Source organism: Rattus rattus, chromosome 9, assembly GCF_011064425.1.
Source record: "Rattus rattus isolate New Zealand chromosome 9, Rrattus_CSIRO_v1, whole genome shotgun sequence".
NCBI classification, from domain to species: Eukaryota; Metazoa; Chordata; class Mammalia; order Rodentia; family Muridae; genus Rattus; species Rattus rattus.
In genome coordinates, this window is record NC_046162.1 from 46,232,718 (window position 1) to 46,304,806 (window position 72,089).

Below are 72,089 nucleotides of genomic sequence, written 5' to 3' on the forward strand. Positions count from 1 at the left end.
GAATTTATCACAGCGTTTATTGGATTACCTAGATATCTTCTTGGGAGCATCTTTCTTTTCCCTTGTTGATGACAGAAATGGGCAGTGTTAGCAATGTTCTCCACAAACAGTTCAGGAATGCTCCAGAAGCTTAATTTGACCCAGGACTTTAAAAGGGCCTTCTGCCATCCCTTCTACCAGTAGACTAGAGCTTCATCCACCACATACACTCACTAGACAGACACTCCTCTAAGTTCTGTGTGAACCACAGATTCAAATCCAAAGTCATTGTCTGGAATCTCAGGAAGAGGCAGGTGTCTAGCCAACTCACACAGTTCCTACAACTATGGTCTTTCTTCCCCAGCCTTGCGGTCTACCTGAACCTAAGAATGAGCTCTACCACCTATCTCTTCTTGGCCTCCATTGTTTATTTTAGATGCCTAACTTCCTCTTCTAGCGCTTCTCGGCCTTTTGACTAAGATCAAGTGTAAAGTTCCTCTTCTGTTATGGAAGCTCTCTCTATCCTAATATGAAGGACAGGTTTGGGGCTACTAGTTTGGAATACAGAGGTGGTGAATACCATGCTTATATTGGGACTCAATGGAGGGAGGGGAACAGCATGTGTCTCATTAATTTCTGTCCATTTTCATCTCTCCTATAATACTGAGTAGCTAAAAGGTATGATTCTTTCTGTGTGTTAAGTTTCCAGACTGTGGTGTGTTCTCTCTCTCTCTCTCTCTCTCTCTCTCTCTCTCTCTCTCTCTCTCTCTCTCTCCTTTATTAATTTCTTCTTTCTTCTGCCCTCTCTGCATTTTTCTCTCCACACCCCTCTCCCTCTCTCTGCTGCCCTCTCTCTCTCTCTCTCTCTCTCTCTTTGAGACAGGTCCTCTCTATGTAGCTCTGGCTGTCCTAGAACACACTATGTAGACCAGGCAAGCCTCAAACTCAGAAAGCTTCACTGGCCTCTGCCTTTCAAGTTCTAGGATTAAAGGCATGCACTACTATGGCTGGCTAGTATGCCAGTTATTTAACAGTGGGTATTTACTAGTGTTTCTAACAGGGGTGACCCCACTCTAAATTACTCTGGATTCATGATACAGTACTTTAGGACCCATGAAAGCTATCTGTCCATCCCATCTTGCCTTGGGATCCTGTTGACAGGGAGAGGCCCAATGAACTGATGTAGTTTCCTGATAATCAGACACTGTTCATGCTAGAGTTAAATCTCTTAATGGCTCTCTCCCTTCATACTGAGGAGAAAAGAGATGTGCTTTTTGTGAACATGACATTCCTCTAAAATGCCACCTCCTCTCTCTCTTTTATGTTAGAGCAGTGTGTGGGGAGTAGGTAGGTAGTGCTAGCTTTGCTGAGTGTCATCCTGCTCATACGCCGAAGGAAGGGAAATGACACCAAAGCCAGTGATTCCCTCAAGCGAGAAGGCGGGTGTTTGCAATGTTTAGTCTCCATTGTCAGCTCCTAGCATACACCACTAGTTGACCTGTGAGGAGACAGTGAGGGTTTTGACCCAATGGTTGGTTTAACCTTTGTAGAAAGGATCTCTCATAAGCAATACCTGTTAATAAAAAAAAAAAAAAAACCAACCAAACAAACAAAACAAAACAACCCTATAGCCAATGAACTGAGGCAGGAAATAGGAGGTGGGACAGTGATAGGAGAAGAGGATTCTGGGAGAAAGTGAGAGAATAAAAGGAGATGCAGGGAGAAATTTGACCAAGACCCTGAAGGAGATGCTGAGGATGACATGAGGGAAGAAGCAGGCCAGGACTGAAGGAGAGGTAACTAACCAAGTAGTAGACATAGAATAGTTTTAGTGGGTTAAATAAGTTACCAGCTAGTCAAGGAATGAGCCAAAGCCTATGGCCTAGGCATTTAGTAACAAATAATTAGTCTCAAAGTTGTCCTTCCAAGAGTGGGGAAGAAAGGAAACCAGGTTTTACAGCCATCATCATCATCATCATCATCATCATCATCATCATCATCATCATCATCAATTGATGAATTGAGAGTCTAAATAGGTCATTAAGAGGCCCTGGAACTTCTAGCCTATTTGGAGCAAATGGAACACTGATGTCATCATCCAGGATGCCATGTCTTGTGCTATCTCCTCTCTGGCTGCTCACTGAGCTGTTCTGTTCTGCCATGCTCCCTATTGTATCAACTGGTGCCCTGCTTTCTTGTTTCTTTGAGATATTTTGTCACAGCACAGAAAGAGGACTTTTCTCCTTCATTGTAGATATAAGTAGCAATCACAGACAGAGGATCCCTACAAGTCCATCTGTGTGGCCAAACTCCCAGCAAGATGTTATAAGGAGGTGACACCTCTTGGGAGAGAATTAGAGTTAGATGAGCCAATGGGAGTGGGGCACCTATGATGGATTTGTGTCCTTGTAAGAATAAGAGAAGCCACAACATGGTCTTCTTCCCCCACCTCTTACTTTTCTCTCATGTCACAGAGTTGGGGGGAGAAATCCATAAGACAGGAGACAAAGAAGGTTTTCATTAAGAACCGAGTTTGCCATTGGCAGGCACTATGATTTCAGAAACCTGGGCATCTGCTGTGGGAGCCAGGCAGCATGATGCATTTTGCTACAGTGGTTGAGAGTGAGGTGGATCATTACTAGTTCTAGCTTTGGCCTTTAATGATTAGCAATATTTAATTACCACAGTGTCCACCTTCCAAAGGTAGTCAGATTGCTTCTCAGGCTTCTCAGACTTTGACTCAGATTCTGACTGTGCTCTTCTGCTCTCATTGAATATGGAAAGGGCCTCACTTAAATGCCTGACGAACTCAAATCAGGTCTAAAATGGCTCCGGTGACTGCAAACTGGGTTTAGCTTTCAATGTTGGTAGAGAGGTAGTTCCTAGTGTTTTCAAGGAAGAAGCACCCAGTATTTTTCTGTTCCACAGAAATGAAGCACAAGGACTGAGGCCTAGAAATATCAACAAGGAGAAGTAGAGAAACAGAGCCTGACTCTAGTACACTTACATGATTAGCGGAACAAGCAAAAACTATAACATTCGTGAAAGTGCCCATGATGGAAAGCTGAACCAGATTCTTCAAGAGGTGAAAACCAAGATGGGACTAAAGGCATAGGAACTTTTGGGAGAAATACCTGGGCAAAATAACAATAGCAACAACAACAACAACAATGAAGGAGCCAGACAAGCTAGGAGAAACATCGGACCATGAAATAGGTTTGACCTTGAATAGAGGAGAGAGGAAGAGAAGGTTTGGTGGAAACGTCTCAGACTTTCTTGTAATCTTTAATTGTTTTGGAAATCTTGGGGTGTCTGAGGAAAGGCTGGTCACCTAAGGTAGCCTTGCTAGGAAGGAATTCTTCCTGATGTCTCTGATATAGTTGAGTGTATATACTCTTGAGTAGTCAGCCTGGCCTCCATATGCTCAGATCTTAGAGCTCAGCAGTGGACCACCAACCATTGTTCTTCTTGGAGGACTATAAAGTACAGTGATTCTCAACCTTCATAATGCTGCAACCCTTTAACACATTTCCTCGTGTTGTGGTGATTCCAACCATAAAATTATAATGTCATTGCTACTTCATAACTGTATTTTTGCCACTGCTATGAGTAGTAATATAAACATTTGGTATGGAGAATTTCTGATATTCAACCCCAAAGGGATGTTAACCTGCAGGTTGAGGGCCGCTAGAAAAGCCCTGTCTATGGCCCTGCACACATATTAAATGCAAATGATCTTTTTCATTGATAAAAATCTTTTGGTGTTTCTTTTCCAGGAAACTTCTTCACAGAACAATATAGAAGCCACAAAAGAAAGTATAAGAAAGTTTGGTGGTTTTAAAAATGATTCTTTATTCTGGACCAAAAATAGCACAGAACAGCCTGACCACCTATCGCAGAACTTATCAGCATTCACTGGTTCTTTAAAAAAAAAAAAAAGAACTCTGCACCTACCTGATAAAAGATGAAAGTTGCTACTACGAATGGTATTTCAAGGAATATTCTATAGGACCTGAAGCCAATTCCAAGAATCAAGCCCACATATTCTGAGCAGCAAGAACATTATAGGAGTTAAGTGTGTGGCTTTCCAAGGTGACTTCATTCCCATTGGGTACAGAATTCCAGGAGGAATATTAAGAATTAAAATCATCTCCAGCTTCAACGTCTCTTCCCTGTATGCGCACAAGCAGATGGCTATGTGGGATGATTATTCACGTTGAAGCTGTCGGGAAAGCCCTTCCAAGACTCTGTACCTCCTTTTAAATTTGTACTTTTCTATAGTATTTATCAAAAGTGGGTTTCAAATTTTATTAACACACTCCTTGGGGTCTCTAAAACCTTCTTCCCTCAGAAGGGTGTGTAGTTGTGTGTGCACATCTCAGTGTGCTGAATACTCACGGTGCTCTCTTCCCGTGCTCAGGCCTAGGTGCATATGTTTCTCCATATGGGCAAAGCTTTGCTGCACTTGTTGTTTGAAATGTCTTTGAATTGCTGAATAAAAAGAAGTTAAAGGGCGTGTCTGCAGGAAAAAAAAAAAAAAGACCAGGCCAGAGAAGACTCTGAGCCAGAGGGTAGGACGGAGGGGGTGGACAATTTTCCCACTTCCTTCCTGGGAACTCCATCTTGGAAGTTTCTTGTAGAAGTGGGGGTTGGAGTGGGGGAGAACTTTCTTCATACCACTAGAGGGCATCAGTATGCAGACAATGGTGAATCAGACAGGGTGTTGAATTAACTCCAGGGAGTAAGAAAGGTGACCCATATTCCTGTAGCCTCTAACTCCTGTTTTTCTGGGGCAATATATCCTACTGCTGCCAGAATGCTTCTTCCCGGCTCCAAATCACGCTAGCATTTCCTCCCAGCATCACAGCTCCCTAGGACGCTCTGTCCATTCTTCTTCCAAAGTATTTGCTGGGGAGACCATTGGATCTATAAATGAAGGTCGGATAACCTCATTGTCCTGGGGAGCATAGACACCCAAAGACCTTGGGGGAAATACTGAACTGACTCGGGAGTCTTGCACTTGGGCTCTGGGTCTGTGATGCTGAGAAAGTGACTTTACCTTCCTGAATTTGGGCATCTTTATTTTTAAAACAGGAGAGAGGCTCCTGTAACTTCTACAAGTCTGTAAGAACAGATACGGCTCTCATTGAACACCCTCAGAGCAAGAGTCAAGTTCTTACTTGTGATTGTAAGCAATAAAAAAGCTTGGTTAAAAGCTTTCATTCTAAAGTTCTAAAAAACCCAAAGAAAATGTATAAACTCCTGGGAATGAAGCCACAAATGAAGGTCTTATTTAGCTTTTTAGTGCAGTGTGTAAGGAGCTTTGAAGTCATCTCTCCCACCCACACCAGGAGGAACAGCTGACCAAACTAAAAACCAACAACTCTTCTCAGATCATCAGAACGTTGTTGTCTCACAGGTGAAGAGACAAATAGGGAGATGCAGTGAGCAGTCTTTACTGGGGCAAAGCAGTGAGAATCAGTACACCCTGATTCTCACACAGTACACCCTGCCTGGCTTACAATAAAAATGTGACAAGATTAAGAGCCTAGAGGCATAGCTCGGGGTAGGACGCTTGCCTAGTCTGTATGATGTCCTGAGTTTAATTCCTAGTACTTCAGTTGGAAAAAGAAAATTCAAGTCTTACTGAAAAACAAAAACAGCATTTCAAGAAAAAGGGCAAGCCTCAGAATCAAACATGGCAGACAAACTGGACTTAGACTGGGGATTTAAAACGACTGTGATTAACATGCTAAGGGCTCTAATGAAGAAGCACACAGCATGAAAGAACAGATGGGTCTTCAAAGAGATGAAAACTCCAGGAAAATCAAAAGTAAAACCAGAATAGCATAATAATAGTCGTTAGGAACTTAGAAGAGGAGAAACGAATGAATGAACCTGAAGAAATGTTACTGAAAACTTCCACAAGTTAAATGCAATGAGAAATAAAGAATGAAGACAAATAGAATCGCCAAGCTCCATGGGATGATGATAAGAACGGTGCATGGGTGCAGTGAGACAACCAAACCTCATTAAGAAGATCGGTTCTACCTGCCTGCTGACCACGCAGCCCATACTCACATTGGACATAGCACCTCTTACAAATGATTTCCACTTAAAAAAAATGAAAGACTTTATAGGGGTCAGGTGAGACTCTGAGGTGGGAAAAATGGGGGTTACCTGATAGACATCACTTACATGGGTTTGAAATTACCTCTACTATCTCATGTTCTCTGACAGTGGACTGTATCCCCAAACCAAATCCAATCTGTGGCCAGTGACCTCAGAGCTATTTCTTTGAGGTATCGTCTCTAGTGGAATTTGATTTTAAGCAAGAAACACAGTGGATGGGTTTGGAGTGGATCATGAAGAGGCTCCCCTGTCTATCCAAAGAAACAGTCCAGAGGCACCCTCTGCTTCTTTCCCTCTTGGTGGTTCTTTGCTTCAATTATCATTTTTATTGTAAATGTCCTAAGTAGTATTCAGAGCTTGCTGCATTTCCATCCTCAGCCTTGACCCTCACCCTCTGCCATTCACATCCTTCTTATGAATCACCAGCAGGAGTTTTCTTCAGTGTGACTTTCAGGGTCATTCTTAACTTCATGGAATGGCCCACCTCACCCCTCTGCCCCTCTTGTTTTCATACCAGGAGCCAAGTTCCTACAACACTGATCTGTTTGTATTTCCTCTTGCTCTGACTTTATGCATTCTTCTCTATGATGGTGTCCCAGCTTTTGGACAGAACAGTCAACACAATGCTTACCCATCACCACCAACCACTAGGACATCTTCCTTAGAAATTAATACAGATTGTTGTGTCTCCAGTATTTTACCCATTGCACATTCCCTGGGCATTCCCCTGCCCATATCCTTCTGGGACCACAGCACTTCCTCTGATTGGCTTCAGATGCCCAGAAAGCAGGACAGTGGTTCTTTCTAGAATTCACTGAGCAATACCGTCCTGCCATCTAGGACAGACATGGAGCAGGCTTGGTTATGTGGACAGAAGTATAGTCACTGGCCTCATAGCCACGGATTCTGTATCTGTAAAATCAACCAACTGCATGATAAAAATACTTGAAGAAAAATCATATTTGCGTTGAATGTGAACAGATTTTTTGGTTTTTGTCATGATTCTCTAAATACCACCTGAATCTTGTATATAGCAACTCTACTTTATTATGGGCCATGAGTAATCTAGACAGACTTTTAAGCATACAGGAGTATATATGTAGGTTTGTGAGAATATTACAGTATTTTATATTTTGGTATTTGTGGGAAGATCCAGGTGACAATCCCCACTGAAAACAAATATAGGAGTGAATAAATAAGTTGATAAGGTGGAAAATCTCAAAAAGTACGTTGTGAGCTACAAAGAGATTTGCATTAAATACGTAAGACTCATACAAGCTCAAAACAAACAAGACTCCCCAGCATGGAGCACGGTGTGGGCATGAAGGCCCACCCCCTAGCTAAGGAACTATTGGTAATTGATAACCACCAGAAGGGTTGGTTCTATTTAAGAGTGTGAACTCTGACAGGTCTAATAAATTGCACTGATGGCCACACACCTAAGTATATACATAGTACGAGCTAGACTGAATGGAGTTTTGATATGAGCCCCCCAACACATATACAGCAGAGAATTGCCAGGTCTGGACTCAGTCAGAGAAGATGTACTGTTGTTGTAAAAATATAAAAAATAAAAAAAAGTATGGTTGTCTTTTATCCCCACTTGGTCTGGCACCACAGTGCCCCAAGATATCTGCTGGATATCTTGCCAGAAGTACACATTCCCATTCCGTGGTGGCCTAGACCAGCTGCCCCACACTCCATTACACTTAAATCTTGTCTTGAAAGAACACACAACACAATAACCTTAGATCCAATTGATAAGATATAATTGCCCACCTAAACATACAAAGCCCAGTACCATCCATCCCTTAAGAACATTAATAACAACCTGTAATACAGAGTGGAATCTTAACATCACCTACCATGGCTTCTCTCCCTCTCCCTCCTCTCTTCTCCTTTCCATTCCAGTCTCCTCCTCTTCCTTCAAACTTCTCTCCCACCCATCCTTCCTCTCATCCAATGACAGGTCTTCTTCTATCCTGTACCTGCCCCTCACTTGTATTTTACAAATTCAATGGGGAGAAGGTTCTGGTGAAGTCACCTGAGTCCTGAGTACGAGACTAGGTAGCAGTCCTTGAGGCAGCAGAATTAGGATCAAAATACAGATAACTCCAGGGCAAACCACAAAAAATGTACCTAACCCTCAAGAGACTGGAGGCCCTGGGGAGTGGGGAGGTTTGGTGGGGTGGGAGGTGGGGGTGTGGGGTGGAGATATCCTTGTGGAAACAGGGCGGGGAGAGGTGTGGGATGAGGAACAGTCAGAGGGTGGACTGGAAGGGAGATAAAATCTGGACTTTGAAAAAAAGATTAAATAACATTCAAAAAAATAAAATCAGGACACAAAGTTGGTTGGGTATGAAATTGGAGGATCTGAGATGAACTGGAGAAAAGGTGACTGTGATTTAATTACAATGTACAAAAGTCTCAAAGAATTAGTAAAAATATATAAAACATAAGTTGTGAAAAGAAAGTGCACGTAGACCCTAACAGAAGAGAAAGACACGGAAAGGAGGCAGACAGCACAAGCCATACTTTGTTTTAAATGTGCAAACTGGATTTGCGATTCGGTTCTGGTTCTCATAATTAAGGACATATATTTCAAGAAATTGTTTCTAAAAGGCATTTTAAAAGAAAATTAGTGATAAAAATCAGTAAGACTAAAAAGATGACATGCCCCTCAATATGCTAAATGCTTTTATCAAACGTCCAAAAGCAAATAAAATATAAAAGATAGAAAAGTACAAAAAGATAACAGAAAAAAGATCAGACGTAATGTTCCTGTTAGTAAAGCAAACACCCTGCTTCCTTAGGAAAAGGCAGAATTTCAGATTAGGTCAGACTGTAAACAAATGTGTGTGTCCTATTCTAAAATCTATGTCACGACACAGAAATATCTAAGGAGATTAAGAGATTAAGAGAAAAGTAGAGGCAAAGATGCAGCAGAAGTGATCAGAGGGAAACTATAAAATATGGAGATTCTATTAAGAGAGTGCAATGCTAAATCTAAAGTTAAAAACATCATATGAGCCGAAAGTCTGTTTCCTCAACACAGAACAATGTCAAGGCTATGTTGGTTGCTCTTCAGAACCTGATAGTAAGGTGCTGTGGCTGAAGACAGTATTTACTTGTGACATTAAACAGAGAAACTGAACTGGTGCGTAATGAGAAGCTTCACCCCCTATTGACTAATGTTCACGGCACTTGAAGGCATTTTGCACAGTACCAGAGGAGAAAGACAATAGTTAATCTCTCCCAGACACACCCTGTGACCTACAACAGTGACCTGCTTACAAAACGGGCTGGTACAATAGTACTACAAATGTTAAGAGAAAAATCAAATACTTTCTAATAGAATGCTAGCTCACTTCAGTAGACGGAATCTATGCCAGTCATTGTTAAAGTGGCCAAGAACCTAAGACTGAATAGGCCTCGGGCCCATAGGAAAACCCAAAACTTTTATTCTGCTGAAGAAATACAGCAATAAAATGACTGAAAATGACATATTGCTTACAGTGAGACTTTCTTGGACCCACCAGCAGTATGAAAAAAAGCACAGAGGCTTTTTAATGTTTTAAAGTTTAGGCATTTTAGCTAGGGCTGTCTCCCAGTCAACTATCTAGCTTAACCTTAAGTTGTGCTAGGAGTAATCCTGGCACAATGTCCTGCCATGTGGCAAGCTCTACCTCTCTGTTCTGGTCTGGTCATTCACCTCCATGCCTGCTGCACATCTCCTGCATCTCATTATCTCATTTCTTCTCCTTCTCCTTCTCCTTCTCCTTCTCCTTCTCCTTCTCCTTCTCCTTCTCCTTCTCCTTCTCCTTCTCCTTCTCCTTCTCCTTCTCCTTCTTCTTCTTCTGCTGCTGCTGCTGCTGCTTCTTCTTCTTCTTCTTCTTCTTCTTCTTCTTCTTCTTCTTCTTCTTCTTCTTCTTCTTCTTCTTCTTCTTCTTCTTCTTCTTCTTCTTCTTCCCCCTCTCTTCCTCCTCCTCTTCTTCTTCCCTGCCCACCAAGTTCCACCCTCCACTTTCTGCCCAGCTAATGGCTGACAGTTCTTTATTACAGCCAATCAGATACAATTATAAATTGCTTTCTAGGCTAATGAGGAAAGATGAATATTTACAAAAAGTGAGACCTATGATGGGTCATAGAAATAACAACACCAAGGTCTTACCACAGTATATAGCCAGGCCTGAATTAACACTTGAAAACCCAGAGACACACCTCCACACACACAATGCACCACAATGATTACCATACCCATAGATCAATGCTTCATGCAACCATCTTCAGATATGCTTCTCTTAGCAGTAGATGAGAATCAAGAACAGGGACCCACAATTGGACAATGAGCAGAGAATGAGAGATGCTGAAGTACTCACTTCTAAATGGGATGCCTTTATCAAGACTCTTCCCTTGGGGATGAAGAATGCACATGAAAGAGGAGATGAAAAGATTGTAAAAAGCTGTAGACGATAGAAGACACAAAGAAAACAGTGGTTTTCAGATACAACGAGGCTGGGGCACACAGGGACTCACAAAGCAGCAGGCCCAGAGCCTGCATAAGGTTCCACCCAGACAGAGTCCCAGCACCTAGAAGGGGGAATGGACATGGTGAGACTTCCACTCATAACCAAGAATCTGTCTGCAGCTGATAACCACGGGGAAAGGAGAAGTCAGTTTTTTCCAGTGAAGTTTCATTGGGTATATCAACCACACTTCAAGGCAGGACCCATGACTAGGAGTAGTTGGCCAACACAAAACAAATTCACAGGTATTTTTGTAGACCTTTTTTCCTATTTTGTTTTGTTTGGGCATTTGTTTTGCCTTGTTGGTCTTTTGCTTGCTTATTTTTATTTGTTTGTTTGTTTGGTATGTTTGTGTTTCTTGGGGGGGGAGTTGGCCTTGTTTATATCTTTGTTAGAGAGAGAGAGAGAGAGAGAGAGAGAGAGAGAGAGAGAGAGAGAGAGAGAGAGAGCATGGCAAGAGTTAAATCCTTGCCCATTGCAGCCCCAGGGAGACGTGTGTCACCACCCTCCTGAAAAGGGTTTCAAATGATAGAATATTTGAAATACTTCCGTGCATGGGTCATATATTGAGAGATCGCTTGCAGCTATCCACCAGCTCAAGAATGAATCAAATAACCAGGGGGAAGTGCAAATGAATGGGTCAGGCATTGCCCACAGGCGAAGGCATACATAGGGGGAAGTGTTCTTAATGTGTTCTATTGACACTGTTGACACCCTAATGACAATTAAAACCACCAGTGACAGACACTATTGATTAGGTTTCCCAATTTCTACATCTCTTTCTGCTTTATTATCAAAACCTCAATTTTATTCAGGCAGCACACATCTTTTTAAACATGTGCGCTGCTACACTGCCTGGATGTTAGGGGTGACCCTATAACACAGTGCCGACTGATGAGACTTACACTGAAGTGAGTCTCTCTCTCTCTGTCTCTCTCTGTCTCTCTCTGTCTCTCTCTGTCTCTCTCTGTCTCTCTCTGTCTCTCTCTGTCTCTCTCTGTCTCTGTCTCTGTCTCTGTCTCTCTCTCTCTCTCTCTCTCTCTCTCTCTGTGTGTGTGTGTGTGTAACTACTCAGATTAGTTTGGAACACATCCCTTAGATTTTCTTTCTAGAAAAAAAGGGGGAGTAGGGGTGGGGCTGGAGTATTTGGAAGCTTTCCCCCCAGCATCTGCTTCTTGCTTGACTTCCTGTTCTTCCCAAATCCAGTCTTATTGTTGTTACCCATCCTTGGTGACCTGCTTCTCACCATGCCTTATGTAATTTTAGGATCTGTATTGGTAGGTGCTTTCCTAAAAAGACAGGATCCAATAGGACCTAGGACCAGATACACACCAAAGAGAAAATTGCAAACAGAGCCTGCTGGCCAAGAAATCCTAGGACATACTACCTGTGAGATGGGGTGGGAGATGGGGGAGAGCCAGGAGCATCTGTGTCTGAGGACAGGAAAAGATGGACATGACATCTCTGCCCAAGGAAAAAGAAGGAAGGCCTCCAGTCCTCTATGCTTTTCCTTCTCTTGGGGCTCAGCAAATTGGAGGATGGCTCCCATTGGTGGAGGGTGTTTCATCATTAGTATTGATTAGTGATGACCGGCTCACAGCCTCAGATAACTCAGCACATAGTAGTCCTCCCTTCTGCTTTCAGGACTGTGGCAAGGCAACACATCACAGAGGGGAACAGGTAGAAGAGGCTGTTCTCCTTACGACCAGTGTTGGGCCAGAAAGCCATGATACTGGGAAAGCAAGACAGAAGAAAGAATGAGGTTGAGACTCCAAATCCCAAAAATCTCTTCCTATGAGTGGCAGGAGTAGGACTGCTTCCTTACTGCTCTGGTCATGTACCTTAGAACCTATGGCATCCTTGAGGTAGTCACATAGCCTAGTGACCAGTGTACAGGTCAGACTTACTCTCTCTTTATAGAGACATGTCCACCAAGCACCAGGAACTCCTCTTCATGCAAATGAAGTATTCCCAAGATCTCACCACCCCTGAAAACCCTACCTACTCCCAGAGTTTATATAGCCCTATATAGCTTTATTCCTTCCAGTCCAGCCTGATGTACAATGGTGCCTGGTTATCCACAGGGGAAAAACAGACCCAGGCCAGCAGACCAGAACATAAACAAAGCCTAAGAAAGAAAAGACAATCCCACATTCCTCTATTAAACACATATCATGATGACTCAAAGACATGAATTGAGCTCCCTAATCCACTTCTTAAAGGTTCTCTCTCCAGCAGCACCAAGCTAGGACCTAGCCTTTAACACATAGGCTAGAAACAAGGTCACACTGGCTGTGTAGCATCTCACAGACCAATCAAATGGATATGTAAAGTAACCCATTCAAGATCTGGCTTCTAGGACCAGCAGCTTTGCTAACATGTGTATTGATGTGCATACAGGGCTCTGGGTTAATCCTCAACTGGAGCCTTGTGTCATTCAGCTAAGTAGAATTTATACCTCTGCATTCTCCCTTATTCCTTTAATTGAGATTTCTTTAACTATGATGAACTTAACAGATGGAGTCTACCCTCATCTATTTCTTTATTATTTTGTTGTAATTTCTTAAAGATTTGCAAGTTCGACTTCCAAATTCTTGTTGCGTTCTAAATTGTGGTAATTTAGTTTTTAATTTTCAAATCTGATTCCTGATCCCTTTCAGTCCCCATCTTATAAACAACATCTTATGTTTGTTTCTCGGATGAACTGCATTGTATTATTCCCAAGGACATTAATTATACTTTCTTTAAAGTTTATCCCGCCCTCTGCGTTTTCCCCATTTTTCTCTTTGCTTTTATTCTTCAGTTAGGAAGCTCTCTTAATTAGTGAATTATTGTCATGATGAAATACTATGACCAAAAGCAAGCTGGGGACGAAAGGGTTTGTTTGACTTTAACTATATCCCAAGCGATAGCCTACTGAAGGAACCCAAGATAGGAACTCAAACAGGAGTGAAACCTGAAAACAGAGCTGATGCAGAGGCCATGGAGGAGTGCTGCATACTGGCACCATGGCTTGCTTCTCATGACTTGCTTTCTTATATAACCCCAGACTACCCACTCAAGGTGGTTACCAGACATAATGGGCTGGACCCTCCCATATTAATCACCAATTAAGAAAATGTTCTACAGGCTTGCCTACAGGTCAATCCTGTGAGCTTTCAGAGATGTTTTCTTGGTTGAGGTTCCCTCCTCTCAAATGACTATAACATGTCAAATGGACACATAACTAACCACACAGGTTTCTTCAGAGACATAATATTGACTCTCAGTTCACATGATTCCATTCACCTTTAAGAATATAAAGCTACAGTCAGACTTGGTGGACTTCACTATATGACAAACATGTAGCCAGCTAGCTTTTCCTCTGAACTTGTGTCAGTGCTGGTAGATTTTCTTTTTTTTTTTTTTCCTGAGGGTGAGGGGGGAGGGTAATGTTTGTCCAGCTTTTCACCAAGAGCTGTAAAGTAGGTCAGTGTTCTCATTACTCGACATGTACTCTTTTGGGTGATTCCTCTGGTTTGAGTCCTGTATCTCATGTTGACCTTACTCAACCATTAGCGTCCATTTCAAGGTGCTCTGGTTCAATATTTTTACAGTGTTTTATCTCTTCTTATATTGCCAGTCATTTCCTGGCTATCTCAGATAGTGAGGGCAGTGCAGAGGGCACTGTCTGTGTATTTGTGGGGTTTGTTCCATCTTCCTTGATTTTGACTCTCCCAGGAGCTCACACAGTTGGATACATGGTCCACTCTGGACACATTTCTCCTCTGCTGTAAATGACTTTGAACTTGTCCCATCACTAAACCATTTAGTATTCACATGTTTACCTGCCTCTCCTCGAACTGCTACTAAGGGTCATAGAAATCTTCTGATTTAGTTACAGATAGAATTGAGATGCCAGTTTCTCTCTGGAGTTATGAAATGATTCTGAGAAAAGACAGAAACCAAGCTACCTCCTTTTCTTTATGACTTTCAAAACCGAAAGCCTCATTTTGTTTTGCTAAAACTTACAATTTGCACTGAGCATTAACTGACACAAACTTTTATCTGGAGAAAGAAATGCTGCATCAAAAATCTGTAAAAGCAAAATATTTGATATTCATTGAGAAATTGACAGAATTAGAATGTGCTGAGAAACCCATTATACCTCCTTAAACCTTTGACAGATGAATAGTGGAAAAAAAGAAGGAAGTTGAAGATCTGAATAGTGTAATTAATTAGTTTGATTTGAAAGATATGTTTCAAACTCTGTACTTCACAGAGAATTAAAAAGAAGGGTGTACAAAGCCCAGTAATGGACCCAAGAACACATTAGGCCAGATGCCATCAGGAAGTTGGCATTCTGAATCAGTAGTTAAAAGGTAGGGTATTCAACACATGGTGTTGGAGAAATGGACAAATGATGTAGAAATAAAGAAGACAGAAACCAACGCTTTCTATCTTTTACTTATTGCTGCCAATTCTTGGCAGAGTTTGACGACTGGGGCCTTTCCCAAAGAATCCCTGTTTCAGGCCTTGACTGCTATGAGAGGCCACTTTCTAGGAACTCTGAATAGCAGTCAGCAGCATCAAGCCATTTGGCTTCAATAGAGAAGTTTCATGGCTGCAATATTAGAAAGCCAAGAAGCCTTTGAGCTGCAAACCTCCACGTTTTCAACTTGGTCGCTGGGTCTATGATTCTTTCACCTTATGGGCTGAGAACATCGGGAAGACCGCCATCGTGGAAGGGATGAGCACAGCTTACCACAGCATCCCAGAGCCCAGTGACACTGCCTGAGCAGCATTCCGGCCTCCTCTAATGTCTAAATGTCCACAGCTCTGCTAAAACCTCCCAGGTACTCTGAAGGCTTTCTACATACATGTCCTCTTCATCCAAGCGGGTGTTCAAAACATTCAACTCTCATTCCTTTGCATCAGTGGCACCAATTGATCCCAATGAGGCTATATCATTAATGGAGAAAGAACCCGACCAAGACTGTTCCTCACAGTTGGTACCAGCCAAGGGAGCGTCCTATAGTTCTCTTCCCAGTCTTGCTCCCAAACCTCATCCTGTTAGAGCATTATACTACCTCTTCATTTTTACTTTCTCTCACATTGGAACACATTCTAGTCTTTAGGATTCCCTTAAATTCTTCAGCCAAGCTGTGTGAGGATTTTAAAGATCATTCTCGATTTCTCCCTAGAGGACAAAGACCATCTTTGCCTTCCACCTCTGTCATGTTGTCTTTTAGATAAATAATTTTCCTAGTCTATCATGGAAAGATCTCTGGTGCAAGTGCATTTCCTATGTGAGACATTAGTGGGGGCAGATATAATCACTGACACACAAGAGAGGGACATGTCTCAGTGCTACAGTCTGAATATTTTTGTCCTTATAAAATCCATATGTGGAAATCTAGTCTCCAGTGTGATAGTGTTAGGAGGTGGTCCCTTTGGTCCTGTAGATTGGGTGCCTCATGGAATTTGGGACTCTATAAAAGAGAGCTGAGGAGCTTATCTATCTAATCTTCCTTTCATCAGAGAACACATGGAGAACAACAACATTAGAGATCAGCTGTCCCCAAGCAAAGAATATACCAGTGCTTTGACCTTGGACTTGATAACCTCCAAAATTGTGACCAATGCATTGCTTTTGCCTTAAATAAGTGGATCTCAGCCTGTGAAAGGGGTCACGGGTCAGATATCCTGCATATCAGATACTTACATTACAATTCATAATAGTAACAAGATCACAGTTATGCAGTATCAATGAAATAAGTTTATGGTTGCAGGTCACTGCAGCATGAGGAACTGTATTGAGATGAAGCATTAGGAAGGTTGCTTCAAATGATTAGCATTTCATTATAGAAGCTCAATTGTCTGAGACATGAAACATACCCCAGATGGCTCATCCATATTGGAGCATCTTTTTGCTTTCACATTGTAGCAGTTTTGGCCAATAAGTTTTGGCCTCTCTCTTCTCAGCTACTCAAACTCTCTCCCGACTTGAGCTTCCCTTATGCTACATTCTAAGCAGGCAGTGCTTTTGAGTGCTTAGGGTTGAAGAGCTAAGTGGTCAAAACAAACCCTTTCCTACTGGTAGTGCTCGGGCCTTGTATATGCAAGGCAAGAACTCTACCACGGAGCTACATCTCCAGACTTTGCAGAGAGAGAGAGAGAGAGAGAAAGAGAGAGAGAGAGAGAGAGAGAGAGAGAGAGAGAGAGAGAGAAAATAAAACTGGCTTATTACACACACACACACACACACACACACACGACTTACTTGAGTGGCTTAAAAGCTGTGTCTCGGTTGTCAAACCATGACTGTCTCCTGAGAGACAAGCCAAGAACCTGGTAGCTGTTCACTCTATGAGACTGAACGTCTCAGTAGTCCCAATCTTGTTCTGGAATGTTGGAGAACTCTTGCTGCTGGTCTTCAGTCTACTCTTGGAATCCTAAGGAGGTCCCTTCTAATACTAGTGAAGTAATAGTTCAGATATAGCATAGATGAACTTACCAAGAAGAGTGAGAGCAAGCAGGCAAAAGGCAGAAGCTTCATTTTTCCATATCTGGTTCTGTGGGCTGCCACCAGACAGTGTGGCCCAGGTTTGACATGTTTCTTCCCACCTCAAATGATCCAATCAAGAAAAGTTCACAGGCATACCCAGCTACTTGGGTTTTCATTGATTCCAGATATAGTAACATTGACAACCAAAATTCACCATCAAAATGAGCAAAAATAACTGAAGAAGGAAAGAGTTTATTCTGGTTTGTGGCTTTAGAGGGATGAGAGTCCATCATGTCAGGAAGGTATGACATCAAGCAGTAGGCATGGCAGCAGGAGCAGGAAGCTGAGAGTTTACATCTTTAACTGCAAACACAAAGCAGAGTGAACTGGACGTGGGGTGAGGCTGTGAACTTTCAAAGCCTACCCCTGGTTATGTACTTCCCTCAGCACGGCTGCATGACCTCCTCATACGGTACCACACACGGGGCACCAAGTCTTCAAACACCTAAGCCTATGGAGGACCTTCCTCATTGAAAACACCACAGAGAGTAACAGTGTGTAGGTTCCCAAAGGCATATTTGGAGCCAAGCTCAGAAGCAGCAAGCATATTTTTACCTGTATTTCACTGGCCCTAACTCAGTAACGTGTCCTTCTAGCACAGCCCAAAGTTGGAGAATGAAATTCAGTTTGTTTTTAGAAGGAGGAGATGGGTTTGTGAGCCTCTAGGCAGACATTTCCTACTTCATTATGGCTTTTGAAAATTGGTAACCAATCTGCAATTACTCTTTATCTTTTAGGTAAAAGGGCATTTCCATAATAGTATGTTTCCCTCTTTAAGCAGTTTTTCTTAAATCTTAGTATTTCCTGAAATTGGCGGGAGGTCTTGTTCAGATGTAGACTTTAGGAGTTCAGTTGAGGCACACAGGGCACTCAGTTTTAACCAGAGACTGAATTGAAACTGACACACACATGTTCTACAATTCATAAGTTGAAAAATACTGACTTACAAGTTCAAGTTATTAAAACAAACCAGAGGAAATTTCTTCCAAGAGAAATTTCTTTATAGATGTTAAAGTAGGTACAAGAGGCCAAATCTGGCTTGGAGTCAAGAGAGCCAGAAGTCAAATGGAAAAAAGGACCTTATTTTCCTCCATGAGAAAAACAATATCAAAGGCATGCCCACATACAGCTCAGTACAGAGCTTACTTGGCCTATGGCGATCGTGTTTGGAGTTTGCTTTTAAGTATATCTCAATTTGAAGACTATTGCTCTCACATTTTAACATTTTAGATGCCTGGTGAATCTTATAATCAGTAGCGGTGATGCAGCCCCCAAGGAATGCAGTAAGCAATAGTGTACCCTAAAACCTTTGTACCCTATGTTCACAAAGTGGGGTGTCCCAGCATAGATGGTGTTGGCTATGCATGTGCTTGATTTAACCTTACTTTACTCAATGCTTTCAACAAGAATCCATTCTGCCACCGAGGCAAGCTGACATTGATGGAAAAGCCCAAGTTCCAGAAGCGGCTACTAGAAGTGCTTTGCTTCTCTTCAACTTTGCAAGACCTTTAATCAATATCCATGATTGTCACAAATGCTAGAAATCGATTTCCATGGGTGTTGAGGAAATCTGACTGGCCGAGTAGCTAGCTCAATGGGAGAGCCCTTGCTCAGCCTGTGCAAAATTGTGAATTCAGTTCCCAGCAACACAAAACAAACAAAACAAAACGAATGTTGCTGAAATAGTCCAATATAAGCTGCTAGTAAAGAACTTAGGTAGTGTTCTTTCAAGGCATGCATCAGATAGTTCATGAAAGACCATGGTTCTGGGAAACTTTGGTTACTACATATTAGCTGAATTGAAGCCTACTGGGTTTTGTTGGCCTGAGCCTATTGTACAGAGTAGACAGAAAGCAGGACTCCCCTGAGCTCACCTGACACGTTACATGAATTATCTTTGTATAATTTTCCTGTTAAATGCCTTTGTGTAAAAACATCAAGTAAGAGATCTTGGTTGGATTTTTTTCCATGAGACCCTAGTTACTTTCACCAACTACATTCCTACTTCCAACAACTGAATGCCACTAAGAGCTGCTTAGAGGCACTGAATGCTTGTTTACAGTCACCTTGTGGTAGAAGAATTCACAGCATATGAGCAGAGATTTGATTCTGCAGGTCTGAAAGACATGAGAGGATCTGCCCGAGCCCTTCCCTTAACCATGGAAGGTCAATGGGCAGAAACATCAGGCTCTGATTTTTGCCTGTCATAGCGATGTGAGCAGGGCAGGGGGGGGGGGTGGGGGAGTAGTGAATGAATTAAGGGAAAGAAAAGGGAGGAGAGGAGGGATTGCTCTGCAGATTTAGCAGGGAGCCTTGCCATGTTTTGGTATTAGCACTGGAGGCAACATGGTCCTAATTCAAGTGTCACTAAGGTCCCAGCTGAGGAGAGTCCCCAGGTCTAGAAAGCACCATATGTAATGCCTCATTCTAACAAGGAGGCAAGCATGACCTCTGTTAGCTCTTTGGATATGCATAGCTCCTCTTTGGAGATTCCTCATCCTAGGAGCAGAGGGGAGCATTGTATGGAACATTAGCTGGATGAACGAGAAAAGGTGAAATGAGACTTCATCATCATTTGAGTCCGAGTTTCATTGAGTTGCATTCTGGATACTAAAGTTGAATGGATTTATCTGAGATGAATACTGGCGAAACAGGACTGTGCATATTTAGACTGAAGTAAGGCAAGCAAGCCCTTAGTGTGTGCGTGTGAATTTGATTGCTGCTATTGGTGAAAGACAGGGAGAATTATGTCTCTGACTGGTCCTTGAAGCTCACTTAGTGGTGACTTCGCAATAAAACCAGGCTCCAGATCAAATTCTACCAACTGCCCAGTTATTAAGAAGATGCAAATGCACACAACCTTTCATGGCTGTTTTCCTTTTCTCACACCATAAAGTACCTCTACCAACACTTTGCCTGGGCTTTAAAATAACCCAGTTAGTTCTCCAAGCATCCTTGGTGCAGGATTCAAGGCAGTAATGTTTCCCATGATGGAGACAACTGCTGATCGTAACTGTTTGATTCTCACAGAGAAATGGTGCTGTAAACCATTCCCAGCTACTCAGCACAACCCTCCAGTAGTGCTGATCAAGTCTACTTTACTCTAGACCTATTCTAATGGTCCTCACCTGATCAGTTACTTCCCATCAAGACATCGCATATGCAAATGTTGGCCAATATATGGGCTTGTGTTAGTTTATTCTCATTTGTATCAATCTGGGCATACTGAAAGATGTTTTAGGTAAATCAACCCAAACAACACATTAGGCAGCAGGAGCATAAGGCAGCTGATCATGCAGTTTCTGCATTCAGGAAACAGAGAGAGATGAATGATGGTTCTTTTGATTTCTCCCTTCTCTATTTTATTGAGCACAGGAATGCTAGCTCATGAGATGATGTCACCCAAATGCAGAGAGGGACTACATACAGTTAAACCTTCCTGGAAACATTCCTAAACACCCAGTGGTGTTTCTTCTAGGCTGTAATAAATCCGGCCAAGTTGATAATGAATGTTAAATATCAAAACCCCACAACCTATCAACTTGACACTCAGTCATATTACTGTAAATATTAATATCCCACCCCTCGTCCACAAAAGACTCCCGACCATCTCACGATGCAAAATGCAGGTAATTAATCCCCAAGAATTAACTAAGTACTAACATTCTTAACATTTCTCAGAAGCCCAAAGTCTCTTCCAAGACTTAAAAAATGTCTTCATTGTGAGCCTCATAAAAATAATAATAATAAAGTTGCAAACAACCAGCACGCAATGGCACAGAGTTAATATTCCCATTCCACAGGGGAGGGGTGGGGGAGGGTAGCAGAGAGAGTGGACTAAAACAAGATGGAAACCAGACAAACAATGAACCCCAGCAACTCTGAGTCCAACATCTGGAGCTTGTGGTGGCAGCATTTGTGCTGCCGTAAGCTTGGTCTGTCTGTCCTTCTCAAGCTCTGCTGCCCATAATACACATAGCCTCTCTCTTGATATGCCTCCTCTTGGCACTCGTAGCTTTCCTTTACAGACATCCTTCAGTCCTGGCATCTCCAACAATCCCAGGTCTCAATTGCAACTTGGGCTTTACTTTCCCAGCTTGATGCAATGGTGTCTTGGGACCTCCTCTCAAGGAATTAGATCCTGACACTCATTTCCTGACCTCAGAGGTTTTTATGGAAACTGAGTCAAGTGTTCATGACCCTATCTCTTAAATTCTACAAGACCAGATGAATGAATACTACCAAGTTCTACTAACAGCTTAAGATGTAGCCTGGCCCCTTCCAGTGGTCTCAGTGCCTTCAGAGGAAACACCTTCTGAAGGGAATGAGTTGTTTTTGAGGAGGGAACCCTTTCAACAGCATTCCTCAGTTTCTCTCCTTTGAATGAATTTACCTTTCACATGCCAGAGCAATCAGTGGCTAGCATCTTTTCCTCAAGACCATCCCTGTTGTCTTAGTAAAGAGTGGAGATTCCCTGATAGCTCTAATCCATTTATCACCATTCCTGTTGTCTTAGCAAAGAATGAATATTTCCTTATAGCTCTAATCCATTTACCAGCTGTAGTTGCTTTCTCTTCATTCCCTTCTTTTGCACCACACTCCTTCCCTTGCCTCACTGTAGATTGTTTTTTCCTATTTTTCTGGTTTCTCCTCGCATATGTGAGTACAATACCACAGCCTGAATAATGTGCTCTCTAGAGACTTCTTCTACCAAACTACTTAGATCTTCTAGTCAAGTACCCTGCAAAGTCCTTGTTGCCTTCTGACACCTTCACTTCTGAGCCCATTCACTGCTATTCACATTTCTCTAGGCATATGGTGTCCCAAGCTTCTCTAAGAATGGTTCACTAAACACTGCTTATAGAATTCTGGGACTTTGTGAATCTTCAATGCCAATCTCTTGAATATTTCTCCCACAAGGGCTCTGACTACGTAACCAGGCTTATCACAGAAATTTGGCATGCATTTTTATGTATTACATACTTTTTTATTACGGTAACCAGATACCTAAGAAAATCAACTTAAGGAAAGAAGGACTTATTCGGGCTCAAAGATTAAGGGTACGGTCCATTGGTGTGGGCACAATATATGATGGTAGGGTGTGAGATCTCTGGGCACATTGTTTCTGCAGTAGAAAGAGATGTATGTTGGTGTTCTGTCCTTTCTCTTTTTAGCATTTGTATTCATTGAAGTTAGAATGGTACCACCTGCGTTTAGAGTGAGTTTCCCCATCAGTTAAATCTTTCTGAACGCACTCTCAATAGATAACACCTAGAACTGTGTCTCCTAACGATTAAAAATCCAGTCAAGTAAACAATGAAGATTGATCACTGGATTGAGATATCAATCTGTCTTTTATACCCAAGAGCTTCCCAGGCCTACATCACTGGCAAAAGAGTAGTTGTCAAGACAGCTGGTCTTGCCTTAAAATAATCTACTCTCAGAGTAACCAATGAAGTCCTGCAAAAGCCAAAACCTAATCCCAGAGTGAAAGTACCAATCCCTCTAAAAACCATAAGAACTTCGCTTAAGAGCTTCATAACTATAGTATTATCGTGCTGCAGAATTAACTTTCAGTGTGAGTGTTGGTAGAGGAAGCTACTCAAAATGATGGTGTTTATCATAATGGCTTACTGTAATGGTTACCATGTTGTAACTGCATCAGTAATTCACTCCTTCTTATTGCCAAGAAGAATTCCACTACTTGGCTGCATCACATTGTGTTTCTCTAGCTTATTGATGTTTGTTTTTGTTTTATTTAGGACTTCAATTGCTGTGATAAAAATACCATGACTAAAAGCAACTTGGAGAGAAAAAGGTTGCTTTCAATTAAACTCTTAGGCCACCACCCCATCCCTGAGAGTACTCAGGGAAGGATCCCAGTACAGGAACATAGAAGCAGGAATTAAAGCAGAAGTCATGGAGGAATGCTGCTTATTGGCTTGCTCCTCGTGACTTGTTCAGTCAGTGTTCTTATACTACCCAGAACCACTTGCAGCTGTAATGGTACTACCGATGGTGAGCTAAGCCCCTCCCACATCTACCATTCATCAAGAAAATATCTCCTACCATGTGAATCTAGTTGGAGCATTTTCTCAGTTAAGATTCTTTTTCCTCAAATGACTCTGGCTTGTGGCAAATTGGCAAAAAACAAAAATTCACTAAGACAGTCTTGGTTATGTTTTGTATAGCATGAATAATGCTGCTATAAGCACAATCCTTTACATTTCTGTGTGGACATAGCTTTTTCTTTCTCTTAGGCAAATAGATAAGAGTGCAATTGATGTACTTCGGCTTGTTGCTTTTAACTTTTAAGAAACCACAAAATTATTTTCTTTTCTTTCTTTTTTTTTTGGGGGGGGGGAGCTTCTAGGGCTTTTATTTCTGCATATACCACTGGGGGAGTCTTGATGGTGTAGGTACCCTAGAGATTACACTAGAGTTCTGAGGGCTCCGGACACTAGCTGGGAAGTCAGATGACAGAAACAATGACTCAGACCAATCACATGATTACAAAGCTGGGGTCTCCAGCAGGGCTCCAGGTGGTTAGGGGTGCACATCTAAGGAAGCAGTGACACGGGAGAGGCAAGCACTCGGCCGGTCTTGAGCCACCTGGATGGCATTAGGGACAGAGGCTCTGGTAGCTCCAGGGATCTCCAGTCCCTGTCTTACTCGGCCAGCAGTTTCCTGAAGGACCTGCCCGCAAACCTGGCTTTGCTGCCCAGCTCTTCCTTGATTCTAAGGATCTGATTGTACTTGGCCAGGCACTCAAGACATGCAGAGGGCACCAGTCTTGATCTGCCCAGTGCAGAGCCCCACCACCAGGTCATACTTGCCAGCCCTGTAGAACTCGGAGGCAGCCACATCAATGCCGATGACAACCTGGTAAGTGGAGCCAGCCTTTGCCATTGCCATTTCAGTCTTGAGCAGCTCCAGTGCTTCTTTGTTCTCCAGGATGTTAGGTGCGAATCCGCCCTCATCACCTACATCGGTGGTGTCTTTCCTGTACTTCTCTTTGACGACATTCTTCAGGTTGTGGTAAACCTTTGCTCCAATGTGCATGGCTTCCCGGAAACAGGATGTCCCCACAGACAGGATCATAAATTCTTACATGGCCAGCATGAGAACCACCATTGATCTCATTGAAAGCTGAGATTGGCAGATGACTTCAGGATTGCTGGCCAAGTCAGCAATGTGACGGCAAAGGGGCACCCCCTTCTCCACAGCACCAGCTTTGCAGACAGCCAGGGACACTCCCAGGATGGTGTTTGCACCAAATTTAGATTTATTCTCGGTGCTATCCACCTTGATCATCAACTGGCCAATCTTCTCTTGCTCTACTACATACAGTTTCTTGCTAACCAGAGCAGGTGCAACAGTGTTTTTGTTTGTTTGGTTGGGTTTTTTTTTTTTTTCGAAGCTGAGGACCGAACCCAGGGCCTTGTGCTTGCTAGGCAAGCGCTCTACCACTGAGCTAAATCTCCAACCCCTGCAATAGTGTTATTGATGTGCTCAACAGCCAATGAGACACCCTTCCCCACAAAGTGAGTCTTATCATTGTCTCAGAGTTCTAGGGCCTTATAGAGGCAAGTGGACACATTGATGGGCACCACAGCTCAGAAGAGACCTTTTGTGATGTAGAGATCCACCTCAACAGTGGGGTTTTCATGAGAGTCAAAGATCTCTCTGGCATGGATCCTGAGAATAGACGTGGTGAACTTCTGGCAGTCAGATTGCTGCAGAGGAAGGAAAGAGGGTTCTGTAGTCACCAAAGAGGGTGTTAAGGACAGACAAGTGAGCATGACTCTGTACCAGAGCGGGACTGACACAAAATTATTTTCTAAGTGATAGACTTTTACAGTCCCATGAACAGTTGCATTAGGCTTTCAAATTCTCCATGGGCTCTTTAACATTTGCAATAATTAGCCTGTTAGGTTTGAGCTTTTGTATTTGGTATGTATTTGTATTTCATGATACTTCCAATTAAATTGCTCTAGATGCTTTTATTAATTTTTTCCATGTATTTACCAGTCCTTCATATACCTTCACTGATGTCATGCTTGTTTAATTTTCTCTTCCATTTTAATTGTACCTCTCCCATTTTTTTTATTGAGATTGAACATCTTTTAAGAAAAAATTTTATATTCTCAGCATAAATTCCTTTTATTTTCAGATTTATACTTAGAAAATATTTCCTCCTGTTTCCCATTTGCTTAGGGCACCAATCTTGGATTATCTCTCCCTTGTTACTTACATTCATACTCTCATCTAATCTATAAGATAAAGATAAGATTAAATTGGGTGCTGCTTGCATTTTCAGAGGATTACTCCATGATCATCACAGTGGAAAGAAGACAGGCATGGCATTGGAGCAGTAGCCAAGAGCTTTACATCCTTATATGAAAGCAGCAGGCAGAGGGAGTGAGATTGGGCCTGCCATGGGCTTTTAAAACCTCACAGCTTCCCTAGTAATATACCTTCTCAAACAATGACACACCTGCTCCAAGAACGGCACACCTCCTAATTCTTTCCAACAGTTCCACTACTTGGTGGCTGACCATTCAAATATAGGAGTCTATGAAGGTCATTTTCATTCAAACCACCATAATGACCAAAGCAGCTTATAGAAGGAGTTTATAGTTCCAGAAGGCAATGAGTTTTTCATGGCAGAAAGCATAGCAAACAGCAAGCCTGGTGGCTGCATCAGGAAGTTGAGGGTTTACACCTTGAACTACAAGAACAAAGCAGAGAGACTGAATTTTTAAAAAGTCATGGGCTTTTAAACTCTCAAACTCTGCCTCCAGTGACACACTTTTCCCAATGAGGCCATATCTCCTACATCCTCCCAAACAAGCACCACCAACTGGAGACCAAATATTGAAATATCTGAGACTGTCACTGTCGGGGACATTTCTCATCCAAACCAACACAATGCCTATCTAGTGGTTCTCATTCTGCTTTCAATTCTGTATATGCTAGAGTGTCCCTCTGAAAACATGGTACTTGCTCTGATCCCTCCAGTGACTTCCTTCCATCCAACAGCACCTGGAGTCCTTCCATAGTCCTCAACTCTGGCTATATCTTTGACCTTGTTTCCTACCAGTACTGCTTGTGATACCATGAACCCACTTATAGTGAGTGCTTTTGCTACTCTGCTTTAAGCTCCAGGCTGACTGCATTACCAGCCCCACCCAGAATCCCTTAGATCCATGGATAACAGAAACAACACACACACACACACACACACACACACACACACACACACACACACACACACCAGATAATCTTAAAACACCTTTGCTAACTCAATGACTGGGCACTCCTAAACCTCCCCTGCCACTCCAGGCATAATCAGATAGAGTGGCCATTGACCACTCCAACAGAAAATGCATATAGCTGGTTGACTTTATCTCCTGTCTTCTTCCTCTTCCCCAGTTCCCTCCCCCAAATTCTTCCTGTGTCCTTCCACATAACTCTAAGTGTGCCCTGTCCTCAGTCATTGGTCGCTGGTATCTCTTTTGATTGATCAAGAACCAAATGGGGGACAGGACCATCAGAACCATCCTTTACACACGTTGGCCTCTCTTTTCCCCTAGTATTGGGGTGTTGTTTCTTGCTGTTCATTTCTTAGCATGCTCTTTCCCTAAATATTATATAGCCTCCTCCATCATTTCCACCAGTTTCCACCAGGTATCTGTGCTAATTCTTTCTTCTTTTCTTGGGGAGGGGGTGTGGTGGTGAGAAAGGGTTTCTCTGTGCAGTCCTGGCTATCCTGGAATTCACTTTGTTGGCCAGGCTGGCCTCAAACTCAAAGAGATCTGCTTGCCTCTGCCACCAGAATGTTGGAATTAAAGGTGCATGCCCTTTAATTCTGAACAGCTAATTCTATTTTTCAAAGAAGCTTTTCCTGACCATCTCTCTACAAAGACACCAACCCAGTTGCATACCATCTCTCTGATTCTGCTCCATTTTTCATCATAGCTTGTGTCATCAACTGACCAAACAGTGCTTAATTATGGATTATTTTGTCTGTCCTTGACATCTACTTTAGTTTAGACAAGTTTTATGTTTATCTTTTTAATTTTTTAAATTGAGGACCCCAAATGATTTCTAATATGAGATAGTGGCTTTCACTGCATACTTAAAAAGTATTTTCTTCTCTGATTGATGATTGGATGATTTTATTTTCTGATTATAAATTCAGTAACAATAAAATATCAATATAATCCAGGGGCCTGATGTTGTGACCTCTTTTGTGTATGTAAGTATTCATAAACTCTTCCTCAAACATAACACTGTAGCTTCCTGCATGCTGCATGAAGTTACCCACAGGATGTTACCGATGTCCCTATGGATGTCCCCCAGGGTGTCCCTATGTTACCGATCTCAGGCACAGCCTCTGGGCCCTGCAGTAAGAGATGGAGAACTCCCAGGATGGTTGCTCAATTGGGAGTCGGGCTTCATCATTATGCATTGCTTGTGAAGTGGAGTATGACTTATAAGACTTCTTTTATGATGATTAAAAGAAAAACTAATGAGAAGATCACACACTTCATTTTGTACCACACATTGGGCAGTTTTCATGTAAGATGTTTTCAAGGGAATCCTGGAGGTGATAAAATAGTTCTCTACAATCTGAAGTCAGCCTTAGAAAATGCAAGAAGTCATATATCTTAAAGAGTAGGAAATGTCTCTGAACCAAAACCTAAAGATGGCTCATGAGTGGAAAGCAAGAGGAAGGATGGGGAGGAAAGGGAGCGCCGAGGCTGGAAAATGGTAAGACTAAGTAGACAGTGACCAGATTGGTGGTGCAGCTGTAAGAATATTGGCCATTTCCTGAGAGCAATGGGACACAACACAGTTTATAAGCAAGTATCCTAGTTTATGGACTTGTACTTTAGAAGGATCCTTGCAGCTACATTATAGAGGATATGGTTGACATGCCAGAGATATCCAGATTAGTCACAAGGGTTACTATGGATCTTCCTCAAATTGATACTCTACAGACAGAATGAATTTTTTATATTTCAGCTTCTGATTTTATAGTTATAATAGTATGAGAAAAGATCCTTTAGAAGAGCCTTCCAACTTGCAAAGTTTTATAAATCTATTCAAAGAATCTCCTACTTTACTTGGCTTTCCTCAGTTACAGACACAAGGATGGTGAGTCGATGAGAGAAGCCAGTAAGAGAAAATGCAAGAGGTCATATATCTTAAAAAGTAGAAACTGCCTATGAACCAAAACCTACAGATGGCTCATGCATGGAAAGCACTTGCTTTCTAAGTGACCTTTTGCATTTTTTAAGGCTGCCATCAGATTGTAGAGTACCAGTTTATCTCCTCCAGGAGTTCCTTGAAAACATCATGTCTCCAGCTAGCCTTGCTTGACCGCCATACAGGGTGCCTTTGATGTGCTTCTCCATGATGTCAGAGCCTAGCCATGACTCCACGACAGCACGCACTTCAGAAATATCAGGGCAGCTTACTCTCTTGGGTCAAGCTATGGACCTTGCTTAGACACACTTCTCAGCTATGTTTTCCTGTAGGCCAATCTTTTCTGATAATATGCCTGCTAAAACACTTTGTCTCAAACATATGTATTGGTGAATACTTACCCATCTCAACCTCCTGTGAAAGCAGATACATACCAGACACCAGCCATCTGCCAACTCCTTCCTCAAACTTCCAACAGCTTCATGTACTACTTTTTCTTCTGTCCAGTGGATCTCTTCTCTCACTCAGGCTGTCTCTCCAGATGGTTACTGGTTGTAATTAGCCAATGAGACTGTGAACAGGAGATGGAGACCAAAGAGCATGACTAGGATGTGCTTTCCTCTCTCCCACTGATCTCTGACTTCCCTCTGTGGCTGTTGTTCCTACTGTGTGACCTTTACCCTACTGTCCCATCTCCCATGTGTCTCTAAGGATACTCTGTTCTTCCTGTATTCTTCAGTTAATATCACAGGGAATGCAATAACGTTTCCCTGTGGCTAGTCTCCACAGAATGTTTTTGCATCCTGAATCCTACCTACATTTTGGCAGCCATCCCTTCACACAATTCTCTTTGTTTAAAGCAGTTGTAGTGACTTCCCTTTCCTGCTGAGACATAAGTGAAAAGAAACATAATTTCAGGAAATGGGGTACAGATTGTGGTGCCTCCCACCATGCTGAGCATCAGTGATGTCATGGTCGTTACAGGATGGCACTCTCATTCCTGTTGAGACTCACAGGCTTTCTTGTTATATTCTCTTAAAAATATATTCACATACATGTGAATCTACAGTGGTTGGATAACATCCTGGAGGCTAGTGGAGTTGGCTGTGTTGTGACTTTTCATAATTCCCCTGCAAATGTTAGGTGGAATCTTTCGGCACCACCTCAATTCACTCTTAATTCCATATACTGTGTCACCAAAAGTTTAGTGACTAGGTAGGAACATGGCGGTTTCTTCACACTCTCAACTATTCAGTTTTCCTATGTATAACCCAAACATCAAATGGATATGCCCCTGCCTGAGATTCAGATTCTCATTCTGTGATTAGAATAGTGTGAGACAAAAATCTACTAAGAGAGCCTTCCAATTTGCAAAGGTTTAATCAAGTTTTGTGAATAGATTGAGAGTACCTCCCACTCTACTCAGCTTTCCTCAATCACAGACATTAAGGATATTAAGAAAAGAGTCAGGACCTAGGCCCTGTACCTTTTCTATAAGCATATATAAGCCCCAACATTTCAGGAGTCTACAGACTTCAGGGCACCATCAGGAGTGACAAACCATGAGATGCTGCTCCTTGCTTTGGCATAGAAAAGCAGACTCTTCCACATGTCCTCACACCATTTGCCACTAGCTCCACGGCACGAAGATGAAAAGACACAAGCAGAATAGTTCCTACCTTCCCAAACACACTCTTTCCAGCAGCCTGCTTTTGGGGGAGAAAGCCTGAGAAGCTTACAGACAGGCTGGTGGTACCCAGAATAATAAGAGGAGACACCGTTCTCCCAGAAAGATCTTGTAGGTCTGTTGAATGACAGACCTGGTTAGTGATAACTACATCTGCCTTCGTTTCCTTGTTCAGCAAATGTCCAGGATCCTATCTGAAACACCTTCTAAAAATCACCTTAAAGTAATTGTTCCAAATTTGATCTGCATAATGAATCTACACTGGCCTGTTCTGACTCTCAGCCATTGGCTTAGATTTCAATGTGATTTTCTAAGGCTATTAATATACATTTGACTTGGATAAAGTCTCAGTCTTTTTACCTGCAAATCAAGATCAGAAACTACCCTCTGTTGTGTATTGAATGAGTTATGTCCCCCACAAATTCTCATGTGTTTGATTCCCAAGTGGTGGTTATCTTTTGAGTTTATAGAAGCTTTAGAAAGTGGCAAGTAAGTCACTAGGCCCTGCTTTTGAAGGTTATATCTGGTTTCTTCACCTTCCTCTTAGCTCTGTCTACTATGAGGTAAATAGTCTTGCCCTCCATTTTCCCATTGCCTTGATATTCTTCCCAAGGGTATGTAACCTAGTGAACAAGAATGACCCTTCTGAAGCCAAAAGACAAAATCAATCCTTCCTTTTCTTCAGTTGCTTATGTTAGACACTCTGCCACAGCAATGCAGAATTAATTAATATAATTTCAATTTATAATATATGTTCAACAAATAAATTAATTTCTTAATGAATTTTCTCTTTCTAATAATTTTTCTTCCCAGGTATAAAATAGATCTGGTATAAACTACAGATCTCTGATGATATATGATAATGCTTATGTTCCTCAAAGATTACATAGATAGATATTAAACAATTTGATATGTTTGTTAATAGATGAAATTAATAGGAGGATAAGATAAATTCTTAGAAAGACATGAAATATAAGCTTTAAATTATCTGAAGTCATATATTCTCAGATGATAAGCTTAGCATTAAGAAGTTAGTTGAGAAACACATTAAAATAATATTTTGATAAATGTACACAATGACACATATTTATAATTAATCATTTACTTTAAATTATTGTAATTTATGTAATTCTACTACAGTTCAACTTTGATATAAAATGGCATCTTATTTTTATATTTACTATATACCCCAGCAGAATAGTTTGCATGCATATTGTGCTCCAGAGTTAAATTAATAAATGATGAATAAATAAATCACGAAACCCTGTGGAGTCACTGCTGCTTTCCTCTAAAACGTAATTAATGGGGATTTTCTTTCTCTCCATTTTACCATCCTCACACTATTGGAAATTTCGCCAAACCAATTGTCCTCTCATGGACCTTTAAATATCTGTGATAAGCTGGGCAGTGGTGGTGCCTAACTTTGCTCTCAGCATTTAGGAGACAGAGGCATGTAGATCCCTATAAGTTCAAGGCCAGCCTGATCTACAGAGTGATTTCCAGCATAACCCTGTGTCAAAACCCATGTGTGTGTGTGTGTGTGTGTGTGTGTGTGTGTGTGTGTGTGTGATAAAATTGTTTTGATATTAGAGAAACCACTGGATGTTTAGGGATAAACACAAAAACTTTCATTTCACCATCACATAACGTTTAGTATGGTGATCCTAACAACTAGGTGGCTCTTCCCTGTGCTGTGACAACCAGGATCCTACAATGCTGAGACTGCTATTATTGTCAACATGTAACTGCCAGGGATCCATATCAAGAGAAGGACGTCAGATTAGGATTGCAGTTTGTGTAGGGATGCAGTGTGGACATGGTGCTCATCGCTTTAGCTCCCACACCATTGGCAGATGCACTTACATGAAGATGAAACAGTCTGAAATTATTGTGTGGTCCTTTCTCTGTGTGTAGGTCGCAAAGAGGTATTCCGTCTCTGTAAAGTAGAACTTTAAAAACAACAGAAAGTAATAGAAGACAAAATAATATTTACAACATAGAATAAATTTACAACAAAGACTTGGGTTCACATTGCCAGTTTGGATTTCTCTGCTGAACCTCACATATTATACACAACATGCACTAAGGCTTTCAGACCACCACTGCTCCAACTTGAGGTTCTTTGCAAAAACTACTAATTATTACTTGAGGTTCCTTCTAACAAGTATGACATTATTTTTTAGAGATCCTTATGTATTTTGAGAACCATACTATGGTTGATAATTTTCTCCAAAGGTTCATGTATTGATATCCCAATTCCCAGAATAATGAGACTGAGACATGGATGGGGCCTTGTGTTGATTGGATCATGAGGAAGTTTAGTGCCTTTCTCCCAGGAGTAGCTTTTGCCCTCACATGTCAGGGTTGCTGGATGGTTATTGCAGGCAGAGGCTGCTGCATGGTGAGGTTGCCTCCTCTGTTTCTCCTTCTGTACGTGCAATTTGTCCTTATGCTTTCTTCTAGGAGATGAGACAGCTTGAGGCTATTACAGGAAGTCATGCAGAAGCCTCAAGAACCTTGAGCTCTTCACCTTAAAAATAATAGAAGTATCCCCTGTGCTCCATTTTCCACCTCACAGCTCTGACTGCTTTTCTGGAGGCCTGCCAGCACCAGGGACAACCAGGTAAGACCCCACTCACCCCCATTCCCCTGCCTGTCAAGTCTCTCTAAAGCACACCCAACAGCAGTAAACTGCAGTCTTTCTTCTGAGCTCCATTTTCCAGCATACAACTCTTCCTGCATTCGCAGAGACTTGCTGGCACTAGGGACAAACAGATGGCTAAAGCCAATGTAAGAAAACATTCTATAGGAGCTAGGGCAATAGAGCACCACCAAAGCCCAGGTATCTACTACAGAAAGCTCTTCATATCCTAACAGAGCAGAAGCACAAGGAAATTGCCTTATATCCAACCTTATAAAGATGGTAGAGGTCTTTAAAAAGAAAATGAATAATTCCCCTAAACAAATACAAGAAAATACAATCAGACAGGTGAAAGAAATGAATAAAACTGTTCAAGAACTGAAAATGGAAATAGAGCCAATAAAGAAAGCATTAACCAAGGGAACCCTAAAGATGGAAAACCTACATAAAAGCAAAATCTATAGACACAAGCATCAGCAACAGAATCTAAGAGATGGAAGAGAGATCTCAGGTATAGAAGAGACTATAGAAGACATAGATGCATCAGTCAAAAAAGATGTTACATCTAAAATGTTTCTGACACAAAACAGACACTATGAATAGATGAAATCTAAGATTAATAGAAATAGAGGAGGAGGAGGAAGAAGAGGAGGAGAAGGAGAAGGAGAAGGAGAAGGAGAAGAAGGAGATTCCCAGCTCAAAAGTCCACCTTAAACTACTATGTCTAGCAAAACTTTCAATCACCATAGATGGAAGAAACAGGATATTATATGACAAAATTAAACAGTAACTATAAACAAATCCAGCCCAACAGAAGGCACTAGAAGGAGGTTCAAACCTAAGGAGGTTAACTACACCAATGGAACGCAAGAAATAAATTATATCACACCAGCAAAACCAAAAGAAAGGAAATACATGCGTACACACACACACACACACACACACACACACACACACACACACAACCAACAACAACTTCAAAATAACATGAACTAACAATCATTGGTCTTTAATATCTCTCAATATAAATGGACTAAATTTCCCCAAAAAAGACACCGACTATCAGAATGGATGCAAAAACAGGATCCATTCACCATTTTGTAGCATACAAGATACACACCTAAACATCAAAGATAGTCATTTTCTCAGAGTAAAGGGGGTAAAAATAGATTTTTCATGCAAATGGACCCAAGAAGTAAGTTGGAATATCCATCTAATAACTAATAAAATAGACTTCCAACCAAAATTAATGAAAATCTAGGGATGTATATTTTATACTAATCAAAGGAAAAAATCCACCAAGATAATGGGTCAGTTCTGAATATCGCCTCAGATGCAAGGACACCCACACATGTAAAAGAGACATTACTTAAGATAAATCACTCATTGAACTTCATGTATTAATAGTGGAGAACTTCAACACGATACTCTCGCCAGAGGACAGGTCATCAAGGCAAAATTAAACAAAGAAATAATGAAACTAACTAACAAAGGTTATGGATCCAGTAGATATAACAAGTATTTGAAGACCATTTCACCCAAACGCAAAAGAACATACCTTCTTCTCAGCACTCCATGAAACCTTCTCCAAAGTTGACCATATAGTTGGTCACAAAGCAAGACTCAACAGATAGAATAAAATTGAAATAACACCTTGAATCTTATTAGACCACCATCAATTAAAGTTAGTCTTCAATAACAACAGAAACATCAGAAAGTCTACAAACTCAGGGAAACCAAAATAGTTTTGACTCAATGACCACTGAGTAAAGGAAGAAATAAATTAAACACTTTCTAGAAGCCAATGAAAATGAAGGCACAACATACACAAACTGATGGGACACTATGAAAGTAGTAAAATTTCAAAGCACTAAATGCCTTCATAAAGAAATTAGTGAGATTTCATACTATTGACTTCACAGCAAACCTAAAAGCTCTAAAACAAAAAGAAGCAAACACACCCAAGAAGGTTAGATGGCAGGAACTAATCTTAAAAGGTACAGGAAGAATATTCAAATTAACAAAATCATATTTGAAAGGAGGCATAACAACAAACACAGAGGAAATCCAATGAATCATTACGTCTTACTTCAAAAAACCTATCATCAAAAACTTGGATGATCTAAACAAAATGGATGATTTCCTTAATATATGCCACTTATCAGAGGTAAATCAAAATCAGGTAAATAATCTAAATAGATCTATAACCCCTAAAGAAATGGAAGCAGTCATTACAAGTCCTGCAACTAAAAGAAAGCTCAGGGGCAGATGTTTTGCTGGAGAGTTCTACCATAGCTTCAAAGAAGAGACAATACCAATACTCCTCAAGTTGCTGAACAAAATAGAAACAGAAGGAGCACTGTCAAATTCATTTTATTAGGCCACAATCAAGGCGATTTAACTATACAAAGAATCAATCAAGAAAGGGATTTTCTGACCAATTTCCCATATGAACATTAATGAAAAAATACTGAATAAAATACTCATAGACTGAATCTAAGTATACATCAGAAACATCATCCACCATGATCAAGTAGTCTTCATTTCAGAGATTCAGGGATGGTTCAAGATACAAAATTCCATCAATATAATCCACCATATAAACAAACAGAAAAAAAAAACACTTGATCATTAGATGGTGAAAAAGCCTTTAACAAAATACACCTTTTCATGATAAAAGTCTTGGAGAGATCATGGATGCAAGACATATACCTAAACACAATAAAGGCAATATATAGCAAGCCAATACCCAATATCAAATTAAATGGAGTGACTCTCAAAGCAATTCCACTAAAATCATGAACAAGACAAAGCTGTCCACCTTTTTTGTTCAATTAAAGTATCAGTTCAATATAAGGCTTGAAAATTTAGCTAGAGCAGCAAGACAACTAAAGAATGTTAAGGGTATACACATTAGAAAGGAAGAAGTCAAAGTATCCCTATTCATAGATAATATGATAGTATATATAAGTGACCTCAAAAAATTCTACCAGGGAACTCCTACAACTGATAAACACCTTCAGCAAAGTGGCTGGAGATAAAAAAAATTAACTAAAAAAACAGTAGCCTACCTATATAACAAATATTAAACAGGCTGAGAAAAAAATTAGAGAAACAATACCCTTCATAATAGCCACAAATAATATTGAATATCTTGGTGGTATTTAACCAAGCAAGCAAAAGTCTCTATGACAAAAGTTCAAATCTTTGAAGAAAGAAATGGAAGAAGATATCAGAAAAATGGAAAGATTTCTCATGCTCACAAATTGGCATGATTAACACTTAAAAAATGGCCATCCTACCAAAAGTAATCTAGAGATCTAACACAATTCCCTATGGAACTTGAAAGAACAATACTCAACGCCATATGGAAAAACAAAAGTGCAGTGTAGCTATTACCATTCCTGATCTCAGCCTGTACTACAGTAACAAAATCTACATGATACATAAAAATATACAGGTTGATCAATTAAATATTACTAAAAACCAGAAATAAATCCATACACCTATGGACACTTGATTTTTGACAAAAAAGTCAAAATCAGACAATGGAAAAAAAGAATGTATCTTCAACAAATTGTGCTTGTCTAGCTAGATGTCCGCATATAGAACAATGCAAATAGATCCATGTCTGTCACCTACACAAAACTCAAGTCCAAGTGGATCAAAGCCCTCAACAGAAAAGCAGATACTTTAAATCCGATAGAAGAGAAAGTGGGGAATAGCTTTGAACACATTGGCACAGGAACACCTTCCTAACCAGAACACCAACGGCTCAAGCACTAAGATCGAAAATTAATAAATGAGACCTCAAGGAACTGAAAAGTTTCTATAAGGCAAAGGACACTGTCAAAAGTACTATATGACAGCCTACAGAGTGGAAAAAGATTTTCAACAACTCTTCATCTGACAGAAGTCTGATATCCTAAATATAGAAAGAACTCAAGAAACTAGACACCAACAAACAAAACAACCCAGTAAAAAACTGGTCACAAATCTGAATAGAGAATTCTTGACAGAAGAATCTTTAATGGCCGAGAAGCACTTTAAGAAATGTTCAACATCCTTAGTCATCAGGGAAATGCAAATCAAAACAACTCTGAGATCCCATCCTATACCTGTCAGAATGGCTAAAATTAAAAACTCAAATGACAACCCATGCTGGCAAGAATGTGGAGCAAGGGAGACACTTTTCCATTGCTAGTGGGAGTGCAAAGTTGTATAACTACTTTGGAAATCAATTTGTCAGTTTCTCATAAAATTGGGAATAGTACTATCTCAAGACCAAGCTATACTACTCCTGGGCATATGCCCAAAAGATGCTCCACCACACCACAAGGATATGTGCTCAACTGTGTTTGTAGCAGCTTTATTTGTAATAACCAGAAGCTAGAAACAACCTAGATATCCTTCAACTGAAGAATGGATAAAGAAAATGTGGCACATTTACTCAATGGAGTATTATGCAGCCATTAAAAACAATGACATCTTGAACCTTTCAGGCAAATGATGTAATTAAAACATATCACCCAGATCCAGAAAGACATACATGATATGTACTCACTTATAAGTGGATATTTGTCATAAATTACAGGATAACCATACTACAATCCATTGAGCCAGTGAACATAATAACGAGGGCTCAAGGAGGAATGCTTTAATCTCAATAGATTAGACATCCCAGGTGAATATAAGGGGAAGACCTAGTGGGGAAGGGGTTAGGGAAGAAAACAACAAGAATAAGGTAGGAAAAGACAGAAGGAGAGAGAACTTGGAGAGGCAACTGGATTGTGGGACTTGTATGGGAAGAGCTAGAAACCTAGGACAATGGGAATCTTGGAGGGTGATCCTACTAAGACTCCCAGAAATGGGGGGTGGGGTGGGGGGTAGGGAGCCTGAACTGACCATCTCCCATAACCAAGCAAATCTTCCAATGGAAAGTTTGGAATGCCAACCCAGCCACAAAACTTTAGACCCACAATTTGCCCTGCTTATAGGATGTGCAGGGGTGGATAGAACAGAATTTGAGGGAAGGCCCAACCATTGACTGGCTCAGCCTGAGACCCTTGCCATGCAATGGAGCCCACCCTTGATACTATTGATAATATTTTGCTATACTCGCAGACAGGAGCCTAGCGTAAGGTTCATTTGAGCGGCTTAACCCAGCAACTTTTGGAAGCTGATGCAGAGACCCACAGCCAAATGTTGACTGGAGCTTGGGAAGAGGCGGAGAAGAATTGAGGGAGTCAGAGGGGTCAAGGGAACCACAAGAAAACCTACAGAGTCAACTAACCTGGGCCCATGGAGGCTCGCAGAGTCTGAACTTCCAACCAGAAAGCATGAATGAGATGGACCTAGGCCTTCCACGCATTTGTAGCAGTTGTGCAGCTGGGTCTTCACATGGTTCTCCTAGAGAAGAAGCAGGCTCTACCTCTGACAGCATTGCCTGCCTTCGGATCCCTTTCTCCTAACCTTGCTTACCTTGGTTACCTCAGTGGAAGAGGAGACACCTGGACTTGCTGAGTGAGGCTTGATATGTTGGGGCTGATTGATGTTCATGGGAGGTATCCCCTTTTCTAAGGAGAAATGGAGGAGGGGTGGATAGAAGGGAAGAGGAGATGAGAAGGAGAGGAGAGGAGGGAGGGGAAGCTTTGGTCAGGATGTAAAGTGAATAAATAATTTAATCAATAAAGAAAACATAGAAGTATATATTAATTGTACAAAGTCCTGGCTATCATTATGACATTTTCCAAATGAGACAAATATATTTGATGGTGCTTATCTCCATGGCCCAGTTAGCATCTGACACTTGTCTTCTCCCTATTGTATGACAGATCCCTCCTACTTTCATGGCTTCCAGTATTTATCCATTAGGAAGAACTAAATCTTGTCCTTGCAGAAAAATGTATCAATTTTTTATACTCATCATTTTTAACTAAAACTAGTTAGACTCTAAAATACAAGGGTCATATACTTTCTCTCATGTGTGAAATATGACATAAATAAATCACTGAGAAATGAATAAACTAACAAACTTCTGTCTAAATCACTCCCACCTTAGATATACTTGTATAACAAGAGTAAATGAACTAGATACATCATGATGGTGTTAAGTACGCAAGTTTTACGCCAGATGCTGACCACACTTTAAATTTCTTCTAGCAGAGGTAAAATGAAGGGTTTCCTTTGAGGAAGGTGTATGGTCTCCAGAAGAATTGAGCTTTGTCAGCCAAGATGGGGAAAAAGAAGGGCAAGTATAAAACACAAAAACTCCTTCTGTGTAGGGATGGTGTAAGTTTTAATAGAACAGAAATATGTAAAAATGATTTTAGATTTGTTAATTGTGATGTGAATACAATATATTCTTCATCTTCATCTATATATTCTTCAGTAATGTCTTGTTCAGTCAAGCTTTTGAGATAATGAATTACTTTATAGAGAAAAAAAACCCTCTAATTTTTTATCTTACTCAATACAATGAAGAGCAAAGACAACATTCAAGGTTGAAGGAACTAGAAAATAGAAAAGTGTGTGTCCCCTAAGTAATAGTGTAAATCGTGAGGATTGTATGATGGCTCCTTTTGGTTGACCATCCTGGGAACAGGGTATCTCAACTGAGGAACTAGATTGGTCTGTAGGCAAGTTTGTGAGGCATTTTCTCAATTAGTGATAAGTGTGGGAGGACCCAAGCCACTGGGAGCAGTACAATCACTAAGCAGGTGGATCTGCGCTATATAAAAAAGGGAGTTGAACAAAGCAGAGGGAAGCCAGGAAGCAGCGTTCCTCCATGGTTCCTGCTTCAAGCTCCTACATTGAAGTCCTGCTTTGTCTTCTTCAGTGGTGAACTATAAATAAACTCTTTCATGGACACTTTGTTTCTGACTGCAGAGTTTATTGCAACCACAATAAATTAAATGAGGACAGAGTCTCTTGAAGCCCTTCATGCAATGAGGTGGTTAGAAGTGGAAATAAAGGGAAAAGATTACCCCTGTCTGGCTGCAGAGATTTGTCAGATTCCATGAATGACAACAAGGTACCCACAAAGTTCTTCAAACCCTATTGAGTGGCACTGATCACAGATACAGCTGTAACAGTTCTTTCCTGAGGCTGATGGTGTAGCTGAACCATAAAGCCTTTACCTAGTAAACACAAAGCTCTGACTTGAATCTGTAGCACACAAACAGGACTATAAAAGTTTTCACACATATACTAAACAGTACACTAAGTGTACTGTTCAGCATTGACTCTATTAACTATCAGTTTGAGGCAGCCTAGAATCACCTGGCTGGGGTGGGAGAAGGTCTCAGCTGAATAATTGTTTTTATTAAGTTGGTCTGTGGGTATGTCTGTGAGGGATTGCCTTGATTATTAATTGATGTAGGAGGACCTAACCCATTTGTGTGGTATCATATCCATGTTGGCAGCCCTGGGCTGTATAGGAAGTTAGTTGAGCATGAGCCTGTGAACTATCAGAGAGTGAGCCAACAAGCAGTGTTTCTCCATGGGTTGTAAAGTGAGTTCCTGCTTAACTTCCGGTCCTGACTTCCCTGATGATAGCATGTGACCTAGAATTGCAAGCCAAAACTAACTCACTCCTCCCAACTTGCTTTTGGTTGTGTTTTGTCACACCACCAGAATAAAGGACACCAGCAAATCCATTGTAAATTGTTGAATTCCTGATTCTTCTCTGCCTCACTGAGACAAGACCTAATTCTGTTTCTAATCTATCATGTTTCCAAAACACGGCCTCTTTCTGCTGTTCCCACCTCTTATGCTCTAACTTATGTTAACATCTCTCATGTGGATATATACAACAATTCAAGATCTTGTTTCTTTGACTCCACCTTTTACTCATCAAATTGGGTGAAATACGAATGACTCTGAATACCCATTCTTCCTTTCCTCCTTTCCACAGGAATTGCATATCTCCTAGATGCTACCTCATTTAAAAGGCAGTATTCTCTGTCTTCCCCTAAAATAAAGTTCATGTTTCGATCTTCTGTGGCTCCACTGAAGCCTGGATTTATTTTTACCAAAATGTTTTTCTTAAATCATCTTCATCCTTTCAAGTTCACTTGTCCATATCCTTTGCAAGATTCAGATGACAAGGTCTGTAGGACTTCGCTCTATTTTCACATCTGTCATGGTTTACTGAGAAAACAACACAAACCAGTCATTTCGATGGAAGAAATTGAATGTAAGGGATTGAATGAATTGAGCGAGTTGGCTGAAAGGTCAAAGACAAAAATTCTTGCTTAGGAACAAAAATGAGTTGCTACAAATAGAGCTTGGGAATGAAAGAAGGAGGTAGGAGATACTGGACCTCAAAGTCTGCAGAAGTTCTCCTGCCAAGTGGGACTCTACTCATCTGAGGGTAAGGGACCTTGCTGTACCTTAGTAGTGCATGTGGAGTAGCAGAAGACCCCATGGAACATACAGAGGGGAACCCAGGGCACTACAGCTATGACTTCCCAGCTGAAGAGAGAGGTGAGAATCAGGATCATGGTGAGGCTAATAATGGGAATGTGGGACCCCACTGCTGCTTTTCAAAAACTATTGGCATGACCACATTGTCAAACACAGCAACAAGAAGGATTATGGGATAACACAGGCTTCATCTCCTTCTTCCAAGATCCCTAAAAGTTCTGCTGTCAGAGTCTACGATGAGCCTAGTATCAAGGCTGTAGTTTGTAGAGCCATACATGTAGGGTCACAAAGGGCATTAGGTTGACAATCAGCAACACAGCCCAGTGCTCCAAGTCTGGAACCATTAAACATCTGGGAAATATTTAGCAAATGAATGGCACCATTAAAATGAACATCTGTGCTCTGTCCCAGAAACACACCAGAATAGCCAGGGGTGTGTATGACAAAAGACAGAAAAAAAGGAATGAAACCAATGACGGAGCTACTATCATCAAAGCAGTGCACAGTTACTTCTGGATAAGGGCAAATTCAGCAAATTCAGTGCAGACATCTTATCAGAGTGCAGGTCTCATGTCTGGGAAAGCTCTTCAGCATTTTGAGATATAGATGAGGAAAGTCTAGCAGTTCAAGCTGTTATCTCTGATTCATGTTTCTGGTGGGGTATGGGAGAATGGCACCATCCCACCGTGTTAGTAGCACCCCGAGGCCATTTGCTAGGCTAGAAAAAAAAGTTCATGGTATGGCTAAGGATGTTTCTGGAGTTAAGGTGTGGGTGGAGAGTGAGAGGGGAGACTGAAGAACTCCCCTTACTCCTCTGGTAACAGTCTGAAGAAGCAGAGACTAGGAGATCATAGATTTACTCTATTAGCTATTTCTCACTCTGTAGAGTTTTAGCTAAAGTAACTGAGTCATTTCATGTTCAAATAGTGTTTTCAAACCACAGGGACAAGAGTAGCCCCCAAGGAGCAGAGAGGAGACAAATCTGACTGGTTTGTGCATATGGAGCCTGTTGGAATTGAAAAGCTGAAGAGGAAAATGTGATCCTGTGGTGCTGTTTCAGTGAGCACAAAGAGAAGAAGTAAGTGAGCTCTCCTCTCAGGCCCAGCTCCATTCTACACACACACACACACACACACACACACACACACACACACACACACACACACACACACACACACCTCTTCTCATCCCTGGTCAGGACATGGGACTACTGAGGGACTGAGCTAGACTGATACTAGTTAGTACCAGGTAAATATACGGTGGCTCACCACTCAGCTATGATTCCTCTGCTTTGATATGGGGGTAAAAAGTGAAGGGGTAGTAAAGATCAGAACAAATATAGAAGAGCATGAAACACAGCTTAGAACATAAATAATTTAAAAAGAAAAGTTATGGAAACAGGAAGTGAAGAATCTCAGGACACATTCATCATAAGCAATCAAAAATGTTGACCATGTAACAGTATGGAATGTTTAAGGGAGTATACTCAGTAAACAGAAGACGTCGAGTTAATATGAGAAATAAACGTAGTATGGGATCATTAACAGAAAAAGTAAAAGATAAACCCCTTCAGAGTTTGTAGCAACAGTTAAAAGCCAGGAGGAGAATGACAAGAGTTGCAAAATTGAATTATACGATGAGCAACGTTTTGATTTTACAAATCACCTATAATCACCAAGGAGGGAGAGAGCAAGAGGATGGGTGCAATCAGACATTAATTAGAAGATGAAAGGAAGGCAGTGGAAATTTAATACTATAGATAACCATTTCCTGAGGAAAGGGACAAGATAAAGAAACAAAAATATTTCCAAAGATATATGAAAAGAAGATGCCTAGAGTTGAGAGAAGATTTGAATTTGCGCATCAAAAGAATTCATTGATTCTTGGGCAAAAATAATAAAAGGAAACAGGCTTATTCTATTCTACTCAGATGCTATAGTCACATGCTGACATTTCATCTGCTGCTCATTTTCTGGTGAAAAAGAATTAAGCAATAAAGAATCCTACTGTCATCTAGGTAAAATTACCCAATCATCTCAAAGAGACCAGAAAAACCTCTGGGATTCCTCAACATTAAATGACAGAAAATAAACAAACACTTAGAAAATCCTGACAGGAAAATATTTAGGCCTATGAATGTCATCTCTTACAGAACTACTCTTTTCAAGTTTAGGAAAAGACACACACCAATCTCTTCGAGAAAGGGTGAAGTCCAAGCCTCAGAAAGAATAGCAATACAAAGTGAATAAGCAAAGCTATGATGGGGATAAAGAACCAACCATTGGGAACTATTATAGCAAAATGCCTTAGACTGAGTGACTTAAAACAGCAAATTTTTTCCTCCTAATTTTAGAATGCCAAAAGCAAGATGGCTGAGTATTGGGTGACTATTAAGAGGCACTTCCTGGCTTACAATTGGCATCTTCTAGCTGTGTCATCATGTGGTAAAGAACTCTGGTGTTCTTGACCAGCCTCATCATGTGGTCTCTATCACAAAACCCCCACCTCCTAAAGCAATCACATGGGGAATAATTAAGTATTGATTTTTGCATTTTGCAAGGACACTTTTATTCAGCACACAGCTAGATCAAATTCACATGCATATGGAACAGGGTCTAAATACTTGTAGTAAATGTAGTTATAAAATAATAAAAATTACACGAATTGCTGCTGCGAGAGCAAAATAGAGATTATGACATGATGCTAAAACAAGCCAGAGACACCTTTAGCCTTAGTAGAGAAGGGAGAGGGAGGAGGCAGGTGGAAAGAAAGGCAAGGTGTTAAATTATCCTGGCAAGGAGCTAAGAGTAACTGCTACATTATTGAAGAGCAAACCTCAGTAAATCCAGAAATTTCGACATATTTTTTAAAGATTTAGAAGAAACTCCTAGCAGAACAAAAATAGCGTACTCACACATGACCTGCGAGGTGATAAATTAAATGAACTGTACCCAAATCAACTGGAGATTTCTTAAAAGGCAGGTTCAGAGAGGGGGCAGGACTCTTCATCTCTGAGTAGCTGTGCTGTTGTCATTCTTGGCCATAGCTATACTTGTAGAAGGACCCTGATGATGGCCATCGACATGTATATCCATAAATTCTGAGAGCCCCAGTCATAGAAAGTTCCAACACGACAGACATCTCCCAGCACTCAAATATATAGCAGCGTTTTGCATCTTGACCACTAGCCATATGGGGTTTTCTGTCAGAAATTCTCTCCTTTCTCCCCTGTTAACCATGAGCATTCTATCCAGAACCTAAGACCTACTTCCATTATACTAGTTCCATAAGACCCCCTGTATCCCTAGGCCAATTCATTAGCCGTTTTGCTTAACCCTTATCCTATGGAATTGTATACAACTTGCCTGTGTCTATATCCAAGATCCCATACGGCAATGCAAAGATTGCCAACTGGAGAGCTGACTTTACTCAACAGTCTTTACTTGTAACACAAAGCAACTTGCTCCATGTCCACTCAGTATTGAATATCTTCAATTGAACTGAACTGGTTGAGAAATGAACACTGACGCTTAGGGCCATGAAACCACATGTAAGAACCTTCTTCAAGAAGGCCTTTACTGACAGTTTGATCTGTTACGTCCAGTATATCTGAACAGTACTGTGGAGTATTGACTAATTAAGGTGGCAAATCTACAGTCAACTAATAAACACAGGCAAGTTCATTCTGTGTACCAACCAAAAGCATTCAACCCCATCGATAGGGAGGGTGGAGAAGAAAGAGCAGGCTGATCATTAATTGAGTTCTTCATCTCTAAACCATTTGTTTTTGACTTGATACAGATCTATAATAAATTTCAGTCCCCGAAGAACTAATTCTCTTACAATTCATAAGTAATTTCTTCCATTCCCTTAATAACACATTTCATTTCTCTCCAGCCAATTTCTGTGACAAATCGAAGCTTATATTTAGAAATAAAACATATAGTCAAAAATAGAGAAATCATGAGGATGATTTCAAGCTTTGTTTTAATTACATGTAATCAGACTACACAGGGAGTGATCCTATTACATTAACAGATGACAAAGAAATGCTGTTCAATTTCTACTTTGTCCTACTGAATTGGGAAAATTATTTTTGTAAGGAAAGCAATATGTATTATGGCCATGAGCATTTAATGCTCAGACAGAGGCATCTCAGTAGAGAATTCCTTTTTGAGTTAAAACAAGAGTCCTGGGTTTTACACACTTCAGCCCTGAAAATACCAGAAAAAAAAAATGCTTTGTTTTTTGTTTTTGTTTTAGAGACAGGATTTCTCTTTGTGTAACCCTGGATATCCTGGAACTCACTCTGCAGAGCAGGCTGGCCCGAAACTCACCAAGATCTTCCTGCCTCTGCCTCCCAAGTGCTGGGGTTAAAGGTATGCACACCACCACCTGGCTACCGAGGACATTTTTATCTCCCTCTTCCTCTGACTCATGCTTCAAATGCTCAATCCGCAGCTGGAGGTACCATTTGGGGAGATTGTAGAAACTTTAGAAGGGGTCTTATTGGGAGAAAAATGACAGGAGGTGACTGTTTGGGAATGTATTGCCCTGGCCACTTCCTTTCTTGAGCTCTGCTTCCTTCTTGCTCAGAACTGTCTCTCCTTCACTGAATTCTTCCACCATCAAGATGCATACAAGTACATGGGATCCACAGACCACGAAATGGACATATGGAAACCAAAAGCCAAAATATATTCCTCTTCCCTTTGCTGTTTCTGTCAGGTATTTTGGTGACAGCAATGGGAAAGTAATGCATACACAGACCTGTAGGTGACCGAAAGCACAAGGTCTTTCTTGAACTCAGAGAGTGTGTCAAACAAAATACTCTGGAGAGAAGCCCAGAATGGACAAACATACCTGACATTTTTCCCCAACATAATATTTGTATTGATTACTTAGGAATGTCAAATGATACTCACTTCTCATTCCTCCCAGGTCCACCCTTCTCACCCTTGTGACCTCACTGCCCCCCCCCAAATGAAGAAGAAGAGGAGGAGGAAGAAGAGGAGGAAGAAGAGGAAGAAGAAGGATAGCCAAGTCCAATTTGTGTTGCCTATATACTCCTCACTAGAGCATGGCAAAACTCCCAGTGTTCCAGGGGCCAGACCCTTAAAGATAACCTAGTTCTTTCCAACCACTCCCCACCTCCCGCTCTGTCTGTCAGAAGACTTCAACTGTGAGGTGCTATACTTCAGCATGTTTACCACAATTTTTAAGGGACTCTTCAATGACTTCCTCTCTAGATGCTTTCTTCCTTCTCTCCTTCCTTCCTTCCTTTCTTTCTTTTTTCTTTCACTTTGAGGGGCTAGGTACAGGTCATCACTGAAGTCTTCAATATCTATCATTCTAATCATGAGTCCTCAGTCGTCAATACCACTGCAAAAGAAACTTCCCTGCCCACAACAACCAGCAGAAGTATGAATCATGGATTCCCACATGGCCTCTGGCAGCAGAGTTGGCCATAAACATAAACATGGTCCCCAGTGGCAGGATGGGCCATGAATCTCATCATGGCCTCTGGCAGCAGTACAGCACAGATTATAGGCATCAATATGGCCTCTGGTGGCAGTAGGTACCACAGATATCAACATGGCCTCTGGCAGCAGCATAGACCACGGTCATCCATATGACCTGAGGTAGCAACCTAATCCATGGGCATCAACATGACCTCTTATAGCAGCATGCATTATAGAGGTTTTTCAAGGAGGTTCAATTCAGAAATGAACCATTCTCCATCTTGGACATCCTACTACCCACCATGTTTCCTATCTCTCCATTGCACATTATTATCAGAAGTAGCTGCAAACTTCAGGGTGTCACACTGTGTGTGTGTGTGTGTGTGTGTGTGTGTGTGTGTGTGTGTGTGTGTGTGTGTGTGTGTGCATATTCTACACAAATAGCTCTATATACAAATACTTATTGCAATGAGTCATTATTCTGGTTCAAGATTTATGGTTTCTGAAACACCATAAATATTGGACTATCTCTGAAACTCATCTCAACAACTGGATATTCTGTTGTTGCCCAGAGTCTGGGTGATTTTTTGGCTGGGCAAGTGTCAGGGGAAGGATCCATGAGAGCTCCAGGCTACTGCAGACCTTCTGTAAAGGATGCCCCAAGACATCTTGGTTCCTGCTCATTGGCCCCAGGCTCACCCAGCCACAAGTAGGGTGAGCAGTGTGGGAGGTGTAGCAATAGCAGCTCCATGCTGTCGGCAGGGTCTGCTGGCCCTAGCCTAGTGGGGAGACAGTGGAGCTGCCCTATGAGCTCCTCCATGGTCACTTGGGTGCTGGCAGCTACCATCAACTTGAACCAATCCACATGTTTGACTTTTTAAATGAAAAAAAAATGTGAACTTTTTGATTTGTCTGTCTATCTACCTGCCTGTCTGCCTGTCTGTCTGTTTATACAGGGTCTCAGTCTATAGCCCTATGCAGTCTAGAACTTGATATATAGACCAAACTGGCCCTGAGCTCATAAAGATGTGTTTCTTATCTATCACATTAAGATTTTATTGATCACACTAAAACTGTTTTTTGGGAGTTTGTAAAGAATTGGAGATCTCTGGTAACTGGAATGGGAACATGGTAGAATTATACAGACTTTACATTTTCCTTTAAGTAGGATCACTGGCCTGGGCACAGAATGAACCAATAGATCACATACCTTTAGCCCAGTGGCAGGTGCAGCAGGAATTTAGCTTCGTTATTTTGGCCCACAGTAGCCTGCCCTGTACCATCGTAGATTAACACCCAGGTGAAAACTTCTGGAAGCCTGCCACCAAGCTCTGATTTTCAACCTCCTTTGATAGTCACATACCAAAAGGTGCATTTGGGAAATGTCATGTGGTGTCTTGCTGATCTTCATTTTGTCCATTACTTTCATAGTTTCAAGTCACTAGTGATCTTTAATTCTTCCCAGGCCTGTGGAAACTCCTGTGGAGACATTGCCACGGTGTCAGGCAATGAACCTTGAACTTGCGAACCTTTCCCAGTTTTGAAGACTCCTCTTCTTTGCCGAATGCTTTCAACTGCATCTTAGAAACCCCTCCAACACTTGACAAAGAGAGGAGGAAGTGTTCTAATTTGCTCGGGACTGATTGGAGTCCCCAAGATATAATGCATTCAGTAATAAACAAAATGGGCAATGTTCTGTATTGAGGCAATTGCATCCCCTGATATAAGACTTCCTTCCTTCTTTGCCATCATTCAGAAGCTTATGTGTCCCTTTCTCAGGACTAAGAGCACTGAATGGGGTGGGTAGATTATGATACATTGTTGACTTTAGGATGATTTTCTTCCAGTGTGATATGTATTGAAACAAGTACCCTATCTTTTTTAAGTATGTGGTATGGGCTGCATTAAAGCGAACAGTACCTAGAAATTATTTAAAAAGGCAATGGTGGTTGTCAGGGTAGATCTGTATTAGCTATTATAATCTAAAGAATGAGAATTCATGAAACTTTTAATTGCATTAAGGAGATTTAAAACCTGGAAAGCATTGTTCTTCCGACCCCTACCCCCCTCTGTAGTTTTGTTATGTTACCCAGGCCGGTACAGAACTCTAGAGCTCTTGAGCTTGTGAACTCCAATTCAGACTCCCTCCTAAGCACTGGGTTTACAGATGTGTGCTATGAAAGACAGCTCTGTGTTACCTACCATACCTGGCTTTACTGTCGGCTTCCTACATGTAAATCAACTGTCTTAAATCAGAACGGATTCACATAGCATCTCACAAAGACAATGGGCAAACATCCTTCTCCTGCTGCTTGTACCTGAGAACGGTGATGTCTCCAACCCCCAGTTAGCTTAAACAAGTATAAGATGTCCTTCTGGGAAAGCTGTATTCTAGGGTTGTTGCCAGGACAAGGGATTTGAGAACTGGGATAGGGAAGGAAAGAGGCTCAATTTAACATTTAAGCACTACCGCGAAAGATGAGTCTGGAATAGGTACAAACCAGGAAGAGGGTAGAGGCCAGCCTGGACACTTTGATTTAAAGACTTGGGCCAAAGGAGGGTGCAAAAAGAACTGGAAGGCAGATGTTTGGGCTGGAGTTAGGATGTCCATACCCATTCTTCAAAGACATGAACTGGTACTAATATTGCCTCTTATGGGGTTACCTTTTAAGAGTAAAGCAGCATAAGGAGGACACCCCACGCTCTGAAGTTCAGCTTGAGGTTGGGAAGAAGGCAACACATGTTTAGTTAAGATTAATCTATTGTGTTGTCTCCATCCCTGTCTCTAAGGATCTTTACACATAACTGCAGACTCGTGAGAGGAAGTTAATCAGAAGAAGGAGTGAGGAGAGGAACATGTGTTCATGCTAAATCAGGACTAGTATATATTAAAAGATCTAAGGGGGTCTGGTAGGGTAAGAAGCATCAACCCGCAAGCAACCTATGTTCTGACAGCAGACTCCTATGGACAGCTTAATAAATGCAGACGTTTAGCTGTACAGGTGGTCTAATTTTGCAGACACACCACATGAGATGCAAAGTAAGGGAATAAGGAGACAGGTTGATGTGGGGCCTCGGCGTGTCAACACAGTTTATTTTTAAAACATCCAAAGCCCGTGGCAAAATGTTAACATCTGTCAAATATCAATGTGTGTTACACTATTCCTGCAATCTTTTGTGTGTTTGAAATATCGCATAAGGAACTATTTTTAAAAGTTGAAAACGAAAAGCACATGCCCCATGGAGTTATCCCTGTCCATTGAAACCTGAGGGATCCAGTCCTGGCCACAGATGGTAACCACCTCCTTCTTCCTGTTCAGTGCCAGCTGTCAGAAAATGAACTGCAGAACTCTTGCAAGGAGTAGGCTAAATTGTCAACTCTCCTCTTTGACACCCCAAGTTTTCTTCATTCATTTGATTTTTTTTTTTTTTGGTCTTGTTTTGACTTAATTACTGGAAAACTTGATGAAACTTATCTTCGCACGCACATTCCCCTGTCCGTGTGAACTTGGCAGTCCTGGATTTTGCATCTTGTCTCAAGACCATTTAACCTTTGTGGGGGCTGGAGAGATGACTCAGCCGTTCAGAGCACTTGCTGGTCTTGCAGAGGACCTGAGTTCAGGTCCCAGAATCCACATCAAGAAGCTCACAGTCATATGAAACTCTAGTTCTAGGGAATCAGCACCCTCTTCTTGCCTCTGTGGGCACACATGTGGGGATCTGGCAGATAAGGCACTCATGCATACATGTAAAATAAAAATAAGTTTTAAAACACCTTCATGTATTCTGATTTTTCCACACAAGAACCTTAATGTGTTGGGAGCAGATTGTCACATTGAGTCACAGATCCCAGAGTCACTGAAGAATAGAGTATTTGTGTCTCCACATGACAGATACAGTTCCCATATGACAAGTACACGGTCTATCAAAAAAAGGACTCGATATAACCCTATTACTGAGACAGTTAAGCACACTAGACAGTACTTTGAAAGACCTGAATCCTGCATTCCAAACTGGTGAGATGGGATTCTACACCGTGTTCACCCAATGCATGAGTGGGTGGAGTCTGAGAAGTCAGGTTAGAGTGGCTCCTGTTAGGAGTAGAACACTCCCTTGCAAAGTCATAAACCTAAACTTTTCTCACACAGCACTAAGTTGCTTCAGCTGTCCAGCCAGCCCTCTCTACGAGACCCACATTGTTCCTAGCCTTCTGTTCCTCTGTCCCCAGTATAGCAGTTTGACATTTTATGGTTGTCATATAGTTGATTCAGCAATGAACCCCCAGCTGCTTTCAAACACAGGAAGCAGAGACTGAGAGATGGGGCAGGAGGTAGAGCAGGACAAACAAAACAAGGAACCACAAAGGCACTCTCTTCTTGTGGCTTTCTTATCAACAAAGAAACAACTTTTCTAAGAACCCTCCAGACAAACGTCTTAATTTATAAATTGGTGACCTAGGCTTGGTACATTGCAACTCCAAGAGAATTTGAGAAAAACCAAGTGCAAAAGAAGTCATTACTTGCCGAGGGAGCCTTTCACAGGCATGCCCTGGGTCTACCTTCTGCAACTATGAGCTAAGCAGAGAGCATTAAACATTGCATGTCTCGGGCTCCCTTCTGACTGTAAAAAGGCATCAGCTCTTTGGAGCGTATATGTAAAATCCACAGTGAACAAATAAAAGCTATTTTTTGACAATGGAACTACTTAAGGACCCCCTGCAAACAAACTCCAATGTTTATTGGCTTCCCCAATCTATTGTATGTGATTGGAAGTATGCACATTTTGTTCGATTTGCAAAACACCGAACCTCCACTCTCCAGAAACTACATTTACTTTGTATTTGGTTTATCTTGCAAGGCACCAATATTGGGCTTTGGTTATTGCTTAACAAATTGTCAATATGCTTTTTCCAGTCAAAGGTTTACAAGAGCTATAGACAAGTCTACAAAACACTGATATTGCAGGAGCAGTTTCAATCTACCACCCATTGATACCCAACCAAGAAAGTAGTAAATTATTAATAGGCAATACAGGGGTCAATTGTTCTTAATATGTAGCTCTGGCGGAAGGATAGGACATGAGTGATCATGTAAGTAGTGTGAGCTACAATTCCAGCATTGCCTTTTCTGCACAACCCATTGAGGAAGCCCATGGTGGGTGACTATCTTCCTGGTGAGTGGAGCTCAATCACGTACTCTTCTCCAAGATTTGTGATTGACAAGTGAAAAATTGTGTTTCTGTTTGTGGTGTACACTGCCATGTTTTGATATATGAGCACACTGGGAGATGATTAAATCTAGCCAATTAGCTTATCTTTCACCTCGATACATCTCATTTTTTTTTTCAGAACATTTAAAATCTCTCTCAGCAATTTTCAAGAATGTGACACATTTATTATCAACTCCAGTTGCTGAGTTATATGATGAATCTGTAAAACTTGTTCCTTGTAACTGCTTCTTTACAGACTCCGTAAATACTTCCCTACTCTCCAGCCTTTCCCCATGACCCTTTATAGCTTCTATTCTAGTCGATGTGCATGTGTATTTAATTTTTTCACATTCTTTGTATAAGTAAAATAATACAGCCAGGCATGGTGGCCCTTGCTTTTAATTATGCCACTTGGGAGGATGAGGCAGAAACATTTCCCTTATTTGGAAGCTAGTCTGGTCTACAGAGTAGATTCAAGACTAACCTTGACTACAGAGTGTCTTCAAACTTGAAAAAGGAGATCATGCACATCGTACATGACTTGCATCATCTAGTAAATTGTCCTCTCAGTTTCTGCATGTGCAGCAAAAACTTCTTCCTGTTCAAAGGTTGCTTAACACTCCATTGTATATCTACACCATGTCTTTATTTTGTACGGTATAATATTCTTTCAAGAATACTTACGCTGTTCTGTTATATGTCTAGAATTATACCATTTGTGGAAAGTCTTTTAGAGATTTTCAGAGTAAGTCAGGACTATAATTGGTCTTATTTCTTTTCAGTTTGACTCTACCTGTTCTAACATCACTCTTGGTATTTCAACCAGGAATCAATTGTAGAAGCAAAAAAACATTGACAGGGATATAGATAGGTAGGTAGACATACAGACAGGGAGACACAATATATCATTTTTATACTTGACATTTGACCTTGGGGAGGCTAAACCGACTACATGATTCTTCATCTTTGATTCTGGAGCTTTGGGTTCAAGACAGTTGAAAAGCAAAGACTGGCAAGAACCTAAAAATGTTCTGGGACCCAAACACATGATCTGGGCATATGGAGTGCACCAGAACATCCTTCAATTCTCAGAGTATCTATGACCTTGGTCTTGGGGTGCTGTAGAAGCCATGATGCTCCATCACATTATTGAACAAATGTGGCTAGCCTAGGAAAAGATGGAGGGAGATGCAGAGGAAGTACAAGGGGTATAGGCACTGCCGATGCCCACACTATCAAGGTAGTTTGGGGCAGCATTGAAAGCCACAGGGTGTGTTCTCATTGGGACTGTCAGAATCTGGAAGGATAGAACTGGTCCTGTGCCTGCTCTGCACTGCAAAAGAGAAGAATGGTAAGACTTGATTTTCTCCAACACAAAAACCATCTCTAGTTCTAAACACATCCTTGTCCTTACAAGCTTCTCCTCCCATAGAAAGGACCATTGATTAGTAGTTCAAACTAATTAATATTTGGTGAATATCTAGAGCCTAGACACTTCCTACCAATTGTCCCTATCCCCTCCTCTACAGACTGCCTTTCATTCTGCTCCCCCACCCCCCCACCCCATCATGCAATTCCATAGCCTGGAACCCCTGTAGCTTCTGTTTACTTGTGGGATAGAGCCTAAGTCTCTGGGCCTGGCACCATGATCCCTGGGTCCACCTGCCCCTTTGTATCCACCCTCATGGTTCTAGTCATGCTTCAGCTACTCCTCAGCACATGAGTTCCTTTGGTGTTCTCTTTGCTCAGATGACTCATCTTCCTTTTAGAATGGTCTTTCCAAAGGTTCGTTCCCTAATCAATTCACCAGTATCTTCTTTCTTGTTGACAAAGTTATTTGGGTACAGTTTTGGAAATTAGTGTGACATTTCTTACAAGAAAACAATGTGTAATGATCAAATTAACTTATTAATACCATCACCTCAAACATTTACTATTTCTTTATTGCTGAGAACAAACAATTCTGCCCTCTATTTTTTTCTCCTCACTATGTAGTGCTGGCTGTCCTGGAACTTACTATGTAGACCGAAACTTACAGAGGTTGGCTTCCCTCCGTCTTCCCAGTGCTAGAATTTAAGGCACATCCTACAATGCTGGGATATGTCCTCAGTGTGCTGTCTCTGACTCTAGCTACCTTCTGAGTGACAGCAGAGCTTATTCTGACTATGGGAATCTACAACTTGTGCTCTCTGTTTACTCCCTATTAGTCCCAGATTCTAACCATTCAACTCCCCACTTCTACATGAGCAACATTTCTTTGATTCCCAAATGAGTGGGATCATATGGTATTGTCTTCATGCATCTGTCTCATCTCATGAAACAGTGAGTTTTTAATAGTGCATGCTTACACACACCATTTACTTCAGTCCCAGAACACACACTATTTTCTTTGTAATATTTTTAAAATATAAAATATAACTGGATCATTTTCCCCCCTTCCTTTTCTATTGCTAACCTCTCCTGTGCCCTCCCCTAACTCATTCAAATTCAAGGCCTCTTTTTCTTTACTTGTTATTACGTATATTCCTAAAGTTGTAGATAAAACTTGCTCAACTTGCTCAGTCCATATGATGGTGTGCATGTGTGTGTGTGTGTGTGTGTGTGTGTGTGTGTGTGTGTGTGTGTGCACACGCGCGTGCCTATACATGTGCATGTGTGATTTCAGGACTGACCACTTGCTATTTGATAACTAACTCGGGGCTTTTCTCAGAGTAAGACTATTTTTTCTTTAAGGCTAGCTTCTGTGGTACTAGAAGGTACCATGCAAGCTCCCAAAAGAGAGAAGCAACAACAGTCCCACCCAGCTATAATGCCTATGAACCACAGCAATGATCAGATTGGCATGACATCCTTAAGGGTGTGATATTGGCATGTATACTTTGATAGCAACAATTAGCTCTCTAATTAGACTCAAGGTCCACTCAACAAAAGACAAATCATGCCTAGCACTGGAAACCCAGTCAACTACCCCGCATAGGTGAGGTCGTGGATCTTGAAGGAGAACTTAAGGCCACAATGGTCCTCAACTACTTTCTAAATATTTGTCCTTGCACCCACAGAGAAGTCCTCTCCCCTCAATAAGGAAACTTCTCTTTGCAATAAACAGAGATCATTACAGAAAAGCATAGCTGATCAAAATGCAGAGAACAGTTGACAGTTTGGTGCTCAGCCCCAATGGACAGATCTATAATACAACCCCCTAAGAGTTAGGGATAATAACAGAAGAGAGGATGGAAAGACTGTTGGAGCCAGAGGAAAAAGAAGTTTGCTGTAAGATGTCTAGAAGTCAGAGAAGCAATACTCCTGAAGTCTTAACAACATGGCTGCCTAAACACATCATTTACTCAATAACGTGGTCTCTATCTGAAATGATATTTCATGTTCCTTCCCCCCACCCACTACAATCAAAAAGAGCAGAGGTTACTAAGCATATGTGCTTTCAATAAATATCCTTTAAATGTCTTTCTTCAGTAAATAGTTAGCCAGACAATAAGGAACCTGTTTCCTGCCCTCCATTTCACCAAGGATAAGATACAGAGTCAGAAAGATGGGGTCGTTTTCTCAGGACTTGGAGGAGTAGAGCTATAGGCAAACCCATCACTCTGTCACCGCTATTCACAGATGAAAAGCTCTGCAGTACTATAACTAAATTAAGCCATACACTTAAAGTGAAAGTATCAATTTTATAGACATCTCATAAACTGGCTGCACCCTTGGAAAACTATTTTTCTTTTAAGAAACAACTTCATTTGGCCACCTCGTTGTCTACTCTCCAGATGATACTTGAGGTTATGGTACCCAACCAAAAACACCCACTAAATGGCATTTTCTAAGTCTAAGTGTTCTACCTATGAGTTTTATCAAGCTGTTTTTCCTGCCTTAAAGATCCTTGACAAAACCCTGTTTTTACCCTCATGTTTCTTTCTTTTAATATCTAGCTTTAAGTATTCTCTATCTAGTTACATTTGATGTGTCTTTTCAAGCAGCCTTAAATCCTCCCCAGGACAAGGTGAGCATAAATAATTAAATGAGAATACCTGTGGGGCACATTCCAGTTGTAGCACTCCGAGTAGCACTAACGTTTAATGTAGGTAAAATAATGAGATAAAATTTGAGTTTCAGTATTAAGAAGCCAGAGGGTAGCCATTAAAAGTGATGATCGCAAAGACGCAAAGTTGCTTACAGTATAATGTGATGAGAAGCAGGGTCTAAAACGCATATTAGCTCTGGCTTCAGTGATCTGAAGCATGGGACTAATAGGGAACACAATTGCCCTCCATTTTGTGCTGATCCGAACTATGTAAATGAAAATGGTGTAAGACAGAAATATGATATCCCATGATATAAATCAAGCTCTGTGCATGGTTTCCCCCTTAGCTCTTCATTAACAGAGAGTTCAAAACAACACAGAGCAGGGCAATTACAAGACCCACGCCCAGTACCCAACTTCAACAGCCACAGGCATTCTGCTACTCTCATTGCCTCTCTGTACTGGCTGGTTTTGTTTGTCAACTTGACACAAGCTGACACAGAAAAATGAGCCTCAGTTGAGGAAATGCCTTCATGAGATCCAGCTGTAAGGTGTTTTCTCAACTAGTGATCAAGGCGGGAAGACCCAGCCCATTGTGGGCGGTGCCATCCCTGGGCTGGTGGTCTTGGGTTCTATAAGAGAGCAAGCTGAGCAAGCCAGGGAAAGCAAGGCAGTAAATAATCTGTCCAGAACCTCTGCATGAGCTCCTGCTTCCTGCCCTGTGTGAGTTCCTGTCCTGACTTCCTTTGGTGATGAACAGCAACATGCAACTGTAAGCTGAATAAACCCTTTCCTCCCCCAACTTGCCTCTTGGTCATGATTTGTGCAGGAATAGAAACCATGACTAAGACAGCTCCCCAAGTCCACCTACTCTCCTTTATTCTGACAATGTGTTAAGTTTATGGATATTGTAATTCAAAACATACATGGACTGTCTTATCACCTCTGTAATTCACTCCTACTACTCCGTAAGAATTGTTGGTGTCTTTTTCCACTTTCTAAAAGTCATTATAATAAATTCTTTTTGTTTTGTATATTTGTGGACTTCATTTAAAAGGAGTCACAAAGCATGAGCATTTGGCTTTATGGGAAGCCTATGATATAAGTCCATCAGATCACCTCTGTCCTGACATAGCCGGGTTCTTTATTCTCTCAAGTAGCTCATATTGACCTATTTTTTTCCTTCTTGAAACTTGAAACTTGCAGAGAGCAAAAGAAAATAAGGATAGAGCAGGTTTAGTTGGGGGACAGATTCAAGGCCACCTTATGCCACTTGTGGCCGGTTGAGTTTTTCAAAGACTGTCAGTTTTATCTGCATTGTTAAATGTGTTGAGGTGAAGTCAGCTCTGGTGGTGCTTTTAGCTGTTTGAGTAGCTTTGCATCCCATAATGACTGTTTCCTGTTCATTGGTAACACTGATAATTTGCAATTTCTCCTTTTTGTCTGAATCAACCTTGTGATGTATCAGACTCCTGATCTTTTCAAAGAACTAACTTTTCAGTCTCCTGTGGTAGAAAACACCCACATTTGTCTCTTGAGAGACAGAGGCAGGGGAATTCATGCAAATTTGAGGCTAACTAGCTGTCTCCAAAAAACAAACAAACTCCAGACAGCAAAACCTCTCTCACTTTTGGCTTTATTGATTTTTTGTTGTTGATGTTGTTGGTTTGGTTGATTTTGTTTTTGTTTTGTTTTTTAAAATTCTCTTCTTGCTTAATAATTTCTTCACACTTGCTCTTTTGGTCCATCCCAACCACCATTTGTGATTCTGAGACTCAATCCCAGGTCCTCACACATGCTAGACCTATGTCGCACCACTGAGCCACATCCCTTGCCCTTAGTCAGTATCAGAATTCTGAAAGTAGAAACTTAGGTCTTGGGTTTCAATTTTTCCTTATGTGGTTATATAAGCATATGAAGCTACATATTTCCACCCAGAAAAACCTATAAGGGAGAGAGAAGAAGGAGAAAGGAACAAAATCCTTAGACAAGCAAAGGTGTATGCTACTCCATGATGAGAACAAGACAAAGCATGGTGTAGTGGTGAAGTGATTCCTTGGGTACAAAAGAAGGGAAAGAGACATGGATAAACTGAAGGAGGGCATCTACTCATTGAAGGAAGGCTAAGAACCTGCCTTCTTGATCATGATTTACATTTCTTAGCAAGCAGGAGAAGAAAGCATCAACTGAGTCCTTAGGAACTGAGAGAGTGGGGAGGGGGTGAGGCAGAAGGAAAGCCTGGAACAGTCACAACAGGGTATGATGGATGAGGTCTCATAGCAAAGGTGACACGTGTGTCAGCTCACATGATGATCTGGGCTGTGATTTTTTTTCAAGCCAAGCTTTTAATCTGGCAGTGTGATTTTTCTACCTAAAACCACAAAGTTCCACCATATCTGAATGCAGACAATGGAGAAAGCAGACAGGTGGCTTCAGCAAGGGCTACTGTCACCAGGCACCATGAGACTAGAGGTAGCTTCAAGAGACAAATGTACATTGAAGGGAATTTACATTGAAGGAAATGCGATTTGATCTTCATTCTGATTGAGTGCAGCCCATAGGATCCTTGCATTTTCCATGTGGGTTCTGTTTATATGCTAATGCACTGAGTTATGGTTGATACTGATTGTCCCTAAGTAAGTTCAGGTTCGGGACAAATAACCGGGAAGACCAAGGTAGACATTGAGGCCTGAGACTTCTCAGTTCCAACCTTTATGAACAAAGGGGCCAGGAGCTGAAAGCTAAGTTGATCACCAATAACTAATCATTTAAGCAATTATAACTACACAGTGTTCTACAAAACTCTAAAAGGACAGAGTTTAGAGAATTCTAGACAGCCGATCACTCAGAAATTCCTGGAGGGTGTCTATCCAGACAGGAAATGGATCTCAGTGTCCCTTGTCACCAGCCTTATTCTATAAATCTTCAATTGTAATCCTTTACAATAAACCAATACAGAAATCTCTAGCCACTGACTCAGCCTGAGGCGAGACCATAGGAAACTCTAATGTACAGGTGATGGATGTATCAGGAGCACAGGAGCATCTGGACTTAGGATTGGCATATGTCCTTGACCTGCGAGATTCTGATGACATTCTCTAGGTAGTGCCAACATTGCATTTAGTGAGAGGTCATACTGTCAATGCTTGCTGGAGAACAAATCACTGCTTTTTAATAGAAACATGCGCCTTTCCGTGTGTGAGGGTCTCAGACTTTTCCTGTGTTGTATAACAGAGGCACAACAGGAAAGTTGTCTTTGGTTTTGTTTCTCAGTCTCGCAGAGGTGACTGACATAATAAGCCAGGGATCTGTAGCTAGGTAGCTAGGAATGAGGGTGGAGGGTAAAGTCCCCCAAGATCAAGAATGGTATGACTGGGGATTCTGCGTAGGTGAAGCAGTGTGAGGATAGAGACTTCCAAATTAGATTTTTCTGAGTGAATTGGTACCTGAGGATGAAAATAAACAGCTATGGCCACAGGGAGAGATGATGGACGGTTGGAAACTCTCAATGGAGAGGATGAGCTCATCATTAGTGGCCAGTGTGCTTCTTGATCAGCAGCAGAGGGGCAGTGGTGGACAGGACTGCAAGGGTACTGAACCTCAGGGAGTGATGGGGAGTGCCTGGCAATGGAGAGAAGTGGGGAGAGTAATGGGCAAAGTTTCATAGTCTTCTAGCAAGGGGGACTGCTGAAGAGAGATAATTGTAGCCTGGAGGTGGCAACAGCAATGGTGAAAAAAACTCAACCTCTGAAAAGGTAGTGTGAAGAGGCATGAGGCATCATGGGCATCTCATGTCTGACAAGCAATATTCTAAGAGAAAACTGAAGGGAAGTGCTGATCACAGGGTGGGAGTGCCAGAGGACACAGTGACAGAGATCAGGCAAAAAGAGAGGGGACTTAGGAGACTGATTTTGATTTGGAAGTTTTAGACATAGAATAAGACACTAGTGATATGCTTCAGTCAGTAAAATGCTTCCCATGTAAGCATGAAGACCTCAGTTCAGATCCCTGAGGTTCATCTAAAAAGTTGGGCATGGTGACATATATCTGTAATGTCAGCACTGAGGAAAATGAAGACAGGTGAATACCTAGCGCTCACTGTCCACTTAGCCTAACCTAATCAGTGAGCTCTGGGTTCTGTGAGAAAGCCTATCTCAAAACTAAGGTGGGGAAGATACCTGATAGTATATGCATTCATATATCACGTACATATGCACCAAAACAAAAATGCAAATAAAATAAAAAGCAAGACAAATTGGGGCAGGAAGAGATATAAGAAAGTACTTGAAAACATAGTTGAGTTTATATCTGTTTATATCTTCCTATTAACATACTCTGAAGTAGGAAGTATGTATCAGTCACTCCTTGCTGCTACAATAGGTTATCACAAACATGGTGACCAAAGACAATAAAAGTAACTATCTTTAAAAATCTTTTTATTAATTCTTTGTGAGTCTCACACCAATGTACCCAATCCCACTCATATCCTCTCTCTGCCCTTTTAACCTCCCCCCACAAAATAAAAAACACACAAATAAGCAAAAATAAATAGAAATATAGTAAACATCTCATTGGGGAAGCTGTAGTACATCATAGTGTGTCCCACAATATATCTCTCTGTCCATCCATCTTCACTTGTAAATATTCATTCTTTGCAATGAATGATTGGATATGTTCAAGGTCTCTGGCTTCTATGACACCATCAATATTGGATGCTCTTTCCAGTTATCTTGTTGTCCTGTGTCATAAAGATCCTGAAGTTTTGGATCAGCAGGACCGGCCTCTCCTCCCCCGCCCCCCATCATTCACAGATGATGCAGATATGGGGGTGGCCCTACTCAAAGCCCTGGATCTGACCTGAGCTCATCAGCACACCAGCTCTTCCTTTTCCTTACCACGAGGGTAAGAGTTTCAGCACTGTTCCAACTAGGCCACCCAATGCCATCATTGGCAAGAGACATAGTCATGTCGTCTACTCTCATGCCCTCAGGGATGGCTCACCCACACCTTTGTCATCAGGGCCAGCTCCACTGTGTTGTCCTGGTGAGATGCAGAGCCCATTCTCCTGAGCCCTACAGCTGTTGATAGCTCTCTCGAGATTTCAAGGCCAGCTCTCTGACTATCACAGGTGGTGGTAGTGGTAGTATGATCCATGACCTCTGCTCCCAGGCTACCCCATGGCATAGGAATGGTGGGGCTAGTACTCCTGCTCTCACTGTCAGGGAGTCTAGCGTGCACACACACCACCAGGGCTAGCTCTGCCCTGGTGATGTCCAGGTGAGGTATAGTACTCCCTCTCTGTAGTGCTGTAGCTGGCAAGGGACAGGGCTGGCTTTCCAGCTTCCATGTCCCCAGGGCCAGCTGTAGTCTGGGGACATGGAGCATCACCTCTGCTCCACCTCAGGGCAGACAAGTAGCAAGGCCAGCTCATCCTCATCCATGCCCACAGAACTATTTACCTGAGCTTCTGCCTCTGAGGCCAGCTCTACTGTGCTGCCCAAATGAGAGGCAGGGCCAGCTTCCTGTTCTCATAATCCTGTGGCCAGATCACCCAACTGCTGCAGATGGCCAGGGCCAAGTGAGGGAGAGCCTCACTTCTGAGTCCACCTCACCTCATAGCAGAGAAGTAGTGGAGTTGCAGGTCAAGTACTCCAACCACAGGTTTGGCACACCTGAACCCTCACCACCAGAGCCAATGTGAGAGACAAGGCCTGCTCTCCAGGTCTCATGACTCTGGGGTCAGTTTTCCCAACTGAAGTTCTGTCTTCAGAGGTGACCAAGGGTCAGAGATAGGGGAGGAAAAATAAGTTATCTTATAGTTTTGGAAGTCAGAAATCCAAAGCAGGAATAGAATTAAGGGGTCTTCAGGGCAATGTTCTTCTAGAGTGTAAGAGTTTGCTTTCTTGCCTTCTTAACTTCTAGAGATAGCTGTCCTTAGCTGTGTCCCTTTCCTCCATCTTCAAAGCTGTTTCTCTTGTTCTGATATTCTCCTTAGATTCCTCAAATGAACTTAGTAGGTCAGCAGTAGAACCTAGGATTTACACTTGTATCCAGCAATGGTTAGGGATGCAATGGGGATACAACCGTGCTACCACGGACTCACTCCTCTCCTATTATGTTCTGGCTTCAAAGTTCTGTGAATCAAAGGCATATGTTTGTCGTATGTCCCTTGTAGTTTTATTTTTGAGTCAAAGCACACCTTAAATCCCAGTTAATTTTTTGGACTATGTAACCTTTTTATAGCAAAATCTCTACCTGTGTAGACACTTTATACGTCATAGGGAAAGTTGTGGCTATCCAGTGAGTTAATAACATAAAAACTCCTTAATGCTATAAAATACCAAGATAGGAGAACAAAAAAAAATGTCTTCAAAGCAGAGGGACGGGACTGGGGAGATGGCTGAGAGATTCAGAGCCATTACTGTTTTGTCAGAGAACTGGAATTTGGTTTCTAGCATCATAGTCAGTCAGCTTACAATCACCTGTGACCTTGGATCTTTTGGAGCACTTTCCACAGTCACCTGCATGAATAACACACCACACACACACACACACACACACACACACACAGAGAGAGAGAGAGAGAGAGAGAGAGAGAGAGAGAGAGAGAGAGAGAATCTTCAGACAGCTTTTCTGCCATACATGGACTTGGTTATATAGATAGTGGCAATAAAAAGCAATGGGGAAGCAATAGTTGGGAGACACCCACCACCTGAGGAGCAGAAACCATGGGAGATATTGCCAGTGTTCAGCCCCAGTGGGGACCATCAAGTGTGAGCAAAGTAGGAGAAAGGTCTCCACAAAAGTACTAGTTAACTGACTCCAAACTAACTCGTAAATCTTAGGAATAAAAAGAGCAAAAGGTTTCCTTCCAAATCCTTGATCCAGTTCATTGATTTCTCTCAGCTAAAGGGTGGTTCAGGCAATCCCCATTCATTTCCCTGTCTTGGAACACTGAACTCGGAAGCAACCTTTCAAGCAGGCACAGAGAGAACATCTCCTCCCACAGACAAGCTGTGCTGGTGTGCAGTTCTGCACAGGGAGTTTTGTTAATGCCTGAATGCTTCGAATTTGTAGTGGTGCTTCCAGGAGCAACCCTTTCCACACCCAGGGGAGGCCAGAAAGTATTCAGTAAGACGTGTCCAAGAAAACAACCCCAGGAGCATGGATAGAAGAGGCTCCTGAATGTGTCTTGGATTTGAGGATTGCAGAATCTGTCTAGGTTTCCCTGACTATGTTTCGGTGTCTCCTGAAATGACTTTGCCATATTGTATGAGACAGGTGCCTCAATGTGTTGTTGTAATGGGCAGCAGCCAGAGGCTGTGCAGTATCTTCCATGTAGACTGCAAATTCCTGTATAGGAATAGCCAAGAAAACAGCCACTCCTGAGGGGCTCAGCGAAAAGATGATGGCATTACAGTGCTGTCCTCATCCACTGCTGGTTGGTAGGAACTACCTGACAGGCCTGAACAAGCTGGGCAAGAAATGAGCCAGAGTAGACTGAGTATAAGGGGTCAGTGTGAAGCTCATATACCTGGATGAGCACACCTCTGAGAAAGTGGGGAGCACCTTCCCCTGGGGCTTTCCGAGGTCAAATAGGAAGATTTAGAAAGCTGCTCTAATGGACCTAGCATTGGCTGCCTCTTCCAAGTTCCCCAGTGCTGGGGATGGAACACGGGACTTTTGTAAATGTTAGGTGATTGTTCTACTGGTTACAGTTCTGTCCTGGGGGGAGGGAGCAGCATCTTGAGATTTGTAGGTAGGTAGCAAACTATCTTGTGTGGCCTGCTTCTCTGGGGAAATCTCTAAACTTCCTCTGTCCCATGACCTGTTAAGAAAACCATTATCCATCCCATAAATGCTGGATGACAGTACTGTCCCTAGAAGCACAGAACTGAAGACAGCTCTGCTTTTGATTTCTGGGAACCCCGGCTGCTTTGCTCTGTGCTCCCTGGAACCTCTGCTTTCTGCTCCACCTCTTGAAGGGTCGGGAATTCACTGCACCTGAGCCCCTGTCTCTCTGCATAGAATCTTTGTCCACTCCCTTCATAATAGACCCAAATAATATAAAAATACCTCGGTGTGACTTTAACCAAGCAAGTAAAAGATCTGTACAATAAGAACTTCAAGACACTGAAGAAAAGAAATTGAAGAAGACCTCAGAAGGTGGAAAGATCTCCCATGCTCATGGATTGGCAGGATTAATATAGTAAAAAATGGCCATTTTACTTAAAAAGCGATCTACAGATTCAATGCAATCACCATCAAAATACCAATCCAATTCTTCAAAGAATTAGACAGAACAATTTGCAAATTCATCTGGAATAACAAAAAACCCAGGATAGCTAAAACTATCCTCCACAATAAAAGGACTTCAGGGGGAATCACTATCCCTGAACTCAAGCAGTATTACAGAGCAATAGTGATAAAAACTGCATGGTATTGGTACAGAGACAGACAGATAGACCAATGGAACAGAATTGAAGACCCAGAAATGAATCCACACACCTATGGTCACTTGATTTTTGACAAAGGAGCCAAATCCATCCAATGGAAAAAAAAAAAAGATAGCATTTTTCAGCAAATGGTGCTGGTTCAACTGGAGGTCAACATGTAGAAGAATGCAGATCATCCATGCTTATCACCCTGTACAAAGCTTAAGTCCAAGTGGATCAGGACCTCCACATCAAACCAGACACACTCAAACTAATAGAAGAAAAACTAGGGAAGCATCTGGAACACATGGGCACTGGAAAAAATTTCCTGAACAAAACACCAATGGCTTATGCTCTAAGATCAAGAATCGACAAATGGGATCTCATAAAACTGCAAAGCTTCTGTAAGGCAAAGGACACTGTGGTTAGGACAAAACGGCAACCAACAGATTGGGAAAAGATCTTTACCAATCCTACAACAGATAGAGGCCTTATATCCAAAATATACAAAGAACTCAAAAAAGTTAGACCGCAGGGAGACAAATAACCCTATTAAAAAATGGGGTTCAGAGCTAAACAAAGAATTCACAGCTGAGGAATGCCGAATGGCTGAGAAACACCCTAAAGAAATGTTCAACATCTTTAGTCATCAGGAATGCAAATCAAAAACAACCCTGAGATTTCACCTCACACCAGTGAGAATGGCTAAGATCAAAAACTCAGGTGACAGCAAATGCTGGCGAGGATGTGGAGAAAGAGGAACACTCCTCCATTGTTGGTGGGATTGCAGACTGGTACAACCATTCTGGAAATCAGTCTGGAGGTTCCTCAGAAAATTGGACATTAAACTGCCTGAGGATCCAGCTATCCCTCTCTTGGGCATATACCCAAAAGATGCCCCAACATATAAAAAAGACACGTGCTCCACTATGTTCATCGCAGCCTTATTTATAATAGCCAGAAGCTGGAAAGAACCCAGATGCCCTTCAACAGAGGAATGGATACAGAAAATGTGGTATATCTACACAATGGAATATTACTCAGCTATCAAAAACAACGAGTTTATGAAATTTGTAGGCAAATGGTTGGAACTGGAAAATATCATCCTGAGTGAGCTAACCCAATCACAGAAAGACATACATGGTATGCACTCATTGATAAGTGGCTATTAGCCCAAATGCCTGAATTACCTAGATGCCTAGAACAAATGAAACTCAAGACGGATGATCAAAATGTGAATGCTTCCTCCTTCTTTAAAAGGGAACAAGAATACCCTTGGCAGGGAAGAGAGAGGCAAAGATTAAAACAGAGACTGAAGGAACATCCATTCAGAGCCTGCCCCACATGTGGCCCATATATATACAGCCACCCAATTAGACAAGATGGATGAAGCAAAGAAGTGCAGAAGTGTAGATCGCTCCTGAGAGACACAGCCAGAATACAGCAAATACAGAGGCGAATGTCAGCAGCAAACCTCTGAACTGAGAATAGGACCCCCGTTGAAGGAATCAGAGAAAGAACTGGAAGAGCTTGAAGGGGCTCGAGACCCTATATGTACAACAATGCAAAGCCACCAGAGCTTCCAGGACAAGCCACTACCTAAAGACTATACATGGACTGACCCTGGACTCTGACCTCATAGGTAGCAATGAATATCCTAGTAAGAGCACCAGTGGAAGGGGAAGCCCTGGGTCCTGCTAAGAATGAACCCCCAGTGAATTAGACTGTCGGGGGGAGGGCAGCAATGGGGAGGGTGGGGAGGGAACACCCATAAGGAAGGGGAGGAAGGGGATGTTTGCCCGAAACCGGGAAAGGAATAACACTGAAATGTATATAAGAAATATTCAAGTTAATAAAAAATAAATAAAAAAAAAAAGAATCTTTGTCCACTGTAGACAGGATGTCCCACAGAACTCAGGAACTCAGGTGGTCATTTACCTGTCCGCTCTGAAGCTGAGCTCAGATGTTCAAGGCTAGACATCTGGTCCATACTCTCTGATGGTCTCATTTTGCCTGACTTCCCAGGTTGAGAACTGCGACTGCCATGCCACCGTGATTCATGCTTTGATTTACTTCTTTTCTCTCTCCCTCCCACCCCTCCTTCCTTACTTCCCTCTTTCCATCCCTCCCTTGTTCCTCTTTCTCCTTCTATCCTATTCCTCCTTCCCTCTCTTCTTCCTTTCTTGCTTCTATCACTAAATAAACAGTAATATCATCAGTCGTATCAGTGAAGTTTAACTGTTGATACCAATGAACGTATAATGTCTGATGATAGATGTCTGAAGGCAGCATGTGATTTCATACCCCAGTCATTCAAGTTCTTTTGGCAACAGGAAAGGGTGATAAGTCCCTCCTAGAAGCAAGGTCACTCCTAGTTGCAGAAATGGACTGACACAAAGAGATGAAGGCCACCATCAGCCTTGGAAGGAGCTGTCCTCATCAAGACTCTTCAGACTTCAGACTAAGACTTGTTTGTACCCTGACCTCATTCTACTGCCATTAAGTGAGAATCTTGTGGGGCACCCATGGCTTGGGACCACCGAGTCAAGTTTTCTCTTTCATAAATCTTCAAATTCCTTAGACATCAGTAAGATCTGGAGTCAACATTTTTAAGCCATACCTCAAGCAATCATAACTAATAAGACACAGAACCTTTAGTAGACACTAACTGTAGAGACTGTCCCAATGTTTATTGTGAGCCATGAAATATCAGACCAGAGACTTCTGAATGGCACAGATGTCTCACAGCTGCCTGCCTTATAAAAAGGGTTTAAACCAATTAGCTTAACACTATAGAAGGAAAACCCAAGATTGCATTAGCAAGGATAATAAAGTGGGAGCCAGGTCCCCATCTTTATTTCTGCAGTCTCTAGACAGAGTATAACTTCTCTGACTCTTCACAGGTCTGTGTGACTAAGAAAAAAAAACACAGACTTATAGAACAACTCTTTCCTACACATTCAAAATAAAAATCAGGCAGCCATATTTGATTGATTGAGCAGCACAGTGGTAAGTAGGGAAGAAAGAGACTAGAGACCCACATATCTATCTTTCCTGTACCCTAGACTGAAGTCTTGCCTCAGTACTCAGACTTACCTTCCTAGTACTGCCTAGAACAGCTCACAGTGACTCACGGTGATTGAAAACAGGGGCATTGTGACAAGTTCCTTCTAGCAAGTTCTCCCTAGCAAGGCAACCTCTCCTGTATAAGTATTATTCTGCCACCCTAAGGGCTGGAACCCCTGGGGAAGCAAGAAAGCTGCAGTCTATAACTGCTGTTGTTTTTGTACAGCCCTCCCTGAAGCCAGCAATTTGTGAGAAGACAAATCAAATAGATATATAGAGTTGGAGTATAGAAAATAACAGCTGTCCTCTCACACTCTTAGTGACTTCAGGATCCACACTGGCTTTTATGCCTGCTAGAGGTAGTATTTTTCTGCCTCAGGGGGCCTCCTTTCATCAGGATGGCTGGGTTGATTCTGCAAAGACCATAGAACCTAGTAACCAGTCAGAGAGCAGATCCTGAACCAGTGTAGAAACTGGAGTCAGGAGTGGTTTCTCTGGTGAGTTCCTTCTGCTATGCTGTGCCTCTTAGAACATTTAGGAGAGGAGGAAAACTGGCAGAAGAGAGAGAGGAGAGAGAGACAGACACAGACAGAGACAGGGGAGATGGAGAGCGTCAGAGAGAACTGGAGAACCTACCTGTTATATATAGAACACTGAAGACTGACATTACCCCTGGATGATGATTCTGTAGAAGTTGCTGGAAAGGTGACAGAGTCTGTCTGACACAGGGTAAACCTCAGAGAGTGGCAGTGTCTGGCAACCAACAGGATGATTCTCACCAAGTCTCCAGGATACCATTTCCTGTCCTTATTGCCTTCCAGGGATGAGTGGGGAATTTGGAACAGTATACTTTAAACGAAGCTTCTTATCTGAGATGCTTATAAGGAGAAGCAGCCATTGAGTGTCTCTTCCCTTTGTTATGACTGTCTCTGAATATATAAAGTTCAAAATACTTCAAATTCTAAAACTTTTTGAGGTATGTTGTCATTTATTATGTTTCTCAATTTGTAACATTTAGGATTTTTTTGTTTTGTTTTGTTTTTAATGTTAGAGATGCCCAATATGAAGTAATGTTGCATGGTGGTTTGACTAAGAGTAGCCCCCATAGGCTCATATCTGAATGCTTAGTCACTAGGGAGTGGCGGTATTTGAAAGGTTTAGAGGGACTAGGGGGATACAGCTTTGTGAGAAGAAGTCTGTCACTGAGGATGGGTTTTGAGTTTTCAAAAATCCATGCGAAGCCGGTTGTCTCTCTCTCAGCCTGCAGATCAGGACATAACTCTCAGTTACTGCTCCAGAACTGCGTGCCACATTGTTTCCCACCATGATGATAATGGACTAAACCTCTGGAATTGTCATTATCCCCCAAATTAAATGATTTCTCTTCTAAAAGTTGCCTTGGTTATGATGTCTCTTCACAGCAATAGATCAGTGACCAGAACATACTGTGCTTCAAAAATACAAGTACTTTGTTAGTAAAAATAAGTAAAATAAAGGGCTGGGGTATCATTGGTTGCAAGAGCACTTCCTTGCCAAGCCTGTCCATAGCCTTGAATTTGATTCCCAGTACTGCAAAATTAATTAATTTTAAGTGCTTTATTTATTTAAGTGCACATTTCCTCTCTCCTCAGGTAGTACTATCTTTAAAAACAAAACAAAACAAAACAAAACATGAGTCTTGGAAACCAAGCCAAATGTATTAAGTTTCAGGTCAACTTCTACCTCTTCTCAAGGAATGGCGCCCAGGGGCCATGCTGCTGTGTAACCACACTTGTTGAAAAGGTTGGAAACTAAGGTGGAAGTTGTAGGCTAGGGGTTAAATTTCATTGTGCTCAGAGCTTTATGGCGTGTCTTAGAATGGGAATGGTGCTGGACTTGAGAGATTTGAAGGAGATCAAAGAAAAATGGATGACCACAAAGGCAGAGTCATATATGAGCTGTCGAAGCAGAGTTTGACTGAGGTTACATAAGATCGGAGTTCCTACAGCTGGGGAAAGTCCAGAGACTCTGAAGGAGGATCCACATCCAGAACGAGAACTAGGGAGCCCTCAGGATGTCACAGATGAAGCTTAGCCCAGGCTATACTGCTCAGGAGCAATGTGTAGAAACTGAGTCTGAGGGTTCCAAAGGCAAAGTTCTTCATGATTTGGATGCAAAAGAGACAGCCCTTGACAGCTATAGATCTGCTTGTCTGGGCCATATTTAAAACAATTGACTATATGAAAATTGACACCTTCCTTTTTGAGTGAGAAAACCTAGGGGCCAGGGTGGAGATGCTATCTTTGGGTTTTACACAGCAGGAAGATGACAATTTCCAGACTATATGACTGTCAAAGTGTCTTTAATGTCTCTGGGCTGCAGTTCCTCTATCCAGGAAAACAGTGGAACTACTCCAAGGATTTATTCAAATTTAGCCCTTTCATAGCTACTATTCATTTGTATGTTTCATTAATATTTTTTTCACTTAAGAAAATAAAGTAGCAGGTGCTTCTTAGCTGGGAAGTTTTAAAATGAGGGAACAACTCCTTGGCCACAGGCCTGATCCTTTGGGTATAGGGAAGTGGCCAACTGTGTCCCCAGTTGAGAACCATTTCCTTATTGTAACCTCTGTCCTGTTGTTTTGTTTCTTTTTTATTTTCCAAAATAAAATCAGATCATACCAAAAGACAAAGTCTCCTTGCAGGAAGAACATCCCATAAGATCTCTGACATACCTAAGTACCAGATAAGGGCAATGCCTCCATGATGCTCTCTTGAAAGCTCTTGCTAAAAGTTATCCCTTGTTCCCCTCACATCCTTCCTCTCTGTTACAGTGAAAGTTCTTACAGCATAAGCATCAATATCATTGATCTTTATGTTCTTAGAGAGCCTCACACAGCACCTGAAGCACCATCACACTGTGGATGACTGTTCATTGACTCAGACCCCTATTGATTCTGACCCCAACACTATGTTCACACTGGTTATGCTAGAAGTCAGCCTCTTGGAGGGAACAGCCCAGGTGAGTGTCAACCACTGACACCAGTCTCCCAGAGCTGCTGCCCAGACATAATGCTCTGGAACTGTTTCCCGAATCAATGTGTCTCTCAGATGTTGTAGCTCCCAGTGATGTCTTATTCTCCCTCCATGGCTTCCACAGACCTCCATAAAGTCCCCACCTGCCAGAGGAAAACATCTGTATATCTCCAGAGCCAGAATCCAGCCATTTCTCAGAAGTCTGCTTTGCTTTGTACGCAAGCCAGCACCAATTATTAAAACTCATTTTTCAGCAAAATCTGGAGCAAGGAGGTTCCCAGCCCACTGGCAGGACTTCCTCACAACAGAGCCTTCCTATTGGCAGGGGAGATGAAATGAGAAACATGGAAATTTAATATCTTCACATTATGCAGATCTGATTTAATCAGGGATGAGGGTGAGGTGCAATAAAAACTATAGTTTCATTAAGTTTATGACTTTCAGACTGGATGTCAATTATTCTGTTGCCATGGTCACAACTGTTACACCTTCTTCAGAACTGTTTCCCCATGGTAACCAGAAGGGGAAGAGAGAGAGATGGGGATGAAATGTATTTTTCATCTTATACCCTCTTTTGGATAGGATGATTCGAGAAAGGATAAATCAAGTTGCAAGATTCTCCTCAGGAAAAGCCTGAGCACAAAGTGAGAAAGGAAGTCTATGCTTTCCGTTTACTCATTCCAAGAGAAACCCATGGATTCATCTCCTCCACTACCAGCAGCATGAGCAGTTCCGACTAGGAGTATAGTCACATGTGAGATAGCCAGGTCTCTAGAGCCTAAGGGCTTACCCAGCCTGTCTTTCAGTCTGGAACACTATGAGAGCTTTTTAGAGACTGTATGTGTCCAATGCCACTAGCCATTCAATATCCATTCCCACACATTCCCACAGGCTGTTCTCTGATTTTCTTCAGGGTGACCCTTACTACTGGGGCTTCATTATAAAATGTTCCCCCTTGTGTGTGTTAGAATATTTGTTTCCTAGCTGCTGGTGGTATTTTTGGTCGTTCTAGAACCTTTTGAACATGGAATGTAGCTAACAAATGTAGTCTGCTTAGATAGGTCTTAAGGGTTAAGGCCAGGGTGTGTTTTGGATCTTACTATGCTCTGGTCCATTAAGATATGAAAACTGGTGAGCAGCGCCTCTCTATTATACCCTCATCATCTTGATAGAATAGCTCTTATGTAAATTTAATTAAAGTAAATTATTTCTTCGTTAAGTTGCTTCTGTCAGATATTGGTCACAATGATAAGAGAAATAGCTAACACACTTGGGGACTGCTCCCTTACTCATAAACTGCCTCACCAAAACAGCTCAGTGTCCCATAGTCCCTTTCAGTAGAGGGCCCTGTAGGACATTTCTGGCTAATAACAATTAAACAAAGGGGACCAGAAGATTCCTGATTCTGGAAGAAAGGACGAGGCATTAATGCTTCTCAGGTTAACGTTCAGCCTATGGAGCCTGAGCACCAGCCCAGCAGAGGGATGTCACTCCTGTTCCTCAGGAAGGGAAATCTAGGAAGTAGTCTGCATGATACTCCAAGACACTCAAGGACTTGAGTTCTCTACAGCAGTAACCGTAGTGATGCATCATTGGTTGGCTCTTCCTACCCTGTCTCACAATAGTCTGCCTCCTACAATTGTGTACTTTTGTCTTCAATAAACTGAAGACATAGACATCTGCATCTTACAATTTGCTCTTTCAGAAATCTAAAGAAATAC

The 72,089-nt window shown here is 41.7% G+C and overlaps 1 pseudogene; it reads right to left on the reverse strand.

Annotated features, from left to right (window-relative positions):
* Positions 1–23,952: 23,952 nt before the first annotated feature.
* Positions 23,953–27,658, reverse strand: LOC116910292 (annotated as a pseudogene).
* Positions 27,659–72,089: the final 44,431 nt, after the last annotated feature.